Source organism: Garra rufa, chromosome 22 (genome assembly GCF_049309525.1).
Source record: "Garra rufa chromosome 22, GarRuf1.0, whole genome shotgun sequence".
Classification (NCBI taxonomy): Eukaryota; Metazoa; Chordata; class Actinopteri; order Cypriniformes; family Cyprinidae; genus Garra; species Garra rufa.
Genome location: NC_133382.1, coordinates 30,921,608 through 30,993,696, shown reverse-complemented (window position 1 = coordinate 30,993,696; position 72,089 = coordinate 30,921,608).

Here is a 72,089-nt window from a genome sequence, read left to right as displayed (position 1 = left end):
GCACACATTACATTTATGAATGGGAGGCAGTGTAAATACATATTTGCTGGTAATATCTTTGCCCATGGTAAAAACACAACCACATGCTTTCTCACTCGCTTTCAGTCAGACACACTCGCACGCTTAACCACATAGACGCATCACAAAAATTATGAAACTTTCCACACCACCATAATAGGAACGTCTGTGTTTAACATGGAATGGATTGCAAAAAGATACTTATAATTACTCCTCACGCACTTCATGTTCCTTGTCTTAGCATAAATTCCTGGCATCTTTGATTTAAATGTGTCCCTGTCCTTTATCAAAGAATGTATTTCTAGCTGAGCACTGGAAACATAGCCTCCATCCAAATGAACACACTATTTTAGATGAGGAATTCAGTTTCCATTGTCACTTTGTGTGGTGGGTACATTTCCAAGGATAAAACAAATGAATGAAATGCTGGCATGTTCCCCTGAAAGTATTGTTGTCTTGGGGCCATGTGACCTTCAACTCAACCGGTACTGGCTTCTACATTTTCTTGCTGTTTTTTAATTTGCATTTACCGTCAGTGATAAAATCTTGTAGATCAATGGAATTGTTTTTGTTACTTGTCTATGAACACTGACGTGTGTAGCCGACGAATAGGCCATATTTTGGGAATAATAGAAAAAAAAAAACAAGAAGAAAGAAAAAGAAGGGAGAAAGATTGTTCTATATTTTTTTTTTTTCCAGTGGTGGATTTTTTGTCAGAACTTAATTCATGTGTTTCATCAAAATTTTGTCGGATGTTGGTTTGACTGGTACGTTTTGGCTTCCCAGTTCTATTTTAGGATGGCAATCTGGGAATGTTTATCATTGGTAATTCTTTTTTTTTTTTTTTTTTTCAGAGTTCCCTTTGCCCAGTGTCAATACAGTTTATCATAATAGATTGGTTGCCTGGAGATGTAAACCTCATTGCAACAAACTATTGTGATCTTTCCACTTTGTGGGATTCCTAGAAATGCAACCGCATTGTGTAGCAGTTGTGCGTAGAGAAATCTAATATCTTCAATTCGCGGTTGCCTTTTTTAGTACGTCTCCCTTGATAAGTTTGACTTTGGTTGCTGAGCAATGTGTTTGAATGTAATTTACTGTAAGTAGTGAGTGTAACTTAAATCTCATGCTATTCAGTCGTCATTAGATGTGTTGTCTCACCTCCACTAATTTTGTCATTTGCTACTATGAAGCTATCAAAGAGACTCTTCAGAAAGAGATTCTTCAGGAGTGTACAAATTTCAATTTAAAATGACATTAAACAATTTTAAACTTATGTGCCAGTCATAAGGGTACATTTTTTAAAAACTGAAATTCATACATCAAATAATAAATAAGCTTTCCATTGATGTATGGTTTGTTAGGATAGGACAATATTTGGTTGAGATACAACTATTTGAAAATCTGAAATCTGAGGTTGCAAAATAAAATACTAAGAAAATTGTCTTTAAAATTGTCCAAATGAAGATCTTAGCAATGCATATTACTAATAAAAATAAAGTTTTCATATATTTACGGTAGGAAATGTCACCAATACCTCTTATTTCAATCCCTGACCTCCAACCACCTCCATTCTGGTATGTACTATAACGCCCACTTTTCATGATATAATCAGTTCCTGATGGATAACATAAAGTCTTGCCCTACAACTTTTTTCTTCTATCCACTTTCACTCACAAATACTTTAGATTACAGAAGCACAATGGGTTTCGAATGGCGCTTCACATTACCAATGTTCAGCTTTTAGGTTAGAATGTCTGGAAATCTGTTTAGCTGTCCATCATTTAAATTGAATCGTTTTCTGTCAGACACAAATGTGGTTCCAACTAATATTTATATTTTGGCCATATTGACTCCTCTTTATAGAACAGCTCACCCAAAAAAACTTGGAATATAGTGCAAAACTTGTATAGACTGCTTTAATGATACTTCCATGGTGTTTTTGCGTCCTTTTCTTAAAGATTTCTCTTTTGGTGTTTTCACAGATAAGTCATATGGGTTCATGAGTAAATGACAACAAAGTTTGGTGTATTGCTTAAATGATTGTTCTTCAGAAAACATTTGCTGGTTTCCGTATTGATAAAGAGCTCTGTTTTCTTACTGCAGGCCCCGGGTGAGGGGCTCAGCCAGGATAGCAAGAAACTGTTATCTGGGTGGAGTCCTGTGCTTTTTTTCTCCATTAACCATTAAAGGAAGCATCTCTGTACTGCAACACCCTGAGAAGGTAAAAGAAAAGAGAATCGAAGCTTCCCATTGGGAGACCCTTTGGCAGTAGACTAATCTTTTATGGCCAAACCACTGCGAGCATCTTCTCCACTTATTGCTACCTCCACCCAGCCATACTGGGCTGCAGGTTTCACAAAGCTAACTGGCTGAACTGGTGTCTATTTCCTCTGGACACAGAGCCATGCATGTTTTCGCCTGATTATGGATTGATATTTCTGTAATCGTCTGAAATAGTCAAAGTATCATCCAATTATCTTCTCTCATGAACTGTTGGATACAAACAGAAGAGGCCCTGTGGTTTTGTCTCTAATATTTGTGTGGAAAAACATGAAAATTGCCTTATGTTAATGCAGTTATAACTCCGCAAACTCAATTTCTACAGTTTACTTACTATTGTAGTTATTGCTTCAATCTTTAAATGTGAAGCGTGTAATTTCTGTCATATTAACGTATACTTGTAGTTTTTTCTTAGCATGGAAAATAACACATTTAACAGCATAATTTTGCAGTCTAGCTCCGAAAAAGTGACATTCCGTGGACCACCAAAACAGGTTAAAATTATGATTTAGATTTTTTTGTCTACTTTTGCCCAAACTGCTAACCATAAAGCATTGATTGTGTTGAGCGCTGGATATATTTGATAGTAAACTTGAAAGCATTACTACTGACCTGTGAGTTTTACAGTCAAATCTTAGCCCGTGTTGTGATGTTTAGAGCATTAGATTGGCTCACAAAGCAGTCTCTGTATCATGAACATTCCAAATTACACACATCATCAATTTCTGTCATGCTCAATATTTCTTAATGACAGTCATCATGCATAAACCCTGTACTGTGTCCCACAAAGAATGTTTGTAAAGACATTTACAATGGCCTTTTAGATAGCTAAATTACAACTGACTCCTGGGTGATTTTTTACAGTTTAGGGCCCTAAAATAGTTTACCTCAAACAATCTGTCACCATTAGCCCACCCTGCATGACTTTCTTCTGCAGAATATAAAAAGAAAAATTCTGAAGAATGTCTTGGTTAATTTTCTAATTTTCTGTACTCATTTCACATGGTGTGTCACATGGACTATTTTAAAAATATTCTTACTATGTTTCTGGCCCTTGGTAATTACATTGCTGTCTATGCAGGGTCAGAAAGCTCTCAGATTTCATCAAAAATATCTTAATTTGTGTTTGGAAGATTACTTAATGACAGAATTTAAATTTTTGGGTGAACTAACCCTTCAAAAATAATGCATACTAAATTCTGCTCTGTCCTTCAGACGGCCGTCTCTCAAGACAAACACCTGTACCAGATCATGTGGTCAGATAAAGGATGCCAATGTTTTATCAAATCATTGTTTCTTTGAAAGCTAAACATGCCCCTTCTTCACTTTGTTTATTGTTTTGACCTGACCGACACAGTAAATCAGAGATAAATTTCATTGTGTACTAAATAGTGAAGTGCTGCCTGCATCAATGATAGTGTGTCTGTGAACTATTTTTGACTGTCAGGGAGCACGTTGCTCTGGGTCAGTATCATCGCTGAAGGATACTTGTCTAAAGAATTCATAAGTGCAGTTTCTTATGGCTTGTTTCCACCGACTGGTACGGGTCAGTCAGTACAGTACAGTATGGTATGATTCGGGACGGAATACCCTGATCCAGCGTGCATTTTTGGCAACAACAGTACCCTTACTTGATTTTGTTAAATGTCCATTTTAATGAACAATAATAGACATTATAAAAGTTTAATAATAGAGTATAAGTGGCTTATATAAGAGGAAATAAAAACAAAAGCAAACAGTTTAGTCAACCGTATACTACAATGTCAGCGCTGTACGACAGTTCTAAATAAATGTAAAAAGTTAAACATAACTTTGTACTGTGCCAAAATTATATGACCAGGAACAAAAAATAGATTAATAAGACCAACGATTGCTTGTTATATACCCAAAATGAATTGTATCTCATGTTTAATCACTACAGAGACATCAGAGCCAGAGGCAAATGTCAGAAGGACTAGCCGAAGTAAGGCTGCTGTAGGTGGATACATGAGCATTGATCGCCCGGTGATTAGGCAAATTTTCAAATAGGCACTATCCTCATAAATAAACCACAGATTTGACACAATAACAGTAATATTTTGAAAATTATGCAGGTTTTTGGGCAATGACGATGACATTTTCAAGTCCATAAGAACAGACAAGAACACAAATTGAGAAATGGCTATTGTCTGTGTGAAAATATCAAATAATAAAATACACTGTTATTTTTTTTGTGTTTGCTGCTCGTACTCTGATGTAAATAAGCCCAGCACGCATGAACAGCGTGGATAAACGAGTAAAGGAGATGCTTTTCCCCTTGTAGCACACACAAAAAACGATTCTAGTCAACCAATCTCCATTCTGCAGAGTTTAGTTCCACCCTTTTGGTGCCTTTTGCTGTCCTAGGTACCCCATCGGAAGAGTACCAAAAAAGTGGTACACTATGGTTCACTATTTTGGTACTATTCACAACTTCTGACAATGGATATTGAAATAATGGTGTACCACTGTGCTGTACTGAACCGTACCACTCAGTGGAAACAAGCCATTATTGTGCAACTCAGGATACGGTTGTGTCTTTTACTCCTTTCCGATTGATTCTTTCACTCACAATCAGTTAATGGGAAGGTTGTATGCATAAACTGCTCATGTGGGACATATGGCAATGTTCTGAATGTCAGAGTCCCAGTACAGCTTACCTCTGCTATGTTTCCTGGACTGCTCAAGGGCTTTACAAGACCATTACATGCCCACTTAAAGCAAATAACGCTCATGCAGATACACAGCGTTCAGTCGCACGAAACCACCCGGTATGTGGGGAGCGGAACTTCTTTGCCCTAGGCCCTGTCTCACCCATAATGACCTTCAACTTCTTGGTTCCCAGGAAGTTAGAAGCACTTTATTTGGCTAAAGTTTTACCCGTTCCATCAAAAGCTCCTGTGGATTAGAGCAGCAGACTGTGTTGAGCAAAGTTTAATGTTACGTAAAGCTTTAAATCTGTGCAAAGATCTTGGAAGATGGCACATGCAGGTTACAGGTGTGGTACATTTATTTTGATTAGATTTTTTAATATTTTTGCAGAGATTAAAGAAGAATTAAGATATTGAGATGAGGACTAAGTCACCTTGTAAGGACTTTTCCGCATTGCGATACGCTTAAAGTGCTACTTTATTACTAGCATGAGTACTGTGTTAGCCAAGCTCCATTAATCTTTGCCCCCGAAGCACACATCGAAAACAGAGATGTTGACATTTTTAATGTCCCTGGAATACGTGACAACAGCACTTTGTAAGTTTAAGATTAATAGAAACAAATTAGCATGAGATATTTATGCAACATTGAGTTTTATGCTGTGTCAGCTGTTTAGACGTTCCAAGATATTTCCCTTAGACAGTGTATACAAGTTAAACGGCATGAATTATTGCTTGTAACAAATTCTTAATGGCTCTATTCATACATCACTAATTACTGTATGTTCGACAAATAATGTTTGTGGTTAATATATAACATGTAAATCTATTTATATGTATAAAAATGCAGTAAATGAAAAAAATACTTTTAACAACCTGTTTTTGCACTTGTAGCTCATTTGAGTCCATTGTTTACTTAAATTACAACATGTTCTCTCAGACTCCTTTTGTGCACTCATTTAAGGCTTGAGACTTGTCCTCCCTAAAGCAGCTCGAGTGTCACCCATATCCTGACTCAGCCCTTCCTCTAACGCCTCAAAAACTTAGCAGAATAGGTTTATCGCTTCTCACATGCCTCTTTTCTGATCTGTGTCTGACAGCGACAGGAAACAAGGAATAGCATTCACTTTTGGCGGGAGGACTTGGGAGGCGGATGACTGGTCTTTAGGACTAGACTCAAATTGTTGTCCACCTCGTGTCCTTTAAAAAACACCCATGCAAACTTAACACTTAAGTCTCTGGATCTGTTCTCAACCCTAATTACAGTTATTTTAACTCAATTTGTCATGCATTGTTCTTACAAATACTCTTATTTCTTCTCACAGGTAAGATGTGATTTGCCATTTCTGGTGAATAAAAAAACAGACTAAGAATGCGGATGGTGCCTACCTGCTCTGTGTCTGTTGCTGTGAGAGTGTGACGTGCTTTGAAGTTTCCACCTGAGTGCAGGACTGCACACAAACTGCATTGGCTATAGAGGCTGGATTGGGTAAGTGTGTGTGATAGAGAACCAGCCCACCTGTACCTATGCTCAAGAGAAAATTTGCATGCGCTCTGAGTGTGTGACGAACTTAAAGCCATAGCGACGTCTGTCAAGTGATTTCATTGAGTGCTTAAGATGTTTTAGTCCAAATAATGATACATTTTTGCATGTTTATCACTTTCTACTTAACACATGATCACTTTAGCACTGTCACCATAAACATATTTTTGAAATTCATGATCTTTACTTAATATCCTAAAGATATTTGGCATGAAAGAAAAATATATCAGTTTGACTCATACAACGTATTTTTGGCTATTGCTACAAATATACCCGTGCTACTTACAGTAAGACTGGTTTTATAGTCCAGGGTCAATCATATCTCAATCATATTGGTTGACTGCATTTGAGTAAATATAGCAAATGGGTTGCGTCTACTAATTTTATGCTGCTTTTTTTGGTGTATAAATCATCACGCAAAATGTAGACTGTTGACATTATGCAAAAGATCAAAATCATAAATGACATGTGGGTGGTAACTTCTTACAATTTTTTGGGTGAAGTGTTTCTTTAAGTCCAATGTAAACACAGTAAGTGTCATTACAAACAAGCAACTCATACTTGATTTGGGTACGCACAAATACAAGTAACAAAAATGGCATAAAGTAAAATAAAACCTGTAACGTGCTCCCAGGAGTGAGGACATGTTGTCATAGTAAACACAGGCAGCATATACCTGAACAGCTTTGTAGTCTTGAGTTACAGCTAATTCATCACAATGGCACAATGGCTGATCTGAACAAGATATTCTACACCCAGCTATTAAAAAACTGCACCTTAGAAAGAGAGAGTAGGAAAAATCCACAACTTACTGGAATATTGTTCATCTACCAAGTGCTCTGATAAGAGTGTGAAGATACAGAGAAGAGTAAACTTTATCTCTCCTAGAGTAAGACACAAGGGTCTCTCTAGGCCACATCACTTTGTTTTGTTTATGTCTACTTTTTGCAAGAAGCAGACCCTTTTTCACATTTCATGCATACAGGATCATTATGTCACTTGCTTGCTTGTGCTTAAGAAATAGGTTAGCTTGACTTATAAACAGTTTGGACAGGTTGCCGCTGTTGTGTGCCTACAGGCACACTTAATGAAATGGAAACAGGAGATTACTGCTCAGCCACCGGAACTGTTCCATGCTGTCACAAATAAAAATGATCTATAAATTATCAATGGTCTAATTAGAAATGTACATATTGTGTAGATTCACAATAAAATGCACATCTTGGATTCAATTATTAAAGTCGTTTTTCAGAAAATAAAGTATAGAGGACAAATGTTTGAAATAGATCATGAAAAAATGAAAGTTTACTCACCTTATTATAGTTCTGAATCACTTGGAGAAGGGTTTGATGCTATTCTTTTGCATAAAAATGGTTACCAAGGGCTGTAAAGCTTTAGAATTTACAAGGAGTAGGTCACTTCCTGAACAAAAATTTACACATAATATACTCACCCCATTGTCATCCAAGAAGTTCATGTCTTTTTTTCTTCAGTCGTAAAGAAATTATGTTTTTTGAGGAAGACATTTCAGGATTTCTCTCCATATAGTGGACTTCTATGGCTCTAAACGATCCCACCCATTCCTTAAAAGTGAACTATTCCTTTAAAGGAGTTGATATGACTTATGCAGTATATTCCAAAACTTCTGAAACCATACATTAGCTTTATGTAAGACTGAAATGACAGCATCAGTGATGTCAGTGTTTGATATACCATGTTTGAGATTACATGAAGGTATGATGACGATGAAATTTCATTTTTGTGTGTAAATGATTTCTGTAATATTATAGGTAGAGAAATGGTATTGTCAATCCAATTCTCTGTGACAATCTTTTGTTAACCATTGATCTAAAAGTTATTAGTTAAGTCATTTAATAGTTTAGTAGCATTGTATGGGTTCTCGTCTGTTCTGCAGATTAATTTACTTTAATGTGGTCTCTTAGTGTTACATTCATTCTGGAATGACTTCAGTAGGAGTAAAATTTATCCAAAATATCTCAAAGAATCTCAAAGTAAATTTATATGTCAAATGATTAACTTCCTAATAATGATATATCTGATGAAATGCTTTTTTGAAAGAAGTCTGTTATGCTCACCAAGGCTGCATTTATTCAATCAAAAAAATGTTCTGGTCCCCTTGTACATATCATTGCTTTGGGCCTCCCTTTGCTGAAATCACATTCTGAGACCCTCCTAACCCTAACCTTATCATTGTCTCTGCTGGCACTTTTGAACAATATAATACGTTCTTAAAGTATTAATCTCTTTTTGAAAAATCTTACTAATACCAAATTTAAACCGCATTGTACAGTAAACATGAAAGGCCAGTTGCAAGCCATTTTACTTCCATAATATGAGGTGAAGAAAACATTACATTACATTAGGAACATACCTGAGAGACTCTAAAACAATGTCTTTCTCCATCTACATCAACTACTTTTTCCACTCAACTACTCTTTTCTGCGTAATGCAGTAGGCTGAACTGTCATCAAGTTCCTGGATGTGCACATGCTTTCAATGAAACAAAATTGAATTAACCCAATAATTTGTGAGTTTCCTTGGCTTGATGTTTCCACTTCTGACCCAAGACACAAAGCAGCTCCTGTTGGTGTTAATGAAGTCTTTTAACTTGTTTTAAGCGGTAGTTCACACAAAAATGAAAATTCGCAACACAAATTAGGATATTTTTGATGAAATCTGACAGCTTTCTGACCCTGTATAGACAACAATGCAACTACCATGTTCAAGGCCCAGAAAGGTAGTAAGGACACTGATAAAATAGTCCATGTGACATCAGTGGTTCAACCTTAATTTTATGACGCAACGAGAATAATTTTTGTGCGCAAAGAAAACTAAAATAATGACTTTATTCAACAATTTCTTCCTTTTCAATGCGTGTCATGCTGCGTTGTAGTACTTTTGTAAAATGGTGGTGTTGCTGTCTATGCAGGGTCAGAAAGCTTTCAGATTGCATCGAAAATGTCTTAATTTGTGTTCCGAAGATAAACGAAGGTCTTAACGGGTTTGGAACAACATGAAGAAATGACAAAATTTTCACTTTTTGGTAAACTATCAGTAATACTTTTCATGTTATGGTTAGTTTTCATACATCAAAGTGTATTTAAACCGAACACTGTATGATAGTTTTCTGTGATGTTTGCCCTGCGACCATGGTACGCAGTAATGATATGGTGCTTGTCTCATAAGGTCTTTAAATGCCTGTGCGTGCGTATGAGTAAGTGTGTGCATGTCTGTCGATCTATTCAAGGTATTTGATGTCCAATGGTTCAGAAAGCATCCCCCGTTTAAATGTCTTCCTTCAAGCAAAGCAGCAAACAAACAAACAAACAAACGATTGTACCACTGCAGGGACCCTGTGGGCCACCCTGTCTACAGAACACTCCGGTGGTGTGAGCCCTGGTTCGCTGTGGGTCATTAGCTTGTCTCACATGTGAACTATTATGAGAAACACAGATGACCTGAAACAGACTTATTTATGCCTGCGCTTCTAGAGAAGGACCTTACATAATTCCTAGTGCAGCAGTCCAAGTAGGCTAATGTTTTCATTCAGATTTCAAATGACACCGTGCGAAGAAGTTGTAGATGGCTGTGAATGCAGTATGCAAGTAAACCCAAAGGTGTAGCTTTTGTCTTAATCAGGTCTTTCCTTCTGTTTTCCTATTAAGCGGATATGTGACCCTGGACCACAAAACCAGTCATAATGGTCATTTGTATTTATTTAAATTAATACAATGGAAAAACTGAATAAATAAGCTTCCCATTGATGTATTTTTTTATTTTTCGGATATGACAATATTTGGCTATAGATATAACTATTTGAAAATCTGGAATCTGAGGGTGCAAAAAAATCTACATAAAATCGCCTTTAAAGTTGTCTAAATGAAGTTCTTAGCAATGCATATTACTAATCAAAACTTGCGTTTTGATATATTAACGGTAGACCATTTTTGCCAATCATAGAGGTCAGACGTTTCTTGTAGTTGGCCACCAGGTTTGCACACATCTCAGGAGGGATTTTGTACCGCTCCTCTTTGCAGATTCTCTCCAAATCATAAAGGTTTCAGGGATGACATTTGGCAACTCAAACTTTCGCTCCCCCTTACAGATTTTCTATGGGATTAAGGTCTGGAGACTGGCTAGGCCACTCCAGGATCTTAATGTGCTTCTTCTTGAGCCACTCTTTTGTTGCCTTGGCCGTGTGTTTTGGGTCATTGTCATGCTGGAATACCCATCCAATACTTATTTTCAATGAGGAAAGGAGGTTCTTACCCAAGATTTGATGGTACATGGCCCCGTCCATCATCTCTTTTATGTGATGCAGTTGTCCTGTCCCCTTAGCAGAAAAGCTCCCCCAAAACATAATGTTTCCACCTCCATGTTTGATGGTGGGAATGGTGTTCTTGGGGTTATAGGCAGCATTCCTCCTCTTCCAAACACGGCGAGTTGAGTTGATGCCAAAGAGCTTGATTTTGGTCTCATCTGACCACAATACTTTCACTCAGTTCTCCTCTGAATCATTCAGATGTTTATTGGCAAACTTCAGACAGGCCTGTACATGTGCTTTCTTGAGCGGGGAGAGCTTTTGGACGCTGCAGGATTTCAGGCCTTCACAGTGTAGTGTGTTACCAGTTGTTTTCTTGGTGACTATGGTCCCAGCTGCCTTGAGATCATTGACAAGATCCTCCCGTGTAGTTCAGGGCTGATTCCTCACTGTTCTCATGATCATTGAAACTCCATGAGGTGAGATCTTGCATGGTGCCCCAGACCGAGGGAGAGTGATAGTTATTTTGTGTTTATTCCATTTGCAAATAATCACACCAACTGTTGTCACCTTCTCACCAAACTGCTTGGCGATGGTCTTGTAGCCCATTCCAGCCTTGTGTAAGTCTACAATCTTGTCCCTGACATCCTTGGACAGCTCTTTGGTCTTGGCCATTGTGGAGAGTTTGGAATCTGATTGATTGATTACTTCTGTGGACAGTTGTCTTTTGTACTGTACAGGTAACAAGCTGAGATTAGGAACACTCCCTTTAAGAGACTGCTAATCTCAGCATGTTACCTGTATAAAAGACACCTGGGAGCCAGAAATCTTGCTGATTGATAGGGGATCAAATACTTATTTCACTCATTACTTATTTTTTAAAATGTGTTCTGGATTTTTTTAGTCTCTCACGGTTAAAATAAACCTATCATTAAAATTATAGACTGAATTTTTTTGTCAGTGGGCAAACATACAAAATCAGCAGGGGATCAAATAATTATTTTCCCCACTGTATAGGAGAAGTTCACCCAGAAATTTAAATAGTAATTTTCTCACTTTTTTTTTTAAGAAATGACAATGAAAGCTTTCCAAGCTTTAAAAAGAACATAAAAGCACAATATAAGTTTATTTTAAGCAGTCCATGCAGGGACTTCTCACTAAATTCCAGGTTTTCTGAAGCCATAAGATAACTTTATGCGTGAAACAGACAACAGCAGTTAACAGTTATCTGCAACCGGATTTAGTCACAGAACTGAATCAGATATTAAATCATTCTTTGCTAAACTATTTTAAAAAATATGTCAATTCCAGGCTGCAGATATCAGCCCTTATAATAAAGTTAATTTCTGACATTGGTGTATGCCGTCTGTGGATTTGTCTAGACCCGCCTGTTCCATTTGGAGTCTGACATGTGCATCTCAGTTTCATAAGCGTTCTCACGTCAATGGCGATGAGGCTGTATATTGATGCTAATCTGATAGAGCACAGCGAGGGGAAATAGCCACTTTTCCCTGGCCCTTTTTCACCCAACCTCAGCCCTGCCCCGACCGCTTGGCTCCACACGCATGTTTCCATCTCAGACCTGCTTTTTCCATGTTATATTTCAGATTTAGCCTTTTCACTCTTTGTACTATCTTTCCTTCTGTTCTTTAGTCTCTCATTCCTCGAAATTTACATGATTATGTCTCCTGGTGACAGAGTTAAATGACACCAGGACAACAGCGAAACTGAAAGGCTTTCATAAAGATGTCATTAGCTTGTCAGAAATTTTTGCCTCTGTATTTTAGGTTTCCCTCCAATTTAACAGAACCTCATGACTATGGTCACATTGTGACCTGCTGTTGAGACAAGTACTCTTAACTTTGGTCTTGACTTGTATAAATATTTTTTTATGATAAAGTGAAACTAGGACACTTTATCAGTCACTTTTCATGTAAAATAAACAAATCTGCCGTTTGTGGGCAAAACAGTGTTGCGTTATGGATATAGCCTACTTTTTCATCTTTAAGAAGGATATTGAGCACATTACATACACTTTTGTGAACCCCCTTTTCTATTTGCATACCTCTCACCCATTCAAGCCTGCTCTGGTTGCCCGATGTGTCTCCAGTTGGCACTAATGACTCATAGAACCTTGAAAAAAGGTTTCTATAATGGCCCTGTCCTAAATACTGACGTGTTCTTGTGGATTTCTGATAGCGCCCATTTATCCCATTTAGTAAGGGAACATAACCTAATTAACATACTTGAGCCAGGCTGATAAATTCAGATTTTAGTTCCTTTCAGGTTGATTCTATGTCTCTAACTAAAAGGACTGCTCTAATGGATGATTTTTGGATTTTAGCCTAAAAAGGTTGCAAATGCATCTGACAATGGGACAAATGGTCATGGTCAAAGTTATATTAATAGTTGCATGAGGCTGATGGATCTAATGATATTTATGAAATACAAGCATGTCATCATTTTTGTGCTTTTGAGTGTTTTTTTGTGCTTATGTGTCATAAATTCTATGTTGTGATAATTATAGTAAATGCGTTTTCAGAAAATGAATGTTTTTCCACCAATATTTTGTTCACTTTCCTCTGCTGCTGTAGATCTATTAATCTTGACAGTTTATACTGATTTAATTTCAGGTTAATTCTACTCATTAGAATAAATGTCATTTCAATGTTTTGTACACTTAATTGGATTATATGGTCAATAATTTAAGCAGAGCCACAACCTCTAATATCATGTTCTGTCTTGTTTATTGTATTCTGTTTTATTTTGACAGTAATGTGCTTTTGCAAAGCTTCAGTAAACGAGGCAGGAGTTTGCTTTGTAGAAACATGTTTTCAGTCTGGATAATGTGTAATGTGACAGTTTTATGTCCTCTCTCACTACTGTGCCTTCAAAACTTAAAAGACCAAATCAGAAAAGAGCAAGCTGGACAGAAAAACACGTTTAAAAAATTAGCGTGTGGCACTCAATATGGCACCTGCAGCAGTTCCAGTAGTAAAAATCCCATTTATTTTCATAGAGAAACAGATTTCTAGTAATAAACCACAGACTGTAAGCCTTTTGAAATAAAACTACTGAGGTCCAGTGTAGTTGAAAAATATGCTTCTGCAGAAGTCATAATTTTTCTTTTGGTCATATTTATTTCTCAAATTACCAGTAAAGTCTTACAACACCTAAACTTCTGAAGTGAGTTTCAGTCGATGCATTCTATTTTCATTATGCAGGATTTTTTCAGGGCTTAGAACTCATTGAAGTTTTCAAGTGTTGTTTTAATAAGCGGACATGGAAACACTGGCTACTAGCGCCAACGAATGGCATAGCAAAAATGCTTTCAAACAGGTTCCTTAAACACTTGGTCAGGATGGGACGCTAAAGCAAAGAGCACAATTATTTGGAAGAGCCACAGTATTTACACTTTTCAGGGGAGATCAATCGACTAATGGCTTACTTATAACAGTCTCTGGGATATTTTTATACTCTTCAGATTTAATGTCTATGGAGAAAATGGAAGGAAAAAAAATACTTCTGGAACCCAGGCTGCTGAAAAGAATGAATGGTTGCTGTTATGTTCTATTGTCATTATATAATATTTTTCTCCATGGTGAAAATATGACGGACCGATGATTCAAACTGTGCATACAGTTTGATGCATGTCCATGGAATTCTTTCTGTCCATCTGTTGTTTTAATGCTCTCCTCAAATTTGTTTCTTTGATTGAAATCCCCTCAGTGTTTGTGTACTAACAGCCCTCGACATGAGTCATATCAAATGACTGTCTTTTTGTGTCTTTCAAACATTCTCTGTCTTTCCCTCTCCACTCTTACAAACACACACGCTCACAAACCCGCACATATTTGTCGCACATAGCTTTGGAAAATCTGCTGGAGTTTATTTGCAGATAGAAATAGAGGAGAAGAATAGTCATGTAAATGTTTCCAGCAATTGAGCTTTTCCACGCTTTTCCATTGCTTTAGCGGTCGACTCGAAACCTTCATTGTAATACCTCATTGAGCTCCGACTGAAAGATAATGTGGTATGCTTTTGTTTATTATTTTGTTTTATCATAGAAGAATGAACTATAACATAATGTTAACAAACCGTATTCAGCTCATACAGTTGAAGTCAAAAGTTTACATACACCTTGCAGAATTAGCTAAATGTTAATTATTTTACCAAAGTAAGAGGGATCATACAAAATGCATGTTATTTTTTATTTAGTGCTGACCTGAAAAAAGATATTTACATATAGTCCACAAAAGAAAATAATAGTTTACATATGCATGGTTCTTAATACCGTGTTGTTACCTGAATGATCCACAGCTGTGTTTTTTTTGTTTTGTGGTAGTTGTTCATGAGTCCCTTGTAGCTGTACTACAAATGTACACATCTTCATTCTGTTCAAAAGTTTACACCTCTGGCTCTTAATGCATTTTTTTTCCTTCTAGAGCATAAGTGAGCATTTGAACCTTCTGTAATAGTTGCATATGAGTCCCTCATTTGTCCTCAGTGTAAACAATGGATGTCAAAATTGTACAGTCATTGTTGAAAAGGGTTCAAATACACAAAAATGCTGAAAAACCAAAGAATTTGTGGGACCTAACTGATTTCTCTAAAGAACAGTGGGCAGGACAAACAATGGACTCATGAACAACAATCACAAAACATAAAAACACAGCTGTGGATCATTTAGGTAACAACACAGTATTAAGAATCAAGCCTATGTAAACTTTTGAATGGAGTGATTTTTATAAATTCAACTATTATTTTCTCTTGTAGACTATATGTAAATGTCTTTTATGTGAAATATCTTATTCAGGTCAGTACTAAGTAAAAAATAACATGCATTTTGTATGATTCCTCCTATTTTGGTAAAATAATTAACATTTTGCAGATTCTGCAAGGTGCATGTAAACTTTTGACTTCAACTGTATTAATTGTACATTTCATGACACAATTGTCTGATTTAATACCTCCCTTCGAAGAGCATATGTTGCATTTTTGTATTCTGTACCTTTTTGTTAATGATAAAATTGTCATTTTTGCATGAGCTATTCTTAAATAGCAGGATTATTTTCCAGATTATATCAAGGCAGAGATTGATTTCTTTCTCCCACAATTTACAACACTAAGCAGGGAAAAAAAAATTCATGGTGAGGCTTCCGAATGGAGACAACTAAGGAAGACCCTTTATTATTGATTACAGCTGGAGAGGAATACTAATGATGGGGTAATGTTGAGTTTGGATGTAGTTGTTCTGGATAGAAATTCATTGTCATTCAAAAGATAAAGCTACTCTCTTTCCCTCTCTCTGTATTATTAGAGTCCATAAAGACAGCGTTGAGAGATCTCTGGCTAACCTTCTGTCGACTCCAGCGCACCAGAGAGAGAAAGTGAGTGAGTACAGTGAGAGTTCCTGTCGATGTCATTGGTGTTCACCGGGCTAGTCTGGGTGGAGACTGGGCGTTTGGGTTTCTGACAATCTGTCCTGGGATGAACTGGGAGACTTAGTGGACAGGAGTCAGGACTGACACACACACATGGGGAGAGAGACACTGATGGAGTATGTGAATGAGGAGGAAATCAGCTGTTTAGGAGAAACAAGAGCTCAGCCAAGACTCACCGCACTGTCTGGCAGAGTCCTCCTCCTCATCGCTCCATCGTTTTCATTTTCAATTACGCTCTACCCTGGTCCATCATTTTCCTGTTTTCTCTGTCTGTCCGACAGGCCAAATCAAATCCCACTCTTCTTGCTGGTGCTGTTTATCCTGGTCTCCGCAGGGAAAATTGACTTGACTCGAGGCCACTGAGGAGATGTTATCTTTTTTCCGCTGACATTTTCAATCTCAAATCACATCATGCTCATCATTTGATCTAGAGGCTTGACTTCATAATAATTAGGTTTTCGGGCACGTGATCCTGTAGCACTTGCAATAAACACTAGTAAATGAGCTACAGGCGATATTGACACGATCGATCACCAAACAAGGCTTGTTCACACAAACCGACTTTTTAGTGTTTGTGCAGCGTGCAAATATCTGAGCTGAGAAGAATATTTCTGATAGCTTTCTACCAAACACCCTCATGCTCTTTCTTGTAGGGTCAAATGTGATTACTTCAGAGCACTGTCAGAAATAAGGCCTCTGGCAGTGTAGTACACACTGCAACAAACACTAGTGCGTAAACACGCACTGGCCAACAGTGACGCTGGTCCCTACAGCTGGGTTTCCAGCACGGAGTCGTACACAGTGGTCCACCTGTGACAATAAACACTGTGATTACCTCCTAGAGCCTACTGACGCCATCTAATATACTCAAGAGATCATCGCAAGGACAGGGTGACCGTTCCATCCGTCTCTCTCTCGCCACATCTCTGTGACCCATTCCCACCGCCTCCCCTCAGCAGAAGAAAGGAGCCTCAAGGGAAGTACACTGGCTCGATTCCCACAGCATTTTCCATCACTGAGACCAAGAGGTGAGCACCTGTGATGCAATTACAACAGCTTTTGTGCAGTTGTGTTCATTTATATATATTTTTCGCTAGCCTTTTTTTTTTTTTTTTTAGGTAGACCTAAAAACACTCCCAACAATAACGGTGATGTCACCTGCAGACATCTCTACGATAATGGCCGCTCTCCAGGTTTTGTGCTGACGAGATTAAATTTGACAACATTTTTTAAACAGCAATTCTGCCAAGTGTTTAAATAATTTTTAGTGGCCAGTCTTTTTTTTTCTTCTTGCTAAGAGTCTTTGGCAAACCGTAGAGCTTTATGGTGAAAACTTGGCACGCCAATTAGGGATAGAGTGACCAAATGTCCCAATAAGATCAAGACAGTGCTTTTTATATAACTACTTTCCCGTATCTGGAGTTGAAGTTGGTTTTATTGTTATAAATAAACATTTTAAACTGACGTTGATGTGGTTCATTTTTTTTTTAAATCATATTAAACCAGCACCGCAATGTGTAACCGTAAGTAACATGAGTGAGTGGACTTTGTAGTCCTTTAACCTGTTAAAATAATATTACATTGCATACGTGTAATTGCGCAAGTGACAGATCTGGAAAAGTTATTTAAACTTTCTAAATAGCTTTTAAAAACATAATTAACTGACAGATCATCAAAATTGATTTAAAACCTGACACATCTTTGAAATAGATGAGATTAGAAGTAAAACTAATATCTGCAAATCATGCACACAGCCCACTAGCATTTTTTTTATTTTATTTTTTTATGGTCATGTGGTCACTCTAATTGGAGAAGATCTGAATAGTCCTGTGATCAGCATTTAGGCATCCAACTTGCTAGTGCTGCTCAAGCACTACTTACTGCTCAAGATTTTCTTTTGGTTAGAGCTTTGAATTTTTCAGTCTAATGCACAAATCTTTTTCCTCTGTTTTCTCGCTTCATGTGAAGTCATTTAGTGAAGTCATTGATTAGAATCTCTGCCCAAAGTATTGCCTACCGTCCTGGATTTTGAGCCCAGTCATAGCTTATCTTTCAAAGGTCAGCCATATTTCACATCTGCCATTTTATATTTAGTTCCTGCCTTTCATCTAGCCTTCTTCCAAATTGGATACAATAATACTCATGACTATCCTGGTTATATGAATAGTTTGTATATTCCAAACTTTTTACCTGTAATCAGTGTTGGGGGTAACTAATTACAAGCAGAGCTGGGTAGTAACCAGTGCTGGAGAAAGTTACTTTAAAAAGTAATGCATTACATTGCATTACTTCCTAAAAACTAATTATGTTACTTGCATTAGGTTACTTTTTAAATCTGGAAGGGCTTGGTTGTTTGTTTTTAAATACAAAAAGTTCTCTTTTTGGCAAAGCCCTTTGAAGAAAGTTCAACACTCTTCAGCAATTTAAAAAAAATTAGAAAATATAAATTTATCTCACATTTATTTGCTTATTATTATGGTTGAACTAGGTCATCTGAGGTCAGCAGCAAAGACATTGGTTAATAAAATGGAATTAACTAAATAAAGGATATTTGTGTTATTTAACATTTAATTATTGAAGGTTTGCATCATACTCTGAGTTCGCATTTTTCTTTTTTTCACATTTGTTTCATTTCACATTTAGTCTAAAACCACAATAGTCATCATTTTTACACATCGCACACATTACCTTTGCACTTACTCCCGATTTTGCTTCATGTGGGGATAAGAGAGCTGTCGGTGAATAAGTGGAAAAACAAAGGAGCTGGTGTTACTTATTTGAAAAAGTAACGCCAGTTCATTTATTTTCTTGTAAATTGAAAAGTAATGCATTACTTTACTAGTTACTTGAAAAAAGTAATCTGATTACATAGCTCACAGAATTTGTAGTGTGTTACCCCCAACACTGGTATTAACTGATTACATGTAATCTAGATTACCTAATCAGATTAAAAAAATAAGTACTTGTAATTAGATTAAATTATATATTAAAATACTCATAATCAGACTTCAGTTACTTTTTGTGGATTACATGATTACATATTATTGACACAATAGCAATAAATCATTCATAATGTATTGATTCTCCGTAATCCCTCTTTTTCATCTTTTAAATGTTCTTTTCTAAAATATCATTATCACTCTGTAGGTTATTAAACTATGTATTTATGTCTTTGGAAAGCTTTTGTCCTTCAAACACATTCAAATGCACAAATTCACAACTTTTTCGTCATCTGATCCTCTTTCACCTAATAGATTTACATAAAGTACCCCTGATATTTTAATAAATATTACATTTGCATGTTCATTGGTTCTCTAACATTGGTTATGGTCACATGACATGCAGATAAACAAATACAATATATATATTTTTAGTAAGTTTTTTTGATTCATTTTAATTTAGCATTTTGTAATTATTAATGATTAGTTTTTCATTAAACCTATAAACGCCCTGCAGTTCCTTTACAAACACCAGTTTGGGAAACCCTGCATAATAAAATGTTTAATGTACTTAGTCTTTGTATTTTTATGTCAATATGGTACAATGTTATTTAAATCAATGTGATAAACGAGTTAGGTCAAAAGTAATCTAAAAGTAATCTGATTATATTATCTAAAATGTAACAGATTAAGTTACTAACTAAAATTTTTGTCGTGACATTTGGAGTCAGTATTGGATTACACTTTGTAAGCAATTTACCCACCTCTGATTACAAGTAATGCGAGTAACGTAATCAGATTACTTTTTCAAAGTAACTACTAAAGTGATGCATTACTTTCAGATTCGTAACAAAATATCTAAGTTACTTTTTCAAATAAGAAACGCAAGTTACTTTGTTTTACCATTTATTCACTCCCCTCATCTCTCTTGTCCCTGTTTTGAGAGACACTGGAAGTGAGGTACAGACTTCGTTCAGGCTTCTTAATTTCACTTATGATACGAAAGAGCCTTTACAGTTGCCAAAAATATGGGAGGGTTTTTGTTATTAAAAAATAAAAATAAACAAGCCCAGCCCAGGTGACAAAAAGTAATGCAAAAGTATTTGTAATGCATTACATTCCATGAAAAGTTACTAAGTAATGCAATTAATTACTTTTTTATGGATTTGTAATGCATTACTTTTAAAAGTAACTTTCCCCAACACTATAGTGCAGTTTTAAACGGCAAAACAGGAAGTAAGGCTATATCTTAGCAATGCTTTTTCTGTGAATGACATTGAGACCATGCCTTGAGAGAATCTTAAGGGTTTGCTGTCAGCGCCACCTACTGCTCTATTATATATGTATATTTAAATGTCAATTTTAAAATAACTGGATATAAATCATACAAAATATGCAGTGCATAGGTTGTCACTTGGCATCTTATATAGCTACTTACTGCATTTCTTATTCTGACACAAAATGCCCTCTTCTGGTTTCACTTGAAATTAAGACCGGCAAACATAGTGACAATCTCAAGCATGTATCATTATATCCATCGCAGGCACCAGCAAATGTGACTATGAACTCCGTAACCTTCATTCACCTTTGCTCTAGATTTCATCGCAATCTCACAATGACTCAATCTTTGAGCTTCTATGCTGACTTTCCCTCTTAGATCCTGCACTCATTACTGTGCTCTAGGCCTTCAGACGGCTATCAAGCTCCCAAATGCTGTCATTCAGTGCACAGTAGCCCAGAACCACATGTTTGTGTAAGTCAACAGACAGCTAGTGGAATGATGCGTCTGGAGTTATGCATCTCAGATGTACGACCGGTTCCAGCTCTGGTGGAAACTTTGTGTAATAGCTTTACTGGCAAATATATTTTCTCATTTAAATCACGACATGTATAGTATATCTTGCCCAGTCCTAACAACTCTATCCCTAAGCCATTCTTCCATATTATGTTGATTGATAGTCTCGCTTTTTACCCCCCTATAAAAGAGATTGTTTCATCTGTTAGACTTGCAGCAGGATACATTTAACATTATTAGTATATTTCGCTTTTTTAAATGATTTATTCCATTCACATGTCAGCAAGGGGGCAGGTTGCATTGGCTACATAAAAACAATTAAGAGGCGAGGGCTGGTTTCATTTCCTTCCGTTACGCTGCCCCCCCTCATCTCGCTGTCCTGTTGTGGGAGAGTGCTAGAGAAGGCTTTGTAGATTTAGGGTGCTAAAGAGCCACACACATGGTTTTCCTAAGCTGTAAATTTTATGGATAATTTCTGATGTGGTTAGAGATTTATACCCCCCAACTAAGACCAGCATCTGCAGGTAATTATTCCTCCGCTCACACGCTTTTCTCCGTTGCTTTTTCATTCTCTCAAAACACACACGATTCCTGTACAACTCCCACATAGTTCTTACACTTTGTCACTCTTTGTCCTGTCTGCACTCACTTAGTCACACAGCTGAAGCTGGTCTTTCCTCTATCTGAACTTTCATTTGATACCCTTAAACAGTTAGATGTCCCGAGAGAACGAGAGACAAAGAGAAAGTGAAATTCAGGAAAGAAAGTGTGTATTTCTCTCAGCGAGGCCCATGTAATTCAGACAGCTTCGGAGTTCAGGTCTGTCGGAGGGCTTTGGGTTATGTCATAATACACGAATTTGCCCGAATACAACTGCAGCCAAACCAACTCATTAGGGAAGTGTGTATGTGTGTGTGTTTATGTGTGTGGTGTGTGAGTAGGTGGGATTTGAAGAGATCTAATGTTTTTCTGGAAGTTTTGTCATCTCGAAGGCAGAGAGCTTTATATTATTACAGTATCTCATGGAATCCAAATACCTGTAACATTTTCCATCCTGCTAATATTTTCCATGATATTTTCCCACATTGTTCACTTTCTCGTACACGTAATATCTTTTTAATTATCCGCCGATTGGTGCTTGTGCAATATTTTGTTCAGATAGGACAAATCACTGTGTTTGAAGGCTGATTCTCATTTAATGTGGTTTTAGGTGAAATGATGATGGACATTGCATGTCCAACTTCTCTGTTAAAGCACATTACTGGCATTGAAAGATTCATTGATTCATTAAGGATCTATCAGAAGATCAGATTTCCAGTTCCAGTCCATATATACCTTGGCAAACAGGTGAATCAGTGTCATGTCGTAGCTTCTCCATTATCAGGTGAGTAATTGTTCACAAACATCTATTTGAATACAGCTTTGTGTAAGTATTGTGTATAAGTAGCTTACTTATTGAAAAAGCTTGCATCGTTGTTCAAAATATCTTCTTGGTTGTTCCACAGGTTTTGAACGACATGACAGTGAGTAAATGACAAACTTTATTATTTTATTTTCTTAGTAAAACAGAGATCTCAACCTCCGTTGGGGTCATTTGAGGTTGAACTCAATGAGTTCGTAGCTTTGTAGACTTTCTCACCCCTGCACATTCACTGACTATGATGCTGGCAGTGTTGGTTGATGATTGGCTGACTGCACTTTAAGCTGAGATGGAGGTATGACCTTCTTTGCCCTCTCACGTAATTTGTCTTTTTCTAGTGTCAGTCTTCTGTTCTCCAACCTCACCGGCCTCTTTGACCCTGGTAACCCCCGCTGGGGTCCTGGGTATAGTGAAGGCTAAACTGTCGTCTGGTGTCCAAGTGCCCCCCTAGAGCTTTACCTTTTTAAAGATAATTTATTTTGATTTAGCAAGTTTAGCAGGTCTTGAGCAGTCAAGTTTTGGCTTTGAGGGTGTTCCAGTGCTTGTCTTATTAATCCCCTGCAATAAAAAAAGAAGGGGAAAAAAAAGGCAACATACTGTTCACTTCTCCTGTCCTCTTTTGTAAATGAAAAATTTACTGCTATGGCTTTGAACTCCAAACCAAACAGTAAATCTTACCCACTAGAACTGAGCAAGAGCACGTTATGAGTAAGGAGAGAAATAGTTCTCATTAGAAACAGCTTGTTAGTTCATGTTTCTTGTTACCAAATAGTTGTCGAATAATGCAGCATTATTGGTTCCTGACTGATTGGCACCAATTGTTTTATTTTAAAGCTGAATGTATATTCATTTCAGATCAATGGATATGAACGTACTAATATGCAAAGAACTGACAGAGGTGGTATTTCACAAATATATAATTTTTCGTTTGCCATCTGCGACTTTCTGCTATGTTGTATGACTTTTTCTCCTGGTAGCAAAATGTTTTAATGACCCATCGATGCCTGGTGTTTATCATATCCACATACTTTGGGATATTAATATTCCCAATATTCTCACTCACTTTTCTTCTCTTTCGCTGTTGTGCATTTCTTGGCTTGAAAAGAGCTGAGCAGTGAATACTTGACATGCGCTGTTACCAGACAAATAAAAAATGAACAAACCAAAAGAATAATGAAAATATTTCTTGTTAGCGTAATGGGAAATGTTAGCCTGGCGCTTTGACCTGCTCTGGTGGTGCTGGGGCAGCACATTTCAAGCACGCATAATGTGAAGACGGTTCACTCCAACCCAATCCAGGACATTTTACAAGCGTAGTCTTCTATCTCTCCCTCCCTTCTCCTGACCAATGTCGCTTAGCACCGGTCATTGTGACTTTAAAGGTTTTCTCGTTTTGCAATGAAGGGCTGATACTGGAAATCATCTCCCCGCCGGTTTAATCTGTTGGCCAATACACGAGGCGTCTGGACACGGTTTTTATGGCCTGTGAGGGAGCACAGGCTCGTGTGGTCCGATCAGACTGGAACACGAACCTGCCTGCGACCCTCATGCATGCACATCCAGTAAAAGCATTCAGCCATCACTGCCAGTTCTCTCAGGTAGAGGAAGGATGATATCACTCTGTTGGCCCTCCACAACAGCACCCTTTGCTGAATTTTACCTGACCAACACCATTGCAGAGAGCATCTGGCCCCTAAACATTGCTCTTACAGTGCACAAACTCTATAAGCCTTTCATTGATGGCTAGTCTGTACCGTTAGCATCTTAAATCCTCTAGTAGGAAGCACAAAACCCAATGGATGGGTGCCAGCATCCTGTGAGAGGTAGCAGCACTCGCGAGCACTCTCTAATTTCCTAAAAGAGAACGGAGTCAGGGGAAGTGCAAGCTGAAGCCACTGTCAGGACTGGCAGTGTTTGGGCATGCTCCAGCTAGAACAACTTGTGGTTTTTCTGCTTGCATGAAGTGGAGTGATTCCACATTCTGGTGGGTTAGCATAATGACACGCTGACCGGGGAAAAAGTGAGGATGGACGATGCTTGAGGAAGAGGGAGGGAGCGAGAGAATCAAGAGATGGATGTTAAGGAGAACATTAGGGACAGAACAGACAAATAGGGTCAAAGACAGGGCATACCGCTGAAACAAAGACAGAGTGGAGATGGGATATAAAAAAGATGGGACAAATTAAGGTTAGTGATGCTATGGAAAGGGAACAGCAGTCAAAATACAAGACAAAATCATGAATAAAACTCGTCCTGAGTCATAGCTACAGTGTTAAACGGCTGCCTCTCATACTCATGGTGATGACTCAAAATGTATTTGGGTTTAGATCCAGTTGTAGAATGAGAATGGAAAGATGTTACGTCTGTAGCTTATGTGTAAATCACAGGAGACACTGTTTGAAAAGCCAGCATTGCTGATCATACATACTGATACTGTATCTCCAGAAAGCAGTAATACGAAATTGTTTTCAAATGTTTGTGTGTTATTTTTTTTAATGTTTCTTACAGGGTTGAAAAATTCAAACAGAGAATTTGAATTGAATTGGATGCACCCCACAGGAGGTTAATTTGGAGTGACAGGAAAAGAAGTTTACTGAACTGCAATTTCAAGAAATTCAACACAGGTAAAGAATCCTAGGAAATAAATTGTTCTTTCACCCTGATACGAACAAGTTTGTGAATATGATGAAATACAGGTCTGTAAAATATTAAGAGACCACTGCAAGATTATCAGTTTCTCTGGTTTTTACTATTCATAGGTATGTGTTTGAGTAAAATTAACATTTTTGTTTTATTCTATAAACTACTGACAACCTATCTCCCAAATTCCAAATAACAAAAAGATGTGTTCAGTGTTTTTAATCTTCAAATGATGCAAAGAAAACTGGTTCATATTCATTTTTGAACAACACACTACTAATGTGTTAACTAACTTCAGAAGAGTTCAGAAATCAATATTTGGTGGAATAACCCTGATTTTCAGTTACAGCTTTCATGGCATGCTCTCCACCAATATTTCACAATGCTGTTTTGTGACTTTATGCCACTCCTGGTGCAAAAATTTGAGCAGCTCAGCTTTGTTTGATGGCTTGTGACCATCCATCTTCTTCTTTCAGTGGTTTTCAATGGGGTTAAGGTCTGGAGATTGGGCTGTCCATGACAAGTTCTTGATCTGGTGGTCCTCCATCCACACCTTGTTTAACCTGGCTGTATGGTATGGAGCATTGCCCTGCTGGAAAAAAACAATCCTCAAAGGTGCAATGTCAGAGGAGAAAAATGCAAGTTCTCTTTCTTTTTTTTTTTTTTTGACGTGGCTTGACTCTTGCGCCCTTCACAAAGATGAAAGTGCCAATTTCAACCTTGGTGAAGAACCTATAGATCATCACAGATCCTCCAGCAAATTTCATAGTAGTTGTGAGAAACTATGGCTTGTAGGCCTCTCCAGGTCTCTCACCATTAAACCAGGTTTCCTCAAATCTTGCTCGCAAAATCCACTTTCATGCAAACACACCTGAGCATGCTAACCAATGTCTTCAGGATCATCACAGGAAAATCACAGGTATGAAGCTATGATCAGGGATGAAGCTAAACTCTGCAGGAAAGTAGATCTCATGAGCCAGATTTGAAGATCCCTGCGTTAGACAGCCAGGTGCTGGGCAAAGCTGAAATTTGGACTCATCAATTGTTGTCCAATCCTTAAGGTCTTTTGCAAACCTAAGCCTGGCTCTTCTTTGTTTCTCATTGATGAAGGGATTATTTCTAGCTATGCATGACGTCAGCCCTGCTCCTATGAGCCTGTTTTGAACCATGCATCACCATGCACTTCACCCCAGCTGCCATTTGCCATTGTTTGTGTAGGTCACTTGATGTCATCCTATGGTTGTTGAGTGACATTTGAAGGAGTTGGTGATCATCTTGGTCAGTAAAGACTTATTTTTGCTCCAATGTCTGAAGCTTGACCTTTTTCTGACAAACTGCTGTCTTTGAAATTTAAAGGATGGAGACAACTCTATTCTAACTGTATTCTGCTGCCAGTAAAGCCAGAATTGATCTCTTTTTTTCCTCGCTCAAAACTTTTCTCAAAACTGTTTTTGCATTGTCAATAGTTATTACTTGATTCCAATTACTTTTGATGCACTACTAGAATTGTTTTCGCCGTTCAGCTGGTCCTATTTATTGCAAGAGGATAGTGATAGTACTTTTCTTTGTTAAATAAGATTTGGGTGAGGTGATCACCTAATCAGTATTTCATTAAGCAGAATGAGGTGTGCCCGTGTTGGAATAGACACTAAAATGGAATGGCTGCCATACATGCAGAGACATTTGTAGTTGATGGAAATAAACTCTTATCAACATAACGGCATTGCTACACTCTTAAAAATAAAGATTCATTAAAAGGTTCTTCACAGCAATGCCATAGAACAACCATTTTTGGTTCCACAAAGAACCATTCAGTCATTGGTTCTTTGAAGAACCATCCTCTCTTACCTTTTTATAATCTGAAGAACCTTCTTTCGCCACAAAGAACCTTTTGTGAAACAGAAAGGTTTTTCAGATGTTAAAAGTTCTTTATAGAACCATTTAGACAAAAAAGGTTCTTCTATGGCATTGTGAAGCACCTTTATTTATTGTACAAACTCAATGCATTCTAGTTGCTTATTCCACCACATGATCATCTGATTCACCCATTGTTTTAGAATCATCTGCTTGACAAGGCATAAGACACTGATTAAAAAGAGAAAAATAGGCAGAAGAGCAAGACAGATCCACAGTTTTGAGGACCGATTTGTGGATAAGTACATGGACACAGAAATGTATTTACAATGTCTTCATGCCTAGACCTCACAGTCATACCACCCTCCTAAAAAAGAGAGGCAGAGAAAGTGTTTATAGATCAAACTCCTCCAGTAGTACCACAGAAAAAAGGGGAAAAATAAGGGGGAAGAAACAACCCCCTCCACCACCATAGGAGGCTGCACATAGTTTCCATTCGCTTCTTCACTTGCATTATAAAAATAATTAAAGGGGATGTTGTGAGGGGGAGCAAGTGGCCCTGATGTCTCCCTGCTCTGTAATCTCAGCAGGTCCCATCCAGAGTCCACACAGGTCAGCTCACTTCAAACATCACCTTGCAGATTGGGTTGCATCAACTGTTGAGTCCAAGTGGATCTGTCAACCTTTTTTTATAGTGTTTTAAATTAACACATGTGTAGCAAATTGACGCATCAGTCAAAAACTTGAAATATGCTCACTGTAAAACAGTTTCATGACTTAGGTATTGACTTCATTATAGACCTCATTCGTCTAGGCGATGGTTTATAATGTTCTTCAGTGGGAAACAGCTGCGGTGACCACAGGCTTTCATATTTGCCACAAGCTTCATTAAGATTACAAAGTGTTTGTCTTCTTTTCTGTGTTCATTTATCTTTGCTTTTGTAATTTGTATATGCGAGCAAATTGTTGTACATACGTCTCATGCTAATGACACCGAACGCCCAAACAATTCCTCGGGGCCACGTGGTGCTTGTACGGGGTGTCATGGGATACTGTGCTAAGCCAACTCTCTCCAAAATACCTGCGCTCATTTGAAACACATTAGAGAGCGATGTGTTCATTCTTTCCGACGCGAGGTGATGCACTTGTCTGGTATGAAGTCCTCAGTTTGTGGGCGGCCCTGAAAGTCGGGGGCCACGGAGTGGGCAGGGAAACGATGAAAAATGAAATGCAGCAGCCATTCCTGAAAACACACAAACGTGATATATCCGCTTGCGTGTCTGGCTCTCAGGCCATGCAGTTTTTTCCTCCCATGAGCAGACTGTTGTGTGTGAGAGAGACGTGTTGTTGCCATGTGTTCTCTTTCATGCTGCGTGTTAATGAGTAAAGATGTACAGACGAAGGCGTAGCAATGTTAAACTGATTCTCACACGCTGCTGATGACACCTCGTGGGCTGCATGCCGACCTCATGTTCGCTTAATGTGAACATGCATCCCTGCAGAACACCGTACTAGAATTAACACAGAGTTTGTGTGTTGCTGGGTAATGAGTGATCCGGTTTCGGGATCATTTGGAACAGTTTTCGTTAGTGTAAAAATAGAGTTTATCAAGGTTGCCTGGAGTTTTTCTTTTCCCCTTTAGAATGCCGTGTTGCAAAACATATGTGATATATTACTCGTGTTAAGCCACCAAAACATGTGTATAAATGTTTTTACGAGAGGTTTCATTTCACATGAGACTGGCTCATATATAATTCTGCGAGTGACACAATGACCCGTGCTGTTTGCCACAAAAATGCAGGGAAAAAGCTGCTAAATTTTTCCATTGGCATAGAGACGAAATATTTTTCAATAAAATGATGCAAAATACAGTTTCATGGCCAGTAGGAAATATTCTCAATTCACCCGCTGTTGGCGGGTACTATATATTCCACAGGATTCTGGCATATAATGCCACTAATATTTGGAGCATAGCTAATGTATCAGAGCTTATAATCTTCTCTGTAATTGCATGTATGATTTGCTCTTGGGGGAGTAGCATTGATGCAAATGTTCACTTATAGTTGTTCCGTAATCGGTCTGCAAAATACTGTACTACTTTAAAGAACAGTGCGAGTACAAGTCTGTCCCATTCATCAGATGTCTTGCATTCAAACAGACTTACAAACCAACACTGGTGACTCATGCGTGACCCATCACGATGCAATTTTTCCATCACACTGCTGGATTGGTCTGCAAAACTGAAATGATTATGTGATATATTTTAGCCCTCTGATTAAAACCTGCTGGATCTGTGAATAACTCTCGATTCATTTAGGCTACATGAAGCATCTAAACAAACTGCGTCAATAAAATTAGTTTTAATTAGAACTAGTGAATTCAAATGCACATTCAATTATGGCCGTTATGCTGATTTATTTGTGTTCTATAAATAAAGGTAATGTTCTAATTCATCTGTAATTTGTTGGGTAGATAAAGTGGTTTTTCCATGCAGTGTTGCGCTGCTAAAGAGCAGTGAGGTGTGCAGCCTTGGAAAGTGTTTAAAATATCCTACTGGGAATTAGCTAGCCATAGACTCTAATTTCGTGGCTGGAAGCACATTAAAAAGGCTGAGAACTGATGCCAGAAGATAAAACTACAGTAGATCATATGCATTGAGATGTGGTTGTTATTGTCAGTCAACTTTTGACTGACTCTGTGTGTGTGCCAGTTGATCTCCTAGCAAATGTCTGTAACCAGGAAAGGAAAGCGCTCTCACGGGAATGGAGTCTGTATAGATTTCATGTTATTTATCTATCATGTGCATGGCACATGGAATGTATGTTTGAATGCATGTCTTGTGTGATTAAAAATTTGGCACGTGGCGTTAAGTGGGCAGGGAGAGTGCCAGGATCCCATGCTTGATCTGTTTTGGCAGCTGGAACTTCATTTGGATTGGCTTGAACCCTGTTTTCTCCTCTTGTTGTCAGCAGCCTTATTTTAGATCCCAGGATCAAGAGGTGACTTTCCATGGCAGAAAATTAGCTGATAATAGAAGCTTGTTTAATTAGCCCAAGAAGAATTAGTCTGCGTCTTTTGTGGACAGAGAGCAAACGTTTTGCGGTTGGGGCACAGCATTACCAAAAGATCTATCTTCTGCTCAGATGTTTGTTTTTTGAATGGGACTCCTTCACCCGTTGGGTCTGGAAATAGCACATACAGCTATTATGATTGCAGTTCATTCTTAAGAATTGTTCCAAAATAATAATAGGCTAATTATTATTTAACGCATCTACATGCTAACCTGATCATTTATAGAAACTCAATTATGCTATTTTGGGGATTCTGGGAATCAGCAGTTGTTTGTAGTGGCAGAAGATGTGTAGATGTCAGGATCCTGCTGCAGATCACCTTGATGTCATCCTTGGTTAGGCTGGACCACACGGGTAGTGTGCAGTCCATGGCTCTGGTCTGTATTGTGAGACTGGTCTGTTTTCACAGCTGTTCTGTTCTGCTCAGAGTGCTCTGCCTCACATCTCATCACCATCAGACTCAGTCAGTCCTTTCCAGCCTCTCCTGGACATTAATGGCATTCTCAAATCCTCTAGGTGGTCTGCTCTAGTTATAGATAGACAGCCAGCCAGACAGACAGAACACTTCCTTCCCAAAATGCATTACCTACATACCTTTTTTTGCAAGAAGTAGACAGACAGACGAACAGAAAAAATACTTAATTTCCCAGCATGCATAACCTTGCATAAATCTTGTTTGATTTTTTTTACATAGATAGATCGATCGATAGAATACTTAATTCACCAGAATGCATAGTCGGCATTTATTTCTAGATATTTTCTAGATAGATAGATAGAATGTTACATATAGATCGATAGATAGATTGATAGATAGAACATTACATAGAACAGATAGATAGGATGGTAGAGCAATAGATCGTTACATAGATAGATAGATAGATAGATAGATAGATTTTTATTATCCAGAATGCATAGCCTGTATATCTTCTCATAGATAGATAAACATTTAACATTTTCATGATGGATAGCTGGATGTTCATCAGAGATGGCTGAAACAGACAGAAGTGGGTATCTGTCATGAATCTTCCACCAGAAATTCTTCATGGTCGTGACAGCTGTAGACTTCCACTCTCGCTTGTTTGTTTTCACTGCTTTTCATCTCTGAATGGCAGACAAATAAGTCAATACTCAGTGCTGCCCTACGGCAGCCAAGAAAGTTTGTCATATTTGTAGCATTTGTAGATATATCCATGGAACTCAGGCCTCGCCCAAAGGAACATGGCTTTAATTAGACCCCTCTGTGATTTGCTGTGAGTCAGGAGGGAACCCTCTCACAGTGTCCTGCTTCCTATTTGCCGCACATCCGATTCTCTCTGTGTGTACACAGAATAAATAAGGCGCATAGGAAATTTGCACGAATGTCTTGTCATTGTGTGGTTATGTTGTGCAGGAAACACTGACAGGCTCTGAGGCAAATCAAGAGTTCAGCTGTGTAGTTTCACTGAGGAAAAATATGAAGTATGTTATTCAAGTGTAATCTTGAAGTTTTGGAAACTTCAGTCTTTCCCAATTCAAACTGAAAAGAGCTGCACTTGTATGCCTATTGCCCTTTCAAGTCAGTCCATTTGGCTATCATCAGATATTTTCTGTGTTCATAAAGTAAAATTAGCTTTCTTACATTAACAACAACTGTCAATTTCCACCTACCTCAACTTAAAGGGAACCCCGGATATCAAAGGAGAAGTTCACTTCCAAAACAAAAATTTACAGATAATTTACTCATCCAAGATGTTCATGTCTTTGGTTCAAGACAATTGGGGTAACTACCATCTCATCCTACATCGCTGCAGAAGTACCGACCCAGTGTTTACAAAGTGAACGTGCAAAGAAGATAAAACACCCTTTACAAAAAAAGGTAAAACGGCAATATAGGACAATTTTGAAGTTAGAGAAGATGATGGGATGAGAGTTTTTCGACATACCCTAACCGTCATGAACTGGAATACAAAGAGCTGACGCAGAGTTAGACAAGATGGGCATTTGAGGTTAAAAGGTATAAAAATTTAAAAAAAAAAAAAATTAAATAATCAATTGTTTTGCTAGATAAGACCCTTCTTACTTGTCTGGTATTGTTTAGAGCCCTTTGAAGCTGCATTGAAACTGCATTTTGGAAGTTCAAACTTAGGGGCACCAGAGAAGTCCACTATTTGAAGATAAATCCTGAATTGTTTTCCTCAAAAAACATAATCTCTTTACGACTGAAGAAAGAAAGACAAAAATATTGGATGACAATTTTTGTTCTGGAAGTGAACTTCTCCTTTAAGACATTATAATGTATGACAATTATAATGTAAATGATGTCTCTAACTGAAATATGTAGTAGAAAACCCTTAAAAGGATTTATCCTTAAAAATTCTACATTGTTTTACACATTTATTTTATGCAACAATTGAGCTACTGATGCTACCTGTTGCTATTTTTACTGCTACACAACTCTGAAAATAAAATACTAATACGACGACCAAGCTACTGAAAGGGCTTACAATTGGCAATGGATATAATCATACGCTTAAACCATTGATTTTTCCCCACAAGGTGTCTAAACATCCTGGATATCGAGTGATATCTACGCTAAGAAACTCATTACAAGTGTCGGCATGTTTACATCCTGCCAGGATGGCATCTAGCGTTTCTTGTCTCTGCCGTTTGTAAGCTCTTTCAGTAGCTGTGATGTACTAAAAACCTCAAAGGCATCATGGCTAAAGTGTTCCATTCATATGCATCTTCTCATTCTTTTCTCCTCTTCTTATCGTTATGAAAGCAGTGAAGACTTGCATCACTTCTCTTGTTGTCCTTCAACTGAAATTACAACCAAAAGCCACACAATATGGCATCGTATCAGTAATTTATTTTCCCAGTTGGGTATTTAGAGTTGTCGCTCCAGGTAGCTCCAGTTGCTCACTGAGTGCAACCATTTCACATAATCGAAATAATGCCGCCCCCATAGTGCAAAATATGTATAAAACGATGTGGATTTTTAAATAATGTGAATCTTTCATTGGTTTTCTACTACAGATTTTAGTTCTCTTTAAAAACGTAAGCCTTAAATTTAAACTAACATTTTTAAAAGAATTGACAAATTGGTCATACAACTAATTTTTAACTTAAATTGTATTAAATAGACCTAACAATTTGAGCTGAATTGTGTAAAATGAATCTGAAATTGGTTAAATTTTAAGACCTTAAGTAGTTCTGACAATTTGCTCTTTGGAAAAATAGTATCTCACTTCTGTTTTATTTAGTGTGAATGGCATCCATCAGTATTTGTGACGCTGGACCACAAAACCTGTAAAAAGGGTAATTTTTTTAAATTGAGATATATACATCATCTAACAGCTGAATAAATAACTGATGTATAGTTTATGATATAACAATATTTGTTTGAGATACAACTATTTGAAAATCTAGAAACTGAGGAGGATGCAAATAATCAAAATATTGAGAAAATCGCCTTCAAAGTTGTCCAAATTAAGTTCTTATCAGTGCATATTACTAACCAGAAATTAAGTTTTGATATATTTACAGTAAGAAAATTAACAAAATATATTCATGGAACATGATCTTTGCTTAACATCCTAATGATTTTTAGCATAAAAATCCATCATTTTGACCCATACAATGTTTGTTGGCTATTGCTCTAAATATACCTGTGCTACTTAAGACTGGTTTTGTGGTCCAGGGTCACTTTTGCACTTTTTGTAAACAAGATGCTTTTTGTTGCTATTTACATTTGGCGCAACACTACCACTATTTTACTCAGTAAACAACAAGTAGAAATAGCCAATTCCTTAATACATTCAGTCAGTAATGGGATGCATGTTCAACTGCATGAAGACACGAAAGTGTGCTATGAAAAGAAAAAATGACCTAATCTACTTCCCAAACCGCTGTCCTGCCAAGGAAGAAATATGCTAATTTGCCAAAGTGATACCACTCGCAAATTAAAACAAAGGAGCGCGGTCATCCAAAAATCACACTCCATTTGCATTTCCCCTTTCCAAACATCCACACCGCATGACAGAGCAATTGATCTCTGATGGCAGCGACTCCTTTGCTTGCATGCTGAGACCTCTGCATGACCATGCACATGGCTCTAGTCTGCTTGCTCTGTCTCTCACCTTCCCTAATACCTCACAGCTGAAAGCAGTCACCAGCTCCTGTCCAATTCGACGATACCGATGAAAAACAAAGACATGCCTTGCCAGAACTAAATATATCTGTGAAAAATAAAACTTGCATTCAATTTTTTTTTTCACAATGACAATTAAAATAAACACTAGTGTAATGTCAACATCAAGGGAGCTGGATTTCGTGTCTTCTCACTTTGTTTTCCGACACTGATTCTCAGTCGATCTTCTCTATTTTTTTTTTCTCTATTTAATTTCTCCTTTTTTCCTGCTGTTTAGACAGCTAGCGTGCTAAGCTGACTGGCCCTACAACTGAACAGGCCATTTGGAAAAGCATGTGAGTGGGTTTAGTGTGTGTGTTTGAAAACTGTGAAGGTGAGTAAATGGTTGTTTTTGCCTGTGCTTTTACTGGAAAAGGAAAGAGAGATGAACTGCTGAAATATCCTATTTCACGCCTTCCGAGTGAAAGTTGTTATTAATTCGTTTTTTTCCTTTGGCCAATAAAAGCAATGAATGGTAACAGGGCAGAAAAGATTAACCCCAGTGCTAGAAAAAAAATGTTTGGAAAGAGAATTAAAAAGTAGGTGAAAATGTCGGAGACCAAACTTTTCCATTCCGCCATCACACCTGATTTATCCAAGATATTACTGGAAGGCTCGACCATGGCGGCCGTCTCTCGCTCTATACACTGAGGCCCAGTCGTAGTCTCTCCAGGCGCCCTTAATCATGAAGCGTGCAAACACATGTGAAGGTTCTGTGGCTTCATCAGTGTATTTCCAGATATTAACATCACCAAGAGAGGAAACATTTATGATTAAAAATAATAATAACAGGTGAAAAAAGCCACTGAAATTAGACCCAGCTGGAATATCGGTGACGGTTAAGTCAATCGGAGGAAGAGGGGGAGGGAAAAAGAGAGTGTGAACGAGTACAACATGTAGAAACAGGTTTCATAATGAACATACTTATGGACTTACGACCAGGATTTGCACTACATTTTCTGTGCAGATTTTAAGAAATGGGTGCTTTTTCAATTTCGAAGCACATTTTGATTTTAAACATTCAGATATAATTATGTTTTAAAGGGTTGTAATGAAAATTCTGTCACTAATTACTAACCATCATGTTGTTCCAAACCCGTAAGACCTTCATTAGTCTTCGAAACACATATTTTTCTTTTAAGATATTTTTGATGAAATACACAAGCTTTCTGACCCTGCATAGACAGCAACGCAACTGACACGTTCAAGGTCCAGAAAGCTAGTAAGGACATTGATAAAATAGTCCATGTGACTTTTTCTGAACACACTGCCATGACTGACACGGAAGAGAAGAAATGGTTTGAAAAAGTTGTTATTTTAGTTTTCTTTGCACACAAAAAGTATTCTTGTAGTTTTGTAACGTTTCCATGTTGTGACTGATGTCACATGGACTATTTTAATGATGTCCTTATTACCTTTTTGGGCCTTGAGTGTGGTAGTTGCATTGTTGTCTACATTGAGAAAAAAAAGGTTAAATGTACGGTAAAAAAACAGCAGCTGTGGTTGCTGGAATTTTACCATAAAAAATACTGTAGCAATGTTTTAGGTTCTGTGGTTTTAGCTTAAATTTACATTTAAATACCGTAATTTCATTAACTGATATAATGGTAATGTACCAACCTATTGAAGTACTGAAATCTGTTTTGTACCTTTGTAATACACTAATAACCACCAAAAGCAGGTGTTGATGAGAAAGTCACATGATGAACCAAAGCCCATCACAAGCAACTTTTAAATATTAACATATATAGAAAGTGCAAAGTGTCATTCACACAAACAGTACAAACTATAATGGTAACACACATGAAACACGAAATAATGCAATAAACATGAATTTAACAACATATACCAACTGTTAAATGGTTAACTTACTGTTAACCATTTAACAGGTTTTTATTGTGGTCTCTTTACAGTTTTTTTACCGTTAAATTTACTGTCATTTTTTTTTACAGTGTATGCAAAGTCAGAAAGCTCTCAGATTTTATCAAAAATATCTTAATTTGTGTTTTGAAGATATACAAAGGTCTTACGGGTTTGGAACGATATGAGGCTGAGTAATTAGTGACTATTAATGAATTTTCATTTTTGGATGAACTATCTCTTTAAGAAATTAAACATAGCAAACACACAATGTTCCTCTAACCTTAGTGTATGGCTATAGTTTTTTCAAAAGGAATACAAATGACACCAAATTTGTATATTACATCTTTATGAATAATCATAATCAAATTAGACTTTGTGACTGGATTTGAGATATATGGTAGCATAAAAAGCTTTATAACCATTCAGTCCGACAGGCACAATGGAGCCAAGGCCTTCAGAAAATAATTATCCATTCTTATTTTGTCAGACATTACCTAGAAACTGTGTAATGAGCACTATAAATCCTTTTCAGGTTGTATCAATCTACAAATGCTTTGAAGATCCCTTGAAAAAAGGAGAATGTTATCGCAGTTTATCTCTGGAAGCAACTCTGTTGAAGTACCTTTTTATTTTAGGAACAGCCAGACTTGCAAAAAGAATGAAAATAAATTTTCAGACGGGAGGATGTTGTAATCCTTTGATGTGAGCATGCTGTTATGATAGTGACAAGGTAAAGAGGAGTTTGGCGGGAAAGTGGCACGCATTTGTCGGAATATCTGGATTTCCTGTCAATAGCAGCACCTGCACCTTATGATCTTTATTCATGGTGACTTTGACCCTCACAGAAATGATGACAGCATGAATGGTGCTGAGATTTCTGGAAGGCTTTGATTCTCTGGAGAAAATAAAAGTTACTGTGAGTAGATCTCACCTCTCCACACCAATAGCCATTCTGTATTGTTATTTGTCTTCTGATCCCAGCTGAACAGTTGGCACTGGCTTCTGCTCACAATGTACCTTCTTATGAGAACAACTAATAGCTCCCCATCCCTCCCAAACAGTGACCTTCCCTCGACCCATCTTTAATCATAACATAGTGCTCGATGTCAAATCCCCTCTGATTCTAACGCTGTTTATTGCCTCTCAGCATCACACCATGCACTGTACAATGAGTTGGGTCCACAATGGAAAATGTTTGATTCTCTTGATTTTGTTCGACAAGTGATTTAGGCACAACCCACTAATTGTTTTTTGAACCTTAAGACCTTTTCTGGCAAAGGAGGTCTTGCTTATTTTAGAGATGATGTACCTGTTTAATAAAGTTTCTTTTATTAATTTCCATGGTTATGGCTTTTGTTATTCCACAACAAAGCTGGTTTATGAGGCATCTGACAATGTAAAGCCCAGCTCTGTAAACCAGAGATCTTCCATGATGTCACCGCCTCCTGCCAGGTGCATGACGAGCGTGGACAGCGGGAAATGTTGTCACTGTCCAAGGTTCAATCACTCGCTTTTATCAAAACGCAACTGTAGCGATACATGAAAATTCGCTGCGCAATTAAATAGGCAAAAACATATCTGTTCAGAATCAAGTGCTTAAAAGGGACAAATTTGGAAATGATTGTGAATTCAAAACACACGTGTTCGTATTTTCACATCCTCTGTGAATGGAGAGCACCCAGTGGTCTTGCTGACAGGCCAGCTGTAGGTGGTCTGAGGCCAACTGGAGGAGCTGGAGAGAGCTGTTTATGGAAGAAGGTTACAGAAAGCACACACCGAGAAACATATCCCAAACATTCCTACTGAGAGCATCTCTGCAAAAGTCAATTAACGTTGCATGGCAGAAAAGCTCATGTCCGTATTGGCGAAAGTTCTCAACTACTGCGGCAGAGTTTGTCCTCAACAGTGACCCGTGATACCGACTGCACAAACACATCACTTCCGACATGGCTTGATTCCTGGCAATACAAAATTATGGATAATTGGAATAGTCAAACACAGGAAAGTCAGCATTCAGCTGAACACTGGGCAGTAGGTTGATCAGGAAGCTCAATGTGTGTCTAGTTCATTCCCAGAAACGTGATTGGTGCGACTCAACTCGCCTTAGATGGGATCTGCACACAGTCTATTGTGCTTATCGATGACTGGGTTCCTGAATAATATGACCTCATTCAAGCTGGCAATGGGGTGGGGTGCCATAAAAGAGTTCAGCAATGCCACAGGATCAGCCCACATTTGATTTTTGCTGTTGCACTGTTTGATATATCCGTTTCACATATATAGTGTAATTCATATTGACAGTTTCCAAATAAATGTGTATAACTAATATGGTTTATTGCATATCTTTTTAGGAGCTAACCTGCTCTGCGTGGTTCTTATTCCGATCTACGAATTGGATGGCAGAACTCAAAAGCTTGGTTCCAATAAACATGAGCTCATGGAAAATCTGGAACTATCAGGTAATTTAAAAAAAATTGTGTTGTTTTGCAACACTTTTTCTAATAACATGTTAAAATATGTATGTATATATATTTTTAATTGCTGTGTGGGCATAAAATCCAGGGTTTTAATGGTGGAAATTATTCATACTGTACCCCTTGCAAATTCTGACTTAAAGTTACTTTTATTTAACAAGTTTTTTTTTTGACCGGAAATGACACAGGTTTCTACCAAAAGATAATAAGACAATGTACAAGAGGCATCATTGTGGAAAAAAATATTTCTCAGCTTTTATTTACATTTGAACAAAAAGTGGCATGTCCAAAATTATTCATACCCTTTGCAAACTGTCACAGTCTATGGGGAAATCCAAAGTTCTGTACCATTTCAAATAGTCTAATTACCCTGATTCATTGGGAACAGCTGTTTTAATCAACTCAACAGGTGAAAAACAGAAGCTCTCTGCTGTTGGTTTGTGGACAGTCATTGCTGAGACAAAGGAGCTCACTGAGGACCTGCGGCTGCGCATTGTGGCTGCTCACAAGTCAGGAAAGGGCTATAAGACCATATCTAAATGATTTGAAGTTCCAGTGGCTACAGTGCAAAATATTATTAAAAAATACAAGACGTTCCGCACTGTGAAAAATCTCAGAGGACGTGGTCGGAAGGCAAAAGTGACACCTGTGCTGGCCAGGAGGATAGTGAGAGAGATAAAAGAGAATCCAAGGATCACCACCAAGACCATCCTGATGAATCTGGGCTCTGCTGGGGGCAATATCTCAAGGCAGACAGTCCAACGAACACCGCTGGGCTCCACGAACACCAGACCAAGGAGGACACCACTTTTCCAGATAAGGCGCACAAAAGCCCACTTGGCCTTTGCAAATGCTCATCTGGACAAAGAAGAAGACTTCTAGTCGTCTGTTTTATGGTCAGATGAAACAAAAATTGTTTGGCCTCAATGATGTAGCCTTCATTTGGTATAAAAAAAAGGAGAAGACTTTAACCCTAAGAACACCATCCCCACTGTCAAACATGGTGGTGGGAACCTAATGTTTTGGGGGTGTTTTTCAGCCGGTGGACCAGGGAGTCACAGTAAATGGCACCATGAAAAAGGATCAATACATCACAGTTTTCAACAACAACAGGCAGTCTGCAGAGAAACGTGCCACTTTTTGTTCAAATGTAAATAAAGAGTCATTTTTTTTTTCACAATCACGCCTCTTGTACATCGTCTGTAGAGTGACTCCACTGTGAGATAAACATGGTCGCTGACTGGTGCGACCTCACTGACCTGTTTTATTTTGAGCTCAGTGAACTGTGCGCACATAACAGGAAAGTGAACATGAATCAGTTTTCTCTGAGATTTCCCAGCAAGGTGCAGGGTGTAAACACAGCTGATGTTCTGATGATCAAATTTGTAAATGTGTGCATTTGCTACTATGCTCAATACATTTTCCATCGTACCCAAAGGCTCTGGGCCATCGATTGAATGTGCTTTAGTGGTGGTCCATTTGGCATTCCCATTTCCTCACACGTTTGTGCACTCGTGCCTATCATTCTCATTGATCACTGCTGCTGTTTGTGTGTCTCTGTGTTGTAGGAGAAAAAGAAGATTAAATGTGAAACTAAGGTTAAAAGGTAATGCAGCTCTACCTCTGGTTTTAATTGAACGCCTCAGTCTGGATTTTAATCATTTAAATCTGGTTGGGGGCGAGGATGCTGTAATAGTTTATGCTCCATCTGCAACTGAGTGACTGTACGTATTGACAAAAATATTGTTTATACCCTTGAACTTTTTGCGGCAATGCTTACTAATCTTTTGAACATGCAATGTGATGGACAGCCAAAATAACAGATGAATCAGACTGTACTATCTGCATAAAAAGAGTATGAGAATTTCTGGCAATAGCAAAACTGCCTGTGTAAAAACAACACCACCAAAAAAAAAAAAAAAATGATATAACAAATATATTTTTTCACTCGCCCAAGAAGCTGTTTCTAATATAGTTGTCAGGAACAGATTTTACTGCGTTGAATCAGCCTTATGAAAAGCATGATTCATGGTGTCCAGAAGCAAAATGAACAACCCTCCACACACACATACAAACACACAAAGCGGCAGCAACAACAGCAATCCAGTGGAAAAAGCTACCCTCGTTTTCCATTAAGACAATAGGAAATTAATTAATGACCTTTAAGTAATTATTGGATTGGGAGGAAAAAAAACTACATGGAGGGCGAGTTCACAACCGCTTAGAAACAAAGAAAGAGCTGTGCTTATGGAATAGTCTTTGATGTCATAGTGTAATACCAGGCATTTATGGTAGAAATAACATAAGCCTTCATCAAGAAGAGGGATATGAGCCATCCAAACTGGTTTTATCTGGGTATTTCACATATTTTCCATTTGTCCAATCACTTCTTTGATGAACTTCCAAGTGAATTAGATCTATTTCTGACATCTATTACAAGAGGATCTATTTTACATTTTACAAAGCAAAATCATTTAAAATAAAAAGCTTAAATGATTTCAATGCATAAGTATTCATACCCTTACCTGGGACAGTTCAAATTTAGCTCAGGAGCATTCAAATCTTTTAGCAGATGTTACTACACTTTGAGTGAAGTTAACCTGTGGCAAATTCAATTGAATGGTTATCATTTGGAAAGGCACACACGTCTTAAAAGGTTTAACAGCTGAAAATGCCTATCAAAGCAAAAACCAAGCCCTGAGGTAAAATAAAACTGCTTGTAGAGCTCAGAGACAGGATTGCATCAAGCCACACATCTGGGTAAGAGTTCTGAAAAAATTCAGCTGCATTGAAGGTTCACACAAGCATGTATTCTCCGTTACCCTTAATGGAAGAAGTTTGAAACAACCAGGACTCTTTCTAGAGCTGGCCTCCTGGCCAAACTGTGCAATTGATGGAGAAGGGCCTTGACTGGAATGGTGATCAAGAACATGATGGTCACTTTAGTTAAGCTCCATGATTATATATGCAGATGGGAGAAACTTACAGAAGGACAAACATCACTGCAACACTCCACCGATCTGTGCTTCATGACGGTGTTACAAGATTTAATCTTATACTTGGTAAAGACACATGAAAACACACTTGGAATTTGCACCTAAAGTACCCTCAGACTGTAAGAAACAAGATTCTCTGGTCTGATGAACCTCAATGTCAAGCATCATGTTTGAAGGAAACGATGCACTGCTCATCACCTACAGAGTATCATCTTAAAAGTGGCAGTGACTTGAATCCAATTTTTTGTCAACGTTTGCCAGACCCCATCCAAGCCGACTGAGCTTGAGATGTGAAGAGGTAATTGCCGAATCATTACCCAAAAAAGACTTGAGGCTGTAAAGGTGCTTCAACAAAGTACTGAGTCAAGGGTATGAATACTTATGCAATGTACTTATTTCAGGTTTTTTATTTTTAATAAATTTCTAATGTTGTAGCAGTGCTGTTTTTGTTTAACTTAAGACTAACTTAACATGACAAAACTTTAAAAAAAAATTAAGTGGTAAATACTTTCGCAAGGCACTGTATCAAAATTAGGCTATATCGTATGAATAGAGTGCTGTTGTACCGAATACTTTGTCTATTTTTACTCTGACAACCAAAATAGTCCCAAACTTGCTTGAAAGCCACAACTGAATCAACCATTGTGTCTCCAAGCAGCTAATCTATAAACAATTTGTTCATTTTGAATGAATCATTTATAAAATGTGCCATGGAATTTCATTTATTTTGTTTTTAGGTTTTGTACATGAAAAAGAAGTTGTTCCATACTGAATATGAGTTTGTTTCTTCCTCAGGTTTGGGGAAATTCAGCATTACATCACATGCTCGCCAATGGATCCTCTGCAGTGAATGAGGAAAACATCATCTACATCTTGGATGGCTTGAGGTCCATTTTCAGCAAAAATTTGAACTGCTTTCCAGAATTCTGTTTTAGAAAAGATTCTATTTGTGTAAAAATGAATGAGCACATATTAATGTAGAGCGGAGCTAAATGGTGAGTCAGATATTATTGTAAACACCAGCAGGTTATGTAGCACTGGCCTGCAACTCGCTGTGGCTGCCGAGACGCCATGCTTCAGAAAGAACGAAAATGAGTAAGGGGGACAAAGAGGGGGAAAAGAGAAAGAAGGAGCGTGAGTTAGTGATTGTGGATGGAGAGATTGAGAGCGGAAAGACTAATGGTTGTGGTGAAGAGGAGTACGGGATTGGAGGAAATTAGCTGATGTGGAAAATGTTCAAATGCCGTGACTGAAAGACTGAATTCTGGTCCACGCCCGCGACCACATCCATTTACCTTTACTGGAGATGCAGATATGGCATCAAATCGTTGGCGAGGTTCGATCTCAACTCGGACACATTGTAAATAAAACATTACAAACCACGTGGAATGTGACCAGCATACCATCTGACAGTCATGTGATGTAATCATTTTAGATGCGGTAGATGTCAAAACTGACACACCAGGCATGCGTTAGAAAAGCAATAATTATTTCAAAGATATAAAATGCTACATAAAATGACTCACCACAAAACCAGTCATAAGGGTCAGTTTTTTGAAATTGAGATTTATAGATCATCTGGAATAAATAAGCGTTCTATTGATATGGTTTGTTAGGATAGGACAATATTTGGTTAGAGATACAGCTATTTGAAAATCTACAATCTGGGGGTGCAAAAAAATCACCTTAAAAGTTGTCCAAGTGAAGTTCTTAGCAATGCGTATCACTAACCAAAAATTACGTTTTTGTTTTTTTCAACCTGACACTTCCTAACCCGCAGATGTCGATTCTGATGTTTGGTGGCGCGCTTCACACCACACTCCACACTCCACCTAGCCTGAGGCATGATATCTAGACATGAATAAAGTAACAGACTAAAAGGACTGCTGAAATACGCCTGCCCACCTGGATTCATGACACTTTCTATTAATATGCTATTTTATACTTGTTTCCTAACAAAAAAGTCTAGTAGTGATGCTAGAATAACACTTTTACTGACCTGGAATTGGATCTGTTTTCAGATTTGTGACCATGGGCAACAAAATCAGTCATAAGGGTCAATTTTGTTAGGATAGGACAATATTTGGCTGAGATACAACTAATTGAAAATTTGGAATCTGGGGGTGCAAAAAAATTGGAATATTGAGAAAATCGCATTTAAAGTTGTCCAAGTGAAGTTCTTAGCAAAGTTTTGATATATTTACGATAGGAAACGTACAAAGTATTTTCATGAAACATGATCTTTACTTGATATCTGAATGATTTTTGGCATAAAACAAAAATCAATCATTTTGATCCAAACAATGTACTTTTGACTATTGCTACAAATATACCCATGCTACTTAAAACGGGTTTTGTGGTCCAGGGTCACATTCGACAAAGTAGTGAATTCCAGAATTGTTTGATACAGCAAAACACAATTTAAAAACAGAATGCTTGAGATACCCTGCCAGTTACAGACAGAGTGAAAAGGAAAGTCCAAAGGCTTGAGGATGACAAATCCAGTGGCTTAAATTAGACAAATTATCGGCACTCATCCAGTCCGTCTAGGCCAGTAAACAGTTTTGCCTGGAATCCATGTAGATGAGGGTGCGTAAACACAATGGCCAGCCAGTAGCCTTTGACTGTTCCCATTTGGGTTCCCTCAATTGCCGTCTGGACAATGTTATGGGATCTGTCTTAACTTTTGGAATTGTGCTCTGTGTGAGCGGGAAGACGTAGGAGGCGCTCGGCATCAACCTGACGCTTCCTAACCCGCAGATGTCGGTCCTGATGTTTGGTGGCGCGCTTCACACCACACTCCACCTAGCCTGAGTCACGATATCTAGACTTAAATAAACTAACAGACTAAAAGGGCTGCTGAAAAACGGTTGCCTGTCTGGATTCATGAAACATTCTATTGATATGCTATTTCATACTTATTTTCTAACTAAAAACTCTAGTAGTGATGATAGAATAAGACTTTTACTGACCTTGAATTGGATCTGATATCAGATTTGTGACCCTGGACAACAAAAACAGTCATAAGGTACAATTGTTTGTTAGGATAGGACAATATTTGGCTGAGATACAACTATTTGAAATCTGGAATCTGAGGGTGCAAAAAATCTAAATATTGAGAAAATCACATTTAAAGTTGTCCAAATGAAGTTCTTAGCAATGAATATTACTAATCAAAAATTAAGTTTGATATATTTACAGTAGGAAATTGTTAAATGATAAAATATCTTAATGCAACATGATCTTTACTTTAAACCTAATGGTTTTTAGCATAAATGAAAAATCGATCATTTTGACCCATACAATGTATTATTAACTATTGCTACAGATATACCCGTGCTACTTAAGAGGGTCACATTTTATTTTCTATCAAGATCAAATTCACCTTATATGTTCGTGAGTATTCTTGGAATGGACCTCGGAGCGGCCTATGGATAAAGATGTCAAGAAACAACGTGGCAGTCTGATGATGTTTTGATGGGTGAACTGAACTCTGGGGAGGGCGAGAAGGTCTTCAGACAAACAATGAGGTAGATTAAACTGGTTTACAAGTACGGGAGGGGAACGGACTAAGCTTTGGGCCTGGAAAGCGGTGACCCCTGACAGGAGTGAGGGATCAGGGAAGAGGGTCTAAAATCTCCAGAACTGTCACTCTCCTCAGGGGATGTTGTCGCGCCTGAGGCAAGGCAACTGAGTCAACACAATGTGGGGCTCGTGGTGGTCTCTTTCACCTAGACCCTTCTGACCAGGCGGAGAAGCTAGCTGTGCATATTCAGTAAACAGAGAAAAACAGCGGACGTTGAATAACCGCAGGCGACGGGTGGCGGGCTCAGGAATGGTGGTGGTCTGCGGAGCGAGAGTGAGGAAAACGAGTCGTCATGTAGGGCATTCTTAAATTCTTTGACTGCCTCGAATCGGTCATGCATTTTTACACTGTTTTTGTAGTTATCTGTTCTATTTTTTGATGCTGAGATGTTCTTTCACAGCGGAATATCTCGATCATCTAGCGTGCTCGCCTTGAAGCCACGACTATGGTTTGAGTGAGAAGAAAAACTGTACTGTTTGGACCATGGTTTGATTGTGTTGGCTGGATAGTCCTTGTTAATAGTGGAAGGAGAAAGTCTGTCTGTTAGAGAATGGTGAAGATATCAAGTGTCCTGCCTTTCAAATGCATTTTAGCTGTTAGTTTGATCAGATTTTCTGTCATTCTTATTTGAGAACACTTTTTTCCATTCAATGAAATTCAGTGGTAATCAAAAATCTCTTCGTTACGCTAAATAAAAAAAGTATTGCATGGTTGGAACGACATAAGGGTAAATAAATTACAAATTACTTTCATCACTTTAATGTCTCTTTAATCATAATTTACCATTAAATGTAAGTAATCTGTGTATGTTTTCACTTATTTCACTCCTCCCCTCACTGCAGCCGCCTACTCTCGCCTTTATTTCAGGCAAGGCGCATCTCAAACGAGCCTATTTTCTGGTTCTGTGAATTACGCGTAAAAGATAGAGCGATGGCTGGTGCTAGCGAACAACTTTTGAGTCGCTCTGACTACGTCACCTTCTTCGTTGCTCTGATTGGTTGTAGCGCTATCCTATTGCGTGGAGAGGGAGTTTGAAAGACAACCGTTTATCCCACCCCTCCGGTTGAGCCCTGTCTATGGAGAGTGCCCAGACCCTACATTTATGTCTGGCTTGTCAGGCTAAGAGATTACACTTTATATGGATAATTTTCTTGCACAAACACATTGATTTGCTTCAGGAGGCCTTTATTAACCCTTCAGAGCCGTGTGGAGTACTTTTTATGATGGATGGATGAACTTTATTGGAGTTAAATCCCAACACCAATTCACTGCCATTATAAAGCTTGGAAGAGCCAGGACATTTTTAAATATAACTCTGATTGCATTCGTCTGAAAGAAGAAAGTCATATAGACCAAGGATGGCTTGAGTTCATGAACGTATGGTCACTAAATGGCAACACTAGTTATTTTTATATCTACCGTTGAACAATGGACACCGCAGGGACAGTAACATTAAAACACATATTCAGCAATCAAAATATTGGTCTAGGTCTCATTTCTCTTGCCTTGAAAATGTTTACATGCACATTCAATGAATCCAGCACAATCAATAAAGCAATGCAATGCATAACTTCAATAAAACAGAAATGTAACTATTTAAAATCTAATTTTATGTATTATTTGTAGCGGACAATATAACACAACAGAATTTATGTATTGCCTCAGATGCCTGTTGTGCACAGCGGTGGATTGGCTCTGCCCTGAAGCTCACAGGTACTGCCATCATAAACTTTGCCTTTGTTATGACTTGTTTTGCATGGTATAACCCTTTTGTCATTGCATGCAAACCATGTTGGGGTGACAACACAGATTTTTTTTCTCCCTCAGCACTTCCAATGTTAAAAACAATCCTGTGAGTCAAGCCATTCTGGAGGAGAAAGAGAAACAGTAGGTAAGAGAAACGAATGCAGTTCCTATTAAATGTAACGATGCAACATTATTAGTTACTTTTTATAATGATACAATATAGTAACATGCTTTGTATATACGCTGTAAGATTGCAACATTATCCATTATGGATATTGCTTTAACACAAAAATACAGCACAATTCAAAAACACCTGTGAAAAATCATATCAGCACAGTACATTGAGCCCTATTTTTACAGACTTTTAAAAAGTACGTACCCCACAACTGTTCAGCAGAACTTTGCATTCAAATCTTTCCGAAGTCATATGGAGAGTTTATTTCTAGCCAATCACCCTCTCATTCTGTGGGTCTGCCTGTCAGAGCCCTAGGAAATGTAGCCTGACGCTAGGAGCACTTGTCTGGCAGGCCCTTAGTTCCCATGCATAGCTCTGCTAATGGCCTACACAGCTGAATAGAAGAGGAAGTGGATTGAATAACACGGGCAGCGCAGGCCAGTTCTGCTGCCTTTCTCAGCTTCACCGCAGTTATTCCTCTCTCTTGATGACGTCATTCTCCGTGTGTTTCTGTTGGCTTCTCAGTAAGCCCTGGGGGCATGACACTGCCGTTTTAGTCAGCATTTCGATGAGTGAGCACTGAGTTTTGGTGGTCGCTTGTCTTACTCTTGTCCCTCTTTGGCAGGAGAAACCATACAGGTGGAGAGAAGGAACATAAAATATAATTATTAGAACTCTACGAGTGTGTGAAACACAGTTAGCTACGCAAGAAAGTCTAATTGTGCAATTTTTGACGCACAATGAAAGTTACACAAGACCTAATCCAAGACGCACAGGACTATCAACTAAAAGTTTTTGTTTCATACAATTAAAAAAAATATTTATGCTTGTTTATAGGTATCATTTGTACTGGGACAAATGCTAATCTGGAGTGCAATTAAAGGTATAGTTCACTCAAAAATGGAAATTTGATAAAAATGTACTCACCCTAAGGCCATCCAAAATGAAGATGAAAACATATTTAGAGAAATTCAGCATTATATCACTTTCTCACAAATAGATCCTCTGCAGTGAATGGGTGCCGTCAGAATGACAGTCCAAACAGCTGATAAAAATATCACAATAAACCACAAATATAATGTATAGAGGACTCATATCTTAGTCTGAAGTAGAGCCCTGCGCGGGACTGTTTTCTTCATCCCGCTCCCGCCCGCGCCCGCCGAATTTCTGACCATTACCGCCCGCTCCCGCAACGTGTGTGTTACACTCCCGCCCGCTCCCGCAATATGTATGTCCACTCCCGCCCGCACCCGCAAAACTCTGTGAATTTATTCCCGCACGATAATAGAAATGCATTGATTTTGCCTCTTCTCCCGTCCCGCAGGGAAAAAAACGTATTTGTATTGCTGTTATTAAAGAGATTCATGTTTGTTTCTTTCCCTGGCTTGCATGTATTCTGACACACTGGTAGGGAATAGTAGCCTGGGCTATCGGGGACATCTAAAACGCTTAAGGCTACCGACTTCAAGTACTTTTTTTTCACGTAATCGCCGTATGCAGCCAGAGGAGGGAGCGCCGCGCCACTCATTACAACCATAGATTACACCACACAGACTAATCCAGCACGTTGTGCCGTAGACAGGCCGTTAGAAGTACAGAACGGATTTGCATAGGGCGAGGGAAGAGGGAGGGCACTGCGATGCAGCCCAAACAACGGGAAAAAGGCGAGTGGACGGAAGAAAACTGGACAGGTTTTCCCGAAACCCCCTCTCGAAATCCCCCTGCAAAACAAGTTAAGCTGTCCAATTAATGGAGTTGCACTTTACCTTATTGGAATACCTCTGTATCCTGAAAACGAAGTAAGTGCAAGGCTTTTTTCCTCACTAATGCAAAGCGCGCTGAGCATCCCGATCCCGCAGTGCTTTTTTTTAGCCGCCCATTCCCGCCCGCAGCAAAGTTCAAACTGTCCGCTCCCGCGAGATTTGCGTTGGGTCCCGCGGGACCCGGCGGGTCCCAATCCCAATGCAGCCCTCTAGTCTGAAGTAATGGTTTGAAATTAAAATGTCATTAAAAAAAAATATTTTTAAAGGAGAAGTTCACTTTCAGAACAAAAATGTATAAATAGAAAGAAATGAGTTTTTTTTTTGAGGAAAACATTTCAGGATTTCTCTGCATATACTGGTGTGTATATATATATATATATATATATATATATATATATATATATATATATTAGGGCTGGGAATTTAACGCGTTAATTAGATTAATTAATCACCAGGAAAAATAATGTGTTAATATTTTTAAATATATTTAAAAAAACTTATGTGCACCCTTGATTATAGGCTTGTATTGCAATAATAAATGGTAAAAAATTGCTTTTTGTGATGTCTGTATATATGTGCGATTAAATGCGATTAATTAGATTAATTAATCGCCACACCGTGTAATTAATTAGATCAAAAATTTTAATCGCTTGACAGCACTATATATATATATATATATATATATATATATATATATATATATATATAATATTATTATTATTATTATTATTATTATTATTATTATTATTATTATTTATTTATTTATTTATTTTTTTAATTGACAATTTATATACTTTTTAACCTATTTAACCTTGTCTCCTCCAACTTCAAAATCGCCCTACATCGTTGCAAAAGTACCGACCAAGTGTTTAAAAGTGAACACGCAAAGAAAGGTAACAAAAAAGGTAAAACAGCGATGTAGGATGATTTTGAAGTTGAAGGAGGAAATGAGACGGAAGTTTTTCTACATACCCTAACTGTCTTGAACCAGAATACACAGAGTACACTCAGAGCTAGAAAAGACAAGCATTTGAGGTTTAAAATAGATTAATTGTAATTTTTCCTTTTGAAAATAACATTTAGAGCCCTTTGAAGCTGCATTTAAACTGCATTTTGGAAGTTCAAACTCTCAGGCACCATTGAAGTCCACTATATGGAGAGAAATCCTGAAACGTTTCCTCAAAAGTCATTTCTTTACGACTGAAGAAAGACATGAACATCTAGGATGACAAGGGGGTGAGTAAATTCTCTGTTGATTTTTGTTCTTGAAGTGAACTTCTCCTTTAATAGATTTGTTTATTACAAACACAGAGCTTTTCATTTCACAGGATGTTAATTGATGAACTGGAGTTGTGTGTATTATTGTGATGTTTTTATCAGCTGTTTGGACTCTCATTTTGACGGCACCCATTCACTAAAAAGGATCCATTTGTGAGCAAGTGATGCAATGCTAAATTTTTCTAATCTAATGTACATCTTGGCTGAGGGTGAGTAATTTTACAGCAAATTTCATGCTCTTTTCAAGTTTCTTTCCATTATACATACATTTCCATTTTGTATAAATTTGTAAACATATATTTAATCTGTAATAATTTTGTTGAAAAAGAAATGTCCCAAGGACATGCATGCCTATTTGTCTGCTACCCTTCTGCACTTCATTACACAGAATTGATGAACTGCAGAAAGCCTTTTGTAACTCTCTGTCATGTTTGCTTCTAGTTTTCATTGAATAACACTCTACAGCTATTCTAGTGTAGTTTGTACAGTTCATGGTGTTTCTTTGCAAGTGAAAAAGAACCCACTGAACCCCTCTGAGTTATTTTTGGGCAGTGGATCTCTTTGCAACGGTTGACCTGAATCGTTCAAGTCAAACGAATTATACTGAGAATAAATGCTGACCTAAGATGAGTGGCACAACTAAACGAATGATATTAATAATCAGGACAATATCTGTTTCCTGCTCAGTGGCCAGAGAAACATTATTGTTTTATGATATGATTGGCCTGTAAAATGTATTCTAATCAATCCAGCATGCAATCTGGGTTTGGAGTTGTTGCAAGCAGTGACTAGCTGATCACAAGGTGTTGAAGTTCTTCTTCAGTTATTTTTAAAGCTTTTTACCAGGATTTGACCCCCTACCAGTGAGAATGCTGCCGCCATCTGCCAGACATCTAGACGAGCCCTTAACCTGTTCTGTCCCTGTTGTTCTTGGCCCTCTGTGTTGATTTGCACATAGAAACGCTAGAGGAGAGAGAAAGGAAAAAGAAGTCTGAGAAAGGAGTCATTAAAAATGGCTATGCAATCATTTCATACTATAAAAATATGGTCTGCATTTGTTTTTGATTATCATCATTAGAAATTATATGAGAAGCCTTAAAAAAAAGTACAACACGTTCCATTTTATTTCAGGGATATCATAAAAACCCAGAAAGAGTGTGTCGAGGTGCCACTTCCTCTCAGAGCTGAGTCAAAAGTTAAAAAGAACAGCATTTCTTCATCATAAAAATCTTTACTAACAATGTAAGTCTTTAGTATCACTTCTTATTTTCTATTTTAAATGAATGCTGTTCTTTTTTACTTAATCATTAAAGAATCCTAAAAAATATCATAGGTTTACAAAATAAAAAGAAAGTAAAATATAATCAGCATATTAGAATGATTTCCGAAGGATCGTGACACTGAAGACTGGAGTAATGACTGTTGAAAATTCAGATTTGCATCACAGAAATAAATACAATTTGGAGGTACATTGGAATAGAAAAGTTTTTTTTTTACTGTTCTGTTCTGTATTTTTGATCAGGTAAATGCAGTCTTGGAGCGTAAGAAACTTCTTTAAAAACATTAAAAATCTTACTGATCCAAACTTGTGAACAGTAATGTATATTCATTTTTGTTGTTAATAGACTAATATATTATATATGTAAAAAAACAAAAAGGACCACAAAACGAGTCTTAAGTAGTGTGGGTATATTTGTAGCAATAGAATAAATAAGCTTTCAACTGATATTTGGTTTGTTAGGATAGAACAATATTTGGCCGAGATACAACTATTTGAAAATCTGAAATCTGATGGTGCAATAAAATAAAAAAAAACTGAGAAAATCACTTTTTAAAGTTGTCCAAATTAAGTTCTTATCAATGCATATTACTAATCAAAAATTATGTTTTGATATATTTATGGTAGAAAATTTACAAAATGAACACGATCATGATTTTTACTTAATATCCTAAAGATTTTTGGCCTAAAAAAAAAATGTGACCCATACAATGTATTGTTGGCTATTGCTACAAATACACCCGTACTACTTAAGACTGGTTTTGTGGTCCAGGGTCACATATGCATTGCTAAGAAGTTCATTTGGACAACTTTAAAGATGTTTTTTTTTTTTTTTGCACCCTCAGGTTCCAGATTTTTATCAATGGAAAGCTTATTTATTCAGCTTTCAGGTGATGTTTAAATCTCAATTACAAAAATTATACCCTTATGACTGGTTTTGTGGTCCAGAGTCACATAACTTTCTCTGCACTCGCTCTAAGTCAGAAATTTACCATGAGATTTTCCTTAATCGCAGTTCGGGAGTTTTAATGAGCAGCTGAGTTTAATGTGAGACACACTTTAAGCAGGAGTTAACAGGTGCTTGTCTGTATATTGTTTGCTAAACAATTTGTCCAGTTTTTTTTTTTTCAGATAACAGTCTGTTTGGGTAGAAACAGTCTTTGAAATAAATAATCTGTTGACTGTAAACTTCTTCACAGCTTTGGTGGAAAGCTAACGGCTCCTTTTGCACATGGTAATGTGCGGATGTGCTATTTAAAGTCTGGCCTTCCCTCACATCAAGTCAGTGTACTGTCATCATTGAGAAATGCAAACAAAAGACCGCTGGGTGTTTGGCCTTGTGCGTAGCGTGGTTGAGTGCTGCACAGATGTAAGCTGCGAGTGAACGTCTGTCGCATGCAAAGTGACACGAGGCCGTGTGTGCGCATGTTCTGTGGGATCAAATTTTCCGACGCGCTTTTTCCATGTCAATCTTTGCTCTGATGTATACATCGGAGATCAACTGATTGCTCCGCATTGTCTGGCTTAATATGTTTAATTGGAGTGAGTATGTAATGCCTGGTTCATATTGCAAAGGATTACGTCCGTGTTTTAAAGTGCAATCATGCGGGGATGTTTTTTTTCTTTGAATACCCTTCCGGCGGAGCAGGCATCATCTCTGCACCCAGGTTCTCCTGATAGAGTTTAAACCCATATGACCCTTACATGCGCACACACATGCACACGAATAACAACTGAAATCAGATTGTGCTTAGTGACAACAAACAGAAAACATAACACTGTACACTGCAACTGATTTAGCGTTTCTAGGAAAAACTGTGCATGTTGAATTAGTGCATGGTTTTCCCTTGGTTTTCCATTGACACCCATATTTTGATTTTATATAACAGTTGAGTAAACGTTATTATTGAGCGACTTTTCTATTTTAGACATAATATTGCCAGTTACTTGTTTTGTTTTTTGCTCTGCCATTGAAATTTGTTCCAAACAAAGCCATTGCAACTCTCTGAGCAATGCATTTTTGCACAAATCAATGTTTTTAAATGATTTGGTTGAGTGAATAATTCCATGGCTCACTCATAAAGGCATCCAACTTGTTGCCGCATGAATCAGTGTGTTTGAACGAGTCATTTGATTCAATGTTTCCGAATCTGTTTGAAAAATACATTAAAGGTGACCTATTTTGGCACTTTTTGCAACATGGAAAAAGAAGTTTGTGAAGTTTTAGCTCAAAACACCTGACAGATGATGATGGTTAAAATCCCCACTTTTAGTGCATGAGCCAAACCGTGCCGTTTTTTGTGTTTTTCCCTTTAAATGCAAATGAGCTGGTGCATCCAGACTGCTTTTTAAAAGAGGGCGGGGCTTCAAGATCCAGCAAAAACAAAACAGGACAATCTCATGCACTGAAAATGTCTGAAAATGAATGACTGCAGTTTCCAGTTGAAAGAAACACTAGGCAGTAAAACTCTGACAACTTTTATTCCTTTTCACACAAAGTATGATTTACGCTCAGAGGTTTGATTAACAAAGCCTAATTTTCACACAGTAACTTGCAGAATATTATTTTATGGCTTCAAAACCATTTTAAAATCCTGCACTAATTCAGTAGGTTTGCTCAGTAGCTCACGCGATGGTACAGTTCAACAAAACATCTCAAATCTGCATAAGAAAGTTAAAATAGCATGGCTGCGTCAACAAATGCTTTTTTTTTTTGCATTTGTTAACACTCTCTGTTAGGTTTAGAGTTGGGTTTGGTGTAGGGGATATTTCCAAAGCAATAGAGCATTAACCTTTAGCGACACTACCCCTGTACCAAATACGTAATAAAAACATGCCAAGGTCACGTATTGAACGTGTGTTTTAGCACTACTCTCTGGACATTTAACTTTAAAACTGCCATGAAACAAACAGTAAGGTGCGTAATTATGGTGTTTCAGAAATGTAAATAGAGGCACGTATTTCCAATGAGCCTAGGTTGGTTCAAAAACCTTATAAAAGTGATTTTTGCATAATAGGTCTCCTTTAATAGCACTGACTATGAATTTGTTTGTTTGTAATCTAGACCAGTCATTCCCAAAGGCGGGGTCCCGACCCACAAGTGGGTCGCGGGAGATTTTGTATGGGTCGCCAAGTCGAGCACTCTTTTTCAGTGCGCTATATACTCTTGATTCAAATTTATATGTGTAGTTCACCTATTAGCCGCACGAGGGAGCTCGTCGTTTTCTTCTTCTTCTTCTGCTTTCTTTTTTTGTTGTTGTTCTTTAGCTGCGCTCTGCATCGCCTGTTTCACACATACTCCGTCTACAGTGCGTATGCGTTGCGTATTTTTTTTCGCACCCATATTAACGGATTGGAGCGTTCACACTGCACGCGGTTGCTGTCCAGCAGTATGTCCCAGAAGCAGTGCGTTTGCAGCAGAGCAGCGATCGTTTCGGCAGAGTTTTTGCTGTTCTGCAAGCGCTGAATTAAAGTGACAGCGCATTGTTCACTGTAAAAATGAACATGGATTGACACGAAAATGTCCCATAAATGCATATAAATGAAATCCACTGTTTCACAGTCAACACGTGGCTTTTTGGCTAGGTTTAAAATAAGCAAAAATGCAGTTTTAAAGAAAAAGGGAACATAATACGTGCACTTGTCCAGGTAGAAAAGTTCTTTAAAAGGATTGTTTTTAATAAAGATTTAATGCGAAAGAAAAGCATGAGAGCCAACTGTTTCTGTCTGTGGTAAGTTTTAATTAAAATATTTTTTGATAGCCCAATTTTTAATTAGAAAAGGAAGCTATAGCCTCCCTATGTTGTGTTTAAATGTGTTGTAACTTGCTTGAGCAACTTAATATAAAAATCTAGAAGTCAAGTGCATTGAATAATACGTTGTTTTTTATTGAGTTTAAACGTGAATATGTCTGTTATTGTATTAGTGTACTGTGATAAAAGAGGATCACAATGCTGAAAAAGCACTTTTTGATTTGATATCAAAATAACGGATAAATATTGTGTTTGTGGTAAACAACATTTTCTGCAAATCTGCAGTTTACTTAAATAAATAAAAAAGTGCTTTGTCAAATATCTGTATCTCTTTTAAATAGTTAAGTGGAAGCATGACCTTAAAAATGGTCATACATATTTTGTTAATGCATAAATTCTCTTCGTGATATATGAACTATATGGGCCTAATGTTTATTGGGTCACAAGGATTTATCGACTTTAAAATGTGGGTCCCCAGAAAAAAAGTTTGGGAAACACTGATCTAGACTACACTGTATGTTTTTGATCCACTAAAAAAAAGTCACACTTTATATTAGGTGGCCTTAACTATTATGTACTTACCTCAAAAAATAGGTACAATGTACTTAATGTGGTCATATTGCATTGCAAAACACTTTTGCTTCTATTAAGGTGGGATATGGGTAAGGTTAGGGACAGGTTTGGTGGTATGGGTAGGTTTAAGGGTGGGTTGGGGTGTAAGGGTTGGTTCAACAGTGGTAATTACAGAAATTAATTACAAATGTAATTACATATAGGTTTTTAAAAATACATAAATACAATGTAAAAACATGTATGTACACAATAAGTACATTGTACCAAATGATTAATTTAAATGTAAGTACATATTAGTTAAGGCCACCTAATGTAAAGTGGGACCACAAAAAAACGAAACAGTTTATTCATTTGTTCTTGATCACGCAAGTACAACCCAGTGGAAATGCATGTTTTCTTGATATTGCTTTGCAGTGCACAACCTTTTATGTCTCATTCAGTTTGGACTAAAAATAACTTGTTTTCTTGAGTTGTAGATTCAGCAGCGGTGATTCAGTAGCGGGGCGCACTGTGCTCAAAAGTAAACGATCAACAATCGGATTTAGGAGTTAACATTGAAACGATGAATCAGAATACTAATATTCTAACCTAGCCCTAAATTTGTCAGTTGTGTAAGTTTTGACCACATACCCACCCACATGTAACGCTAGAAATATACCTCTAGCCCAGATGTGGGTGAAAATAGGTCAAGAAACTCAGATAACTTTCTTCCAGTGGTGTATCTCTCCTCTCAGCGTTTACTGTTGAAAAACACTGTAATGGTGAACAGACTATGCAGGGAGCAATAGACTAAGCACAATTAGTCCTTCACATTCCAGCTGTTTCTATAAATACCCCTTTCGTGGTCTCCCCTCTCTCTGTCATTCTCATTAAAACAGTGGAAAATCAGTCTGCGTCTGCCGGGACTTTAAGCCCCGCTTCCCCTCGAGGAAATTAAGGCATGCAAAGGGCTCTCTCAATCTACATTAGAGGCTCTGGAGGGGTCTTAGAATGTGGCTAATAGAATAATTTTAGTCTGGCTCAGGTGAAGTGACAGTTTTGATGGGTCAAAGAGTTAAATCGAGCTACAAGGTTGATGAAGAGGATGGGGAGAGCCTTAGGTGATTCTCCTGACAGACTTTGAGATGGTTTTGGCTTCTGTGAGATGAAACGCGTCACAATGTTTTCAAATCGTTTTGACTGTAGGCGTCCTGCTCAAATGGATTTCTCTTTTCTTGTCATAGTGTGCGATCACTATTTATTTCCACTGTCATAGTGGTAATGAAAAACCACCCCTGATGGAAACTTTCATCATCTATGACCTACAATATTTACCAAAGCATTGACAAACTTTAGTAAGGTGCTACAGCTGTTGTGTCCATCTCACGCATATTTACACAGATTTAAGGGAAAAGTGCTTGTAAAACAGATGATTAGTCAGTATTACTACTTGAAATTGTGTGCAGTGAAAGTTTTGTTTTTATAAGGAACTAATGGGATTTGATTTCTTTTGTTTGCTTAGTATAACTGAGGAAAGTGTTGAAAGAGTGTGAGTATTGCTCAAATTCACATTTTGTGTTTTAACTTTATGAGATGTGTTATTGGGAAAATACACTAATGTTTTTTTTGTTTTTTTTTTTAAAGATGTTTGTTCTGCTCACCAAGTCTGCTTTTTTTCGATTCATAGTACAGCAAAAACAGTAAAAAGCTGAATTTTTAGCATAATTATTTAAGTCATATGATCCTTTAGAAATCATTCCAATATTATGATTTGCTGCTCAAAAAACATTTATTATTATTATTATTATTATTATTATGTTAAAAAAACAGCGGAGTAGAATTTTTTCAGGTTTCTTTGATGAATGGAAAGTTCAGAAGAACAGCATTTATCTCAAATAGAAATCTTTTGTGACATTATAAATGTCTTTATCATCACTTTTGATCAATTTAAAGCATCTTTGCTAAATAAAAGTATTAATTTCTATCATCATCCTCTTTTTTTATTTCAGATAAATGCTGATCTTTGAATCCTTCAAAAAATGACTTAACTGTAATAATAATAATAAATGTTTCTTGAACAGCAAATAAGCATATTAGAATGATTTCTGAAGGATCATGTGACACTGAAGACTGGAGTAATGAAGCTGAAAATGTAGCTTTGATCACAGGAATAAATTACATTTTAAAATATATTCAAATAGAAAGCTTTTGCTGTATTTTGGATCAAATCAATGCAGGCTTGGTGAGCAGGAGAGAGTTTAAGAAAAAAAAAGTACTGTTCAAAAACTTTTGACTAGTAGTGTAATTATTCCTAGAAATTCACCTATTAGAAAGGTAACTATATTTTTGCCTCAAAATATAAAATTAAAAAGGTAAATATAAGATTAAAAGTTATCTGTTTTGTGATACATAAACTTGCAATTATGAGATGCAGTGTAAAAAAAATAATATTTTAAAGTTAAAAAAACAAAGATTGCAGGGTAATTTTACAGAAATTACTATTTCAGTCTTCGTACTTCAAAATTTTAAGTTTTATCTTCACCATCTAAAATTTACAGTCAATTTCAGAGTGAAAATGGTTTCAACACCCTTTTTTCAGTATATAAAATCTAGTGGTGGGCCGTTATCGGCGTTAACGTGCTGCGTTAACGTGAGACTTTTATCGGGCGATAAAAAAAATATCGCCGTTAATCTATTCTCAAAATTGGGTTGGGAGCTGGGTCTAAACTACGCAAGCTATGATGACTTTCACCTTGATAGTTTAACGCGGATGTATACCAAAGACTATAGAATATGGTCGCGCGTTTATGTCTCCTCCGCCAAAACACAGACGGGATCGCGTCGTCCTTCATTCATAAAAACCGAATCTACTATAGCGCGAAATGCCACGTAAATTCGTCGTTTTTTGGATTCATAAATCAAATATGGTCTGTCACTTAATTCAAATCGCGATATGGACTAGTGTCTGTGAAAACTGAAATGCAAAAAGACCGTTTTAATATAAATCCGGTATGTTCCGTTTGCCTAGCTGTATGTATGAAATTCATACTATGAATGGTGGAGACGCGCTTTTACTACACGCATACTGAAACACACGTGACGCTCCTGGTAATTTTTGGCATTTGCATCTCACATTGCATCTCCAAAACTGCTGTGAGTGTCACTTATACCGTTTCATTTGAGAAAACTCGCATCATGTCATACTGAATACACAGAAACTTCACGGCAACCTGTCAAAATAAAAGTACGGTGTAACATGTTTATTTGGGTAGCACACATATTCTGAATGCCTTCAGCAGAATTCAAATTAGCCATTTTAATCTAGATTAATCTAGATTAATTCCAAAAATTAATCTAGATTCATCTAGATTAAAAAAATTAATCTATGCCCACCCCTAATAAAATCACAATTCTGGGATACAAACTTGCATTTCTAAGATATAAGGTGAATGTATAATGATATGTATAAATAATGTACTATATCTAATATATATTTGAATATATCCACCTAAGGTCTTTTGAGTCCAAGGTCTTTTGACTTGATACTTCACTATAAAAGGCTCTGCATTCTTAGTATTCTCTAGTAATGACCAGCACTGTGACAACAATGTAGGAGAAAAAAACGCATTGAAAGTGTTTCCCAGGTGATGTAATCCTTTGAGATGATGACCTCTAAACAGCCTGTGGACCTTCATGCAAAGAAAGAATTCAAATGCCTTCACGTCTCTGGAGATGGATAATGTGGTTAATGGCACAGAAGGGCCCAATATGCATGTGAGCTTTGCCAGGTCTTGACGACATGTGCTGTATCCAGGTGCGCTTTCCAGCCGCTCTCCGTTTAAATACGTGGGGTGCGTTGTTGCATTATTGCCAGCTTCGGTCTTGGCAGCCAAACGCACCTAAACGAGAGTGTCTAGCTGGCTGAGCGCAGCGGCAGAGCGTGCCCTTGAGCCATGGCATCCAGAGTTCAAAGCACTGCTGTCTGGAAATAGAGCCTCAATCACCTTGATTGGGGAGAAAATGACCTCTTGTCTGCGGCATCTGCAGCTGTGCAGATGGGAGATGGGTATTCTTGAAAAGCGAATTCCAGAATGGCTAGATGTATTAACATGGTCATTTGGTATGGATCTTGACCTGTCTTGGTAATGTGAGGACTGCTGTACACAAATAGCAGTAGATAAATCAAATGACGTAGTGTCAAATGTTTTCTAGAGGGAGAAGTCATGAGAAATCTTGTAGTTGACAGATTTCTTCAAAGTATGTGGCCACAATTCCCAAATGAACCTGTAGAAAAATCACCTTACATTACTGTTTACAAGTTTGTGGTAGATAAGTTTTAAGGGCGGTGCGGAAAACGTGGACGGAATCGTAAAATCCAGTCATAATGTAATTTACTGTGTAACGCGGAATGTCATGGAATTTGCCCAATTTTGGATGAATAAATCAAAACTAGGTCAAAATGAGTTTCTGTGAATATTAAGCCGCATAAATACTATTTAAATTTGTATTCTGCAAGTTGTGCATATCTCGTGAATGAATGGCGCAGATGCCCGGTTTTGTTTACTACACACATACTGAAAAGTGCGTGATGCTTGTGGTGTTTTCAGTCTTTGCCACTTTGATATATGAGTAAATATATACATGAGAACATATAAACTTAATTTCTAGAACTGCTCTGAGAGTAACTTAATGAGCATTTTACCATTTATTTTGAGAAAAACGTAAAGGTCAGCAACCCGTCAAAATAAAAGTTTGGTTGAACTAGAAGCTGTGACAGAAATATATTACTCAATGTAATGATAGTACTACTACTACTAAACTTATTATTAAAACATTATTCTTTAAGGAAAATTCGTTTTTTATTTAAAAAAAATTACCAGAATTTATTTACTTGAAAAAAATTAAAATACATAACACAGTATTTCTAAAAGCATAATTAAATTCATTTTTTAATATAAAAATCTATTAATTAGAGATGCTTTTGATTATTAAAATGTAATGAAACCATTAAAATGAAATCCAGAAATTTAATGAAGAACACAGAATTTGGTCAAAAATAAAACTGAATTTGAGAATAAAATCAAATGTATTTCATAGGGCCTTAAAATGTCATTTTTGTTCAACTTTTAATAAATTACTGTTAAAATGTGTATTTTTCATTTGTAATTGAACCATTAATATGAATCCAGTAAAATTTAAACAAAAAAATTGAATTCATAAGGCCCTAGTTTTTTTTAAGAAGTTTCTCATTTGTGTGATCAAAAATACAGTAAACATTTTTTTTTTTTTTTACAATTTAACAATTTGTCTTTTTTAAAGGTGCCATAGAATGGAAAACTGTATTTACCTTGGCATAGTTGAATAATAACAGTTGTGTACATGGACATGACATACCATGAGTCTCAAACACCACCATTTCCTCCTTATTCGATTCTGGTGTTTGCAAAAGACCATTAAAATATAGGTCAATTCCAACATAACACAGACTATTACGCAATAGTCGCATTCGTTAATAGTTACACCCCAACATTTGCAACGCCCAATCATCAGTAACGTCAGTACATCAGTAAAATAAGGCGAGCCACTGAAGGGACATGGTTAGCTTAATGCTAGCTGTAGCCTGTTACATTGCAGTATATAAGATTTAACTTACCACATAAACAGAGAGATGGCTTTACATGGCTTTTTGATTTACAGATACTGAGCATCACTAACAAGCATCTGAACTTGTGTGGTAAGTTCTGTCGCTGCAGTATAACGTTTCACAGAGCACATGCAATCACAATAGTGAGAGTAAAATGGTCATGCATTCAAAACGGCAGATTCAACAAACCGCATATTAAAAGTGGCTAGAGCTCCGTAATTAAATATATTTCCTCCATGTGCAAGCTATTGAGATGATTAGCTCTGTGAGACAGCCAATCAGAGCAGAGCTCATCATTAATATTCACGGACCTTCCAAATAAGGCAATAACAGACCATTTCATTCTAGGGACAAATCCTAGGGTTGTAAATGGACCTGTAAAACTGTTTCTGGAGATTGTTTGCCCTTTCCTATGCCATATATCTTCTATGTAGATATCAGAGAACAATTTAAAATATTGTATCAATGCATTCTATGGCACCTTTAATATACTTTAAAATGTAATTTATTTCTGTGATGACAAAGATGAATTTTCAACATCATTACTTCAATCTTCAGTGTCACACGATACTTCAGAAATCATTCTAAGGCCCTGTTCTACACTGGCGTTTTCACTATTTCTCTACTACTCTACACTACACAACTGAAAACGCACCTTACATTACTGTGACCTAGTTTTGATTTATTCATCCAAAATTGGGCAAATCCCATGACATTCCGCGTTACACAGTAAATTACATTATGACTGTATTCTGGAATTCTGTCCACGTTTTCCACATCACCCTAAAAAAAAACGTATCTACCACAAACTTGTAAACAGTATTTGTAGCAATAGCCAAAAATATGCTGTATGAGTCAAAATTATCGATTCTTCTTTTATGCCAAAAATCATTAGGACATTAAGTAAAGATCATGCTCCATGAAGATATTTTGTAAATTTCCTACCGTAAATATATAAAAACTTAATTATTAAATAGTAATATGCATTACTAAGAACTTCATTTGGACGAAATTTAAGGCGATAAATTTATTTTGATTTTTTTTGCACCCTCAGATTGCAGATTTTCAAATAGTTGTATCATATCCTAACAATCCATACATCAATGAAAGGCTTATTTATTCAGCTTTCAGATAATGTATAAATCTCAATTTCAAAAAATTGACCCATAATGTCCCTTATGAACTGCATATGTGAATATAATATAGACCTTTCGTTTAAGTCAAATGTATGCTTTAAAAGTAGAGTTATCATAGCAGGTTTAAACCAACATTTTTCTCTTATTCCATGGATTTTACCCATTTCCCTCCACTTGTTACCAGTGTTTTTCTGCCACCACAAGTGAAGTAACTGTGACGTCTACTTCAAATTGCTCTATATGTTTAGTCTTTTTAATAGCTGCTTATGACACTAGCAGACCAATATATTAACCAGAAAGCACCACTCACTAGATCCAGACACTAAAGTTATAAAAATTAAGTAAAAATAGATACGAAGGATAAACGTCTGTGATTGCATTGGGCTCAGAACATGTTCATGCAGAGCTGTTGGCTCTCAGAGACCCAAGTTCAAGTCTGACCTGGGTCAGGTCCTGATCCCACCTCTGTTTTCCAGTCTCCGCTCCACACATCCTGTAAATAAAGGCAAAATGCCTCAAAACACATTTAGCATTTCCTTACAAACAGGTATAATGCCTTGTTATTAGAGACAAATGCTGATCTCCGGTTTATCTAATCCTCCTCCAAGAACTTAAGCTGTTCGTGACAGTCCGAGAGGTTATTCCGTGTCTGTGAGAAAACATTCGAGATGCTAAAATATGTCTGAAGGCACTGTAAATATGGGAGGAAAATATTCCCGAGGCAGGGCCGAACGGTTGCGGGCGGATCTGTTTTATGTACCTTCTGCCTTTTTCGCCATTCCATGTTTTGGAATTTCATTGAGGTGTTTTGTTGACACTGCCATTCCTTTTCAAATGTTTTTCGCGTTTGTTTGAAGTTCACCAGAACCTGTGGTTCACCTATGACAGAAAACTGCTGTGGGTCCTTTCCGGAACTGGGTTAAAAGACTCGGCCAATGGGTCCTTGAGTTTCCACCGCATAACAACAATGTTTCAATTCGTCTAATCGGGGGTATTTAGGATAAGTAAACTATTACTCTTTGGGATTTCTTCAGAAGACATGGCCCAGTCATGCCGGTCTTTTATTCAAACCATTTGTGTGTGGTTGGAAGTCAGGGGCGGGCAGCAGCCGGCGGAGCGAGTGGAAGGATGGAGGAAAGATCGGATAGCCCTGGGAGAAAGTCTGAGACGCGCAGAGTGAGAGGTCTTGGCTGCCAGTGCCAAACCACACGCAGCTTGCGTGATTGTGGCTCTGCTGCCTGCACACGCTCCCCCTTTTCATCCCCCAAACTCCCAGAAGCACCTGCACGCACCACCACCTGACCTCCGTGACCTTTGAACTTCTGACAACTGTCCGAACCAGATCCGGGGAAAAAACACAGACCGAGAGTGAAAACAAAAAAGAAAAAAAGAAGTGCAACAAACATCTTCAAGCAGTCTATGTTTAGCTCTTACTTCACCCTCTCTTGTGCGCATTTCAGACGAACTCCAGATTGAAATAATAAAAGCATAAACTGAGTCTCTGACCCGTGATCATCTGCGTCTCAACTGAATGCTTTTTGTGATATCTTACCACCATAATTCATACACGTTTTTCCATTACAAATGCACTTCGTCGACAGGTCGATTCGCAGTGCGCGCTGATTTACGATGCTTAACAAGAGCTGATAAATTCATGTCTTATCAGGTCGTAGCGCTCGTGTAATGGTCTCACTTAGGGGTCCTTAAGAACACACACTAAATATGTATTATAAAAGGAAGAAAGTCTGAGCAGGAGCCAAAAGCCAGATCCCGCCAGCAGCTTTTTAATGGCACAGGTTTATAATGAAACACTCCTTTAGCCCCCTTCCCAAAGCAGTGACGCTATCCACTAGACACACACACATATTAGAAATGCACGCTATTCATAACATGTGAGTCTATCACGAATGGAAAGAGGCATTTCAGGGGATGAAGAGAACTCGAGCCTTATGAAACCCAGGTTTGAGAAAGAAAAAAACAGGCGGACCTTTCTTAAATATTACATTAATACTAAAGGCTGCTACCTTTGCCCATTGAGGCTGTTTCTCAGGTGTTTCGAGTCAGCCTAAATGGGGTCGCTGTGATTTGTGGGGTTGCAGTTACGGACATGTCCGTCCCGCTTCGGCTCTGGCTGGCCTCCATGAAAAAGCCAGTGATGAAATAAAACTTCCTGTACAGAGCGTACAGCCTTAACACACACAAACCATTACTTAAAGTCTGACAGTGACTATTATGCAGCCCTTGTTCTGCACTTCATAAGATGCAAGGCATGCTGAACAATAGCACAAGCTCATAGAAAGAATAAAATATTGTGCATTAGATTTAAAAGCGCCTCTGATTTGTTCAGTGGCTGAATGAGAGCTTGGATTATGGGGCTGGGAACGATACACATTTTCCACTGTAATTTTCAACCGCAAGCTTTCAATTCTGATTTTGATTTAGTGTGATTTGTTTCTAACTTTTTTTTCTTGCTATTTAACAAATAATAATCAGCACAACTGAACACACAGTAATAAGCACAGAGAGAGTGTATGCAATTAAAAAGCATTTAAAATACGGATTTTTCAGACTGATTTAAATGGTAACTCCAGGGTCTTTTTTAATGATTAATTTGAAAGATTCAAAAGAGTCCTGTATGTTTTTAATTGACTGAAATGCTTCGTGCGCGTCATTTGTTCATAAATCGGACTACACACTTCCATTATTTCAGAGTACGCACATTTTCATTTAATTTTTTCCCCATTTCATTCAATTCAAACAACTCAGGGCTTATTTTGTTGTATGGGTTTGTAGATTCTGTGGCGACAATTTAAATAAGCAAGCAATTTAAAATAACTCTTTTCTCTGTGAATATATTTTAAAATGTAATTTATTCCTGTGATACAAAGCTGAATTCTCAGCATCATTACTCCAGTCTTCAATGTCACACAATCCTTCAAAAATCATTCTAATATACTGATGTATTATCAATGTTGAGAACAGCTTAATATTTAGTTCTTTAACAAATAAGAAGTTGAAAAGAACAGCATTTATTTAATAAAAATCTTTTGTAACAATATAAACTACCATGTAAAAGTTTGGGGTCAGTATTTTTTTCTTCTTTTTTTTAAAGAAATTAATACTTTTATTCACCAAGGATGTGTTAAATTAAAAAAAGTGATAGCAAAGACTTACATTGTTAGAAAAGATTTATATTTTGAATAAATGTTGTTCTTTTTAACCTTTTATTCATCAAGAATCCTGAAAAAAGTTCTAAAAAATGTTTTCATAAATCAGCATATTAGAATGATTTTTGAAGAATCATGTGATACTGAAAACTGAAGTAATGGCTGATAAAAATTCAGCTTTGCATCACAAGAATAAATTATATTTTAAAATATATTATTAGAGAACACCATTATTTTAAACTGTAATAATATTTTACAATATTATTTTTTTCTGTATCTTTGATCAAGTAAATGCTGCCTTGATGAGCATATAAGAACTCTTTAAAAAACATTAAAAATCTTACTGATCCCAAACTTTTGAGCAGCATTGTATATATGTGTGCAAGCAAGCACTGGTGTAGAAAAATTATATATTAATAAATTAATTATTACCTAGATCAATGTCAGTTGAGAGGATACTTACACTTTTTAAATGCTTTTGTTTCAGTATTGTATAAGAAATTCTATTAAAAATAATAAATGAATGAATGAACAAGCAAACACTGGCGTAAATTTTAAAAAAAAAATGGTTTTAGGATCAGTATTTTAAACAAAAATGATTACCTAGATCAATGTCAGATGGCAGGACACTTGCACTTTTTAAATGTTTAAAAAATATTGTCACATAAGGATCCATAAATCAGCATCCAAAACTTCTGCATTTAGCTTATTTATTAAATTATTTATGCTTCCCAAAAACTGTATGTATGAATCTCTTGAATTAAATGTGCAGGGCTTATGCTTCCCATAGTGTCTCTTTTCTTAGCCACCCAGCCGACACGCATTTGGGCCCCAAAATATTCCCATGTGTGGCCAGCATGAGGCTGTCAGCTCTAGTTACCCCAATATCACCCAGCAGCTTTGAACGAGCAAAGCCCACCAGAGCAACAAGTTCACAGCCTATTGTGTCATTTCCGCTAGTGCGAATGCATAGAAAGGGGTCATTCAGGCCAGGCTCACCTGATACAAGAACCTCGCAGCAGTAACGGTTGTGTAAGCAGGCACCAATTTATGACCAACGGAAAATATAGAACCCTCAATTCTTCAAGCATCACTGGGACTTGGAGACCACAGCCAAACCATAGCCAAAAACAGACAGCGAGTATTCAGAAAAAGACCGTGTGACGTAAAGAACGTACGGGAGAGTGATAAATGGTCAGAGGAAAGGAAGGGAAAAATTTCCTTTTCCTCTGTTTTTCTTCTCTTTCTCTGAATGAATGGAGTGCTGTTTAGTTGACTTCGAAAGCAGTAGTCATTATTTTGACAGAGACCCACCAACAGAAGGTTAAGTCATTACTGAGGCATCCTAGGCCACTTTCAGCTCGCAGATATTTCAGGCATTTCTTTCACAAGTAACCCACCAGCCAAGAGTCCGCAGAGAATAGACCGTCAGTGTCAATAAACCTTCGCCACGTAACATTTTTCAGTTACGTCACTCTTTGAGAAGTCATGACTTAATTGAAATAAAATAAAAAATGTGACCCTGGATCACAAGACCAGTCTTAAGTATGGGTATATTTGTAGCAATAGCCAAAAAAATATATTGTATGGGTCGAAATTTTGCCAAAAATCATTAAGGTATTAAGTAAAGATCATGTTCCATGAAAATATTTGTAAATTTCCTACCGTAAATATATCAAAACATATATTTTGATTAGTGATATACATTGCTACGAACTTCATTTGGACAACTTTAAAGGCGATTTTCTCAATATTTAGATTTTTTGCACTCTCAGATCCAGATTTTCAAATTGTTGTATATTGGCCAAATATTGTCCTATCCTAACAAACCATGCATCAAGGGAAAGCTTATTTATTTGTCATTTGATAAACTGACCCTTATGACTGTTTTTGTGGTCCAGAGTCACAAATATGTATGTAAGTAGCTATTAATAACACTAATAAATAATATGTAATATCATTTTTTTCCCCTTAATACCCTACAATATACCATAAAAAGTTCATAAGATGATAAGTAAAAAAAAAATAGCTTTAAGTGCAAATACTTCTTCTGTTTTGGTTAACACTTGTTAATGCCGATTTGTGAGATATACCAACAGGTGGATGGTTCTGTGCAGCCTAAAAATGCACAAGCATAATTTTCGTGTTGCTCCGTTGCCACAGTTTTATCATTTTTTGTGAAAGTGCTGCCCCCTGGTGGTTTTTGGAGTTAATTTGCAAAAGCAGATAACTCTGTTTTTAAAAAAGTTCAAAAATCATGTTTTTTTATTTTATTTGGATTTCCAAGCAACATCAATCACACTGCAGCTGGGTTGTTTTAAATAAATAGAAATAACTAAAAAAAAAAAAAAAAAACATTTAGTTATCTGTTTTTGCAAATGAACTATTCATATGTAGATTTCTGATGAAAGTTAAAGCTCATATAGATTCAGTGTGTTTTCTGTGACTCAGGCGTGCAGAATGTTGCTTTCATTTAAAAATATTCGAAACCCTCACCTGATCAGCTTCATTTTCTCTCCAGTTGCTACCGGTGATTGATATTCTTGTTATATCCCAACCAAATCTAGTTGGAAACAAATGGCAAGGCTCAGTCGATGTCCAGTGGTATAAAAAGCAGTGGTTAAACTTAGTAATGAGTGTATGTGTAGCAGTGGAAAAACGTGACTCACACTGTAGATGGTGGGGTTCAGACAGGGGCAAACTGGCTGAATGGGGTTCTTCTGAGTGAACTGGGTCAGGTCTTTGGGTCCAGGATGAGATGAATGACGGATGAAAGGGATAATATTGGAATTTAGTTCTGTCTGTTGGAATCAAAGTTTAAGACCAATTTAGCTTCTGTCAGATAAGGCAATGACTTTGTCTTTGAGTCTCGTGACTAATTGGTTACACTGATTTGGCCTCCTAAAAAGCATATGTGGGATATGGCAAAGCCATGTTGTTTGTATGTCATGGTACGATATCGCAGATGCATCAATTTATTCAGTATGTAAATAAAAGGTAGGCAAACAGTATGTCTAACGTAATTCTCACACTGTTTTACAGAGGTTGTACTCAATCAGTGGCGGAGCCAGAGGGGTGTCCGGGGTGGCACTGGACACCCCTGACATCCGATTGGCCACCCCGGGTGCCACCCCAAAATTGTATTTGCTGCTGGCAGTACCTGATGCTGATTGACATCTCATTTGTCTAAAGAAGTTTTAGAATTTTGCCGGTAACGCTGCTTAAGCCATTTCCAAATCAAGACGAGCCAAAGACATGAGCATCAATGTAAGACGAATAATAAAACATCATTTTTTAAATACCGTACGTTTTATAGTTTATCATAAGGTTTGTTTGCTGGGTAACGTTTATTATCCGTTGTGTAAATTAACTAGGCAACGACGACATCAGTTAACTTAATGAGATTAGAGAGATCAATTCACACTTTAGACAGTTAACGCTATACTTCATCTGTGCTATGGTATTATGTACATACCATGTGCCATACCATGTGTACAGGGCTCGAAATTGCAACCGTTTTGTCGCATATGCTCCCAAAATCTAATTATATTTTATGCAAGAGTGAGAAATTGTTGTGGTGCAACTTGGTTTCATTTCTTTACAAAACTTTCGGTAGCCTAACTACAGCAGAGTGCTGTGAGCTGATGCAGTGACAGGTTGCTGTTCGCTCCAACATTACATAACCATTTGAACTTAATCTATTTTTACATTTTAAGTATCAGTCAAAATATAGGCTTCTGTACAACGCGCCATACATTCACATCATATGATAACTCAGCGGGAGACGTAATTTTCTCTGGGGACACGTTTTTCAAAATCCCGTTTGTGTCCTCCCACTTTCAAATGGTTTTGTTAAAGTAATCTCTTGTATTGTAGAATGCTCGCTCAGCGCTGCTGAGAGTTTCGCGCGATCATTAAAACGAAACCAAAACGCGCACCGCATTCAAAAGCAATCTTGAAAGATTCGGTCTCTATTTGCACATTGAATATTGAAAGAGTAGCCTACTTTGATTATGGCTGCATTTATTCTACACGACTAAGAAAGAACTGTGTCGTTTATTTTTGTCATTTATAATAGGCCTATATTTTGTTATTTATGTAGATTCTTAAAAAATGCAGTGGTTGTCTCAAATTTAAATGGCTGTACCTATAAATGGCTTCTTGTCCCTTGCTTAAGGCATAAAATAAATATGTAAAAAAGGCTTTCAGAATCAGCCCATTTGCTTGTAAAACATCGGCAATCAGAATAGACCATGAAGAATCAATATCGGTGCATTACTAAAAAAGAAATTGGGTGCTCCTATTTTATTTTTTTATTTATTTATTTATTTTTTTTGGTAAAAAGTGAAAAAGTGAATTTTGTGCCCTGTATATAAGTTATATTTAATTAACAATGTTATTTGGACTTTGTAAAATGTCTCTTGTTACACCAGTGAGCAATGCAACTTGCGAGAGAAGCTATTCTGCGTTAAAACTTATTAAAACCCACCTTAAAGTCACCTAGGGATTCTCAGTGTTGAGTCAAGGAGGGCACGCTCCCTCAACATGGATGAATTTGTGAAACGTTTTGCCAGTTCTCATCAGAACAGCAGAATTATGTGGTTTTAAACATAACTAGGATAAGTTTGTAAGTGATGACTAAAATTGTGTTTTTGTTTTCAAATCCGGGTTTGATGTAGGCCTAAGCTCTAATTGCAGTATTTTTTGTTTAGTTGTTTTTTCTTTATGCTAATGTTTTGTAAATGAACTCAGCATTATTTTTGCAAATAAAACTTTAGAATTCCTTAATTTATTATTTCAACTTTATGAGTAGAGTTCGTGTGTGAGGAGGACCCCCTGAAATAGCAGTGGCCACCCCCTGGCCACCCCATGTAAAAAATTCTAGCTCCGCCACTGTACTCAATGAACTTTCTTGTCAGAAAAATAACACCTTCATTTACCTCTAGAGGGCGGCCAGAGAACAAAGTAGAATAGAATAGAATATTTCAGACTTTTTAAAAATGTTTAGTGCTTAATATTATATAATTATTAATCTATAACTATAAACTATATCATGTTATATTGTTATTTAGTGCCCATCTTTACACCGTAGAGTGGGCGCGGTCGTTTTGTACATTGATCTGGCTTCCGGTGTCATTTGCGTTTAGCTATTTAGCTGTACGAAACAGCTTGTTTTGCTGTTTGATATTGAAAATTAGCGTGTCTTACGATATTATTTTAATATATTATCTTAATTATTAACGTACTGATTTGTACTGCAAACAGTTTTACAGTTTACCGCACTTTGTTGTTGTCGTCATTTCACTACAGCTGGCAGCAACTAAAGAACCGGAAGTCTCACACATGAACAGAAAACGGCGTACTTCCGCGATGAAAGATAAGGTGGATATTATTTTGTAAAGAAATTAAGTATTGCAGTTATGCTAAAAACATAAGAGCTATAAGACAAAACACGTACTAGCTAAAGTACACTATTATGTATTAACCTCAGGTACTACATTTTACACCAGAAAAATACCTAAAATAATGTTTTAATGAAAATTTATGTTCATAATATTATGTAGTAACCATTGTATTTAAGCAGAAAAGTTCTTTGTACGTGCTGAATTGTGAATACAGTCATAGCTAAAAAAAATAAATATAAATGTTCCACATTCACAATATAGGTTGTTACCTTATTTCTTAGTTATAACATCTTGTTCTGGTTCCTTGATTCTGATAGGTCAAGACAGCATTCCAATCATGCTAAAAACACACGCTTGAACCCAAAAGGTAAAATGTTGGAATTGGTACACATATATCATCGCTATATCCTATAGTTTACATGAACTAGATATCAGCAGTGTTAAATGTGATGTGTTGCAGGTACCTGAGAGAGCTGATGGGGATGAGCTGAGGATTTGTAAAGCAGCATGATATCTGGTCTGGAATGTACAGTAGATGAATTATGACTGTAAGTTGACTTGAGTGTGAATGCTCATTATAAAGCTACTGGAGACCAGTTTTAAACAGGAATAATCATAATATCAGTCAGATAGGTACTTCTGCTCCTGGCAAATGTTATAAGAAAAAAACAAATCATATACCAGCTACATCTCAAACCAGAGCATGCATTAAACAAATATAGATGCTTTAATATTTTTTAATATTGGTACACATTCATATATCATAGATGGAACTATTTTAGCTGACAGGAAAATGTACATTTATATATGGAAGTTGCTATTGTAGTGGTATCTACATTATAAAATTATAGCAAGTAAAATTGATATAATCATGAGTTTTTCAGGTAGAAAGACTGAAAGAGTATTTCTTAATCCAGCAAAAACAGCTTTGAAATGTAATTTTTTACATTGTCTATAGATCAGCTGAAGTGTCATAGAACCTTTATTTCATAATCTTTGATATATTTGAACCCAAAATCTTGCATGCTAGCATCCGTTGTTAATTATAACTTTTAACCAACAACCTAAAGACAAAATAAATGTGTTAAAATCCAACTTTTAATATCAGAAGAATGTTAGGCACGTCCTAACATCATAGCGTCTCCCA